This window comes from Anastrepha obliqua, chromosome 5 (assembly GCF_027943255.1).
Source record: "Anastrepha obliqua isolate idAnaObli1 chromosome 5, idAnaObli1_1.0, whole genome shotgun sequence".
NCBI lineage: Eukaryota > Metazoa > Arthropoda > Insecta > Diptera > Tephritidae > Anastrepha > Anastrepha obliqua.
Genome location: NC_072896.1, coordinates 122,981,380 through 123,053,468, shown reverse-complemented (window position 1 = coordinate 123,053,468; position 72,089 = coordinate 122,981,380). Strand labels below are relative to the sequence as shown.

At 37.2% G+C, this 72,089-nt stretch overlaps 1 protein-coding gene across 1 annotated transcript; it reads left to right on the top strand.

The window, feature by feature from the left end:
* Positions 1 to 18,677: 18,677 nt before the first annotated feature.
* LOC129249171 (uncharacterized) lies at positions 18,678 to 59,632 on the top strand. The gene is made up of 2 exons (XM_054888837.1): positions 18,678 to 19,757; positions 59,570 to 59,632. The coding sequence occupies exons 1-2, from the start codon at positions 19,145 to 19,147 to the stop codon at positions 59,596 to 59,598; spliced, it is 642 nt and encodes a 213-aa protein (XP_054744812.1). The 5' UTR covers positions 18,678 to 19,144; the 3' UTR covers positions 59,599 to 59,632.
* The last annotated feature ends 12,457 nt before the right edge of the window (positions 59,633 to 72,089 follow it).

Here is a 72,089-nt window from a genome sequence, read left to right as displayed (position 1 = left end):
CAAACCTCCGAATGTATTTCTGCAATGAAAAAGCTCCTCGTAAAAAAATATCTGCCGTTCGGATTCGGCTTGAAACTTTAGGTCCCTCCATTTGTGGAACAACATCAAGACTCACTTCACAAATAGGAAGAAAAGCTCGGCCAAACAGGATGTACATGTCAATTATATTATTTTTATTTTTTTTTTTTTTGAGGTAAACTGAAATAATTTAGTAAAAAAATTATTAATTTTGAGATTTAATCGTTAAAAACTCTTTTCTAGAACTTTCTAATGCTTTTTCTTAACAGTTTTATAAATTGTTGTAAATTCGAAGTAAAATATAAAATGTACTTTTTTCTAGTTAAAAAACATTTTTTGGTGAAAAAAAAGTTTGGTAAAAACAAATTTTTTGGGGGAAAAAGGGTTGGGTAAAAATTTTCTTTTTGATATTCTTTCTTTAATTATCAATTTTTTTAAATAAACTTAAGTAATTTTGTTAAAACAATAATATTTTTGAGGTTTGTTTGTTTAACATTTTTATCATACATTTGTTTTTAGCATTTTTGTAATTTCTTAGCTGAAATATACTTTTTACCCAAAAAATTGTTTTATATACTATATCATTTGTTCTTTTTTTTAGTATTAATTGTTTATTTCCCAGTTTTTTCTTTCTTTTTTTAGTTTTTTTTTTTTTTGGACCACCAAAAAAAGTCCCCCACATTCTAAGTAAAAAGTATTTAAATGCGAAAAGCGAGTGTGGTGCTTCCTTGACAACTTCGGATCTACTCTACGATAAGGTGATAAAGGTCTTTTGGCTATAGATAGATCTCAAGCGGTTGATCAAGTTTTTAAGCCTAACCAGTCCGAGAATCTTGGTCGTAATTGGGTTTATGAGGTGAAATTCAAACGTATTAGCCCTCATTCATTCTCAAAGCATGAATACAATCTCCAAGAAGCTGAAAGCTTTTTTCTTGTTGGAACATTTATGCGTACACTTTTGTTAGACCTCGCTAGTCAAGCGTCCCAGAGGTTATGGGTTCGAATCCCACATAAAGCACAGTCCTCGCACTTTTCTAACTTACCTACTTTCCTAGTTTCTCATAAAAACGCAATAATAATAATTTCATTCCTCAACTCCAACAACCTTATCCTTCCAATCCTTACTCCCGCACAAAAAGTCTGCGCATTACTTGCATTGTGGCTGATAAAAAAAGGAAAAAACAAAAGAAAAAGACATTACAACAGTGGCACCAGCGATAAAAGCGAGCAATCGTGGTAATAGCGCAGATACATAAAATTTAGTGAAGTCCTCACCCATCTGTGTGATCCTTCTGCCAGAAAAATGTGACACACAGATGGTGCTTCAAGCAGTAACAAGGCGTTGTTCCTAAGCAACGACAGGTGGGCATTCCCCCTACTTAGGACGAGCAGCGGCAAGCTAATCACCTACTCTGTCAGAATTTAAATAAATTAACGAAACCAACGCAAGACGGAGTCTTGTCGAGGCCCGATGCTCCCGAGTGGAGTGAACAAGGAAAAAAATGTATATTTTCGGCTCTTTCAGCCTAACCATATTGGGATCGAGTGTCCATGGCCGATTTTTACATCTGCTACTGTACTTATTCGCATAAATCTTATCACTTTGTTGAAAGACTCTCCAGCTACAACATCTGTAGAATGCAACACATCGGAATGTCTGTGAATGCTAGCGTGCATCAAAGGAAAAGCTCTTTGTCAGAATATATCGAAAATTTGTTGTGTGTTGCTTTCAATCGAACTCAAATATGAGGCAGACTTGTTGCTTCGAAGATAGTAAATAGCTAAATAATAGCATACATATTTCCGCATAAGAAATCAACACAAGAAAACTGACCATAATATGACCCATCACCGAATCAATGACGCTGATGAATTTTCCGATGAATTTTCCACAACCGATTTAAGGGCACTATGAGAGTTGCATGTTTATTGTGGAATTTATGTAAGTTTGCTTGACTACCTAGTATGTATATGAATCGCTTTCACATATCTACTTCAACTGCTCAACTGCAGCTCAACTCAGCCATGATATAAATATTAATCAGATCTAATCAAGCGAAGATAAATGTTTACATGTATTTTTATAATTGTATGTATTGGTTTTCATTTGACTGTATTGCAGTCTCGGTCAGTCAGACAAAGTTCCTTTCATTTAGGGTTGCATTCCTATAACAAGTGAAATGCCATCGGTTCACTGAGTTTTCAGTACATACATTTGTATACATGAAAATCGATCCATATACATATATATTTCCAACACTTATACATTTGTTGTCATTTCATAGAAATTTGTCGTATTTATATTCATAGGAATTTACTATATGTGCATAAATCTGATTAATTAACTAGCCGTGGTAACGTTTTGCGATACATTTCCCACAAAATCTGTGTATATAATATCACTGGCAACAACTCATATTCAAGGACATATTAACGGTGATCATCCGGTGTGGTGTTGTACATGACTTACACTAGTCTAGCTATGAGTTCAATGCCCACTGTCAGACAAACACTGACGTCAAACACCAGGTGATAAGAAAACGTTGGGTCAAATAGTGGTCGCCGCTCGATAGACAATGATAGACCACTGTAAGAAAAAGCATCTTTAAAACATCATTCGTTTTTTGAACGGGCAATTTTATCCACTTCCATTTATGGGATATTTGATAAATCTCGTACTACAAATCGAAGAAGAAGATGGACCTTAAGGACATATACGAAAATCTATGCCAATGCAGTTCTGCAGCATTCTAGACTGGACCATCGTTCTTTATGCAGATTGCCTACATAATCGCTGATCCAATTCATGATTCCTCTGGAACTGATTCCGATTATTGACTCTGGCCCCTGTGGGGGCACCGCTGATCCACGGTTGGCCAATTCGTCGGCGATTTCGTTTCCTTGAACACCGGAGTGTCCCGGAACCCATATAAGTACAAGCCTGTTTTGTCTTGCGACAGAACTGAGCTTCTTCTTATATTCTTGAACAATCTTTGAGGTTTGCTTCGCGTTCTCCAGGGCCTTCAGTTCAGCCTGACTGTCCCTGAAAACTCCAATCTTTTTCCCGCTCCATCTCCTCTCAATTATCCATTCGGCTACTTTCAGGATGGCAAAAACTTCTGTTTGGAAAACAGTTGCCATTTCCCCCATAGCATAGTGATACTAATTACTATCGTTTAAGTACCATCCGGCTCCAGACCCTATTTCAGCTGATTAATAAGACTAATCGTTTGCTATTTATTGCTTAAATAGGAGCTACTTTTGATCTGCTCACCATCGTCCCTAGGACCTCCTTCGTAACCCTTCAAAAATCTCTAACCGCAATCTAATCCTCATGGTTTCCAAGCTTGCTGGGTTTGCCAAATTTTTTCATTACTGACACTCGAGTTTTTCAATATTTCCGCCACCTATTTTATACACAAATTTTCACTTTGCATGCAATTTTCGAAATGCAAATATGGCCCAGATATTTAGTAGCAGCAGCATCATAACTCATAATCAAAATAAACAGAAAAGCGTAACCCATTTGCAAAGTTTTCCTGCTGTCCATCAGTTGTGTTCTCACACCCGCACGATATCCAGATATATTAGCTTGTTTTACTAATTGGCCATATGTGTGAGACGAAGTTTTGCACACATCGTGCACTTTAAGCACTCTGCTGATATTTTAATACCTTCTGGCTTTCAACGCGTTTTGTTACAACAACAATAAGAGCCAAATTAATTCACTCTGGCTGCTGGTGCTAATTAATTCTCGGTATATAAAGTTTGCATTTATGCGCCAGCACCGCATTCCCCAAGCGGCGGTTGCATGCAACTCAGCTGGTTTTTCCAAAAACACGACTTATGTCAGCTTTGAAAAGTAAATGTTTTTTAATTAATTTTTAATGGTAACAACTTAAGTAGCATAGCGTGAAAATTACGAAAGTTGTGAATGCAGCAACTTTGCTTTTTAGAATAATTATGGCTGCATAAGGGAAACTATTCCACGAGTTTATGGGATATGGCACACTTTGTGCCGGAAGTAATTTTTAAACAAATGATGAGTGTTTTAGGGTTCATATATTAAACGATTTAGTGTTGATATTTAATGGTAAATATTTTCCTGTTTTTTTTTATTTTTGTTTTTTTTTTTTTGCTCTTACTTCATATAAGTTATGATTTACTGCGCAAATTCTATGGCATCCCGCCATGTGGCAGTTGCATGTGTTGCACATCGCTGCCAGTAGGTTGCACATTTATCACGCCTACCAACTGCATGCAGTGAACTCAACTCGCATTCAACGGCAGCGGGCACCGTCATTTATTTTGCCTTTCTACGCTTTGTTAAAAAACACAAAAGGTATTGTTGTTGCTCAACTGTGTGTGTGTATAAAAAGCACTATTGCTGCTCAGTGCAATTATTTACAATTTGTAACGAGATTTGAAAAATTCAACACAAAAAATGTTAAATGTGTAGCTGAAAAAGTGAAAAATATTTAAGGTTCATTGACGAAGAGAGAAACTGAAAAGGGTTTTGAAGGATGCTGGTTTTCCCCCGTTTTTCCATTGCAGTTTTGTGGTGTTGTAGCTTCAATTGAAATTTGGTTTGCAAAATCTTTTGATGTCGCAAAATCTCTGTAACTAGCGCCGATTTTACAAGTCTTTCTGTCGAAGTTTGGCGCTTTCATAGAGCTGTTTTTTTTTTTCAAATCTATTGGCGAAATTAAAGAAAATATTTTTATCTCTTCCAATGTTTTCATAGAGCTGATTCTTCGAAATCTTTAGGTGAATTTACAAAAACAAAAAACACTTTTATCAATGTTTTCACTTAACACTAAGAGGGCAAAACGAAAAGCAATTTTTTGCAGTCAAAGCCTAATCGAACCGAACTTCAGCCAATTGTGCCAATGAGTGGTCGAAACCGAATTAAACTAAACATTTTCAAGTCCACGAAAAATAAAACCGGAGTTTCTTTATTAAGTAAGAAAATTCACATAAATTTCTGATTGTATTTGAAAATAACTAAAAGAGCTGAAACATTTTCCGATTACTTATATAGAAGTCTGACAAAAACCTAAAAACACAGAATTTATTGTAAATTTACATTGATCTGTAGGTTGAGGGACTAACCCGCGCCATTAAGGAAGATTGCGTGCAAAATTAATATTCATACAAGAATTTTTTTCTAAGCACTAACAGTTGGATATTGGATTCTTTTATTCCTGTATGGAACATAGGGACTCACCAAAATTGGGTATCATTTTAATGGAATTTTTTGAGCATAATTGAAACATTTTTTTTTTTAATTTTACAATATTTTTTTCGAAATTAAAAAAAATTTTACTAAAAAAATGTTTCGAACTGTAATCTTTAATCAGGCTGAAATTAATTAAAGAAACAAAATTTTAATTTTACTAGAAATTTTTTTCGAAAAAGAAAAATGTATATTGTAAAAAAATGTTTCGAACTTTTTTTAAACTTTACATCGTGCTCACAGGCATTTAAACATAATTAAAAAAAAAACCTTTTTTTAAATTAATTTTTTTTTTATTTTACTAGGAAGTTTTCTCGAAAAAAAATTTAATCAAATTATAGTACAAAAATTTGTAAAACTTTTTTTTAATCTTTAAATCGTGCTCACAGGCATTTGAACATAAGTAAACAAAATTTTTTTTTTAACTTTAATACATAAAATTTTTTTCGAAATTAAAAGACAATTAAAAAAAGTAGTATTAAAAATTGTTTCAAACTATCTTGCGATACCAGATAAGCGTCCTCTTTTTCGCGAAAGTATGCATCACTCAAAATGCGCGCACTGTTCGCGAATTTTAGGAGTCCCTCAAACTCCAGTTCAGGGAAACATTCTAATCATTCCAAACTGAGAGCACCCTGGAAGTATAGTCTAGTTTTCGAGAGAGCCGGACAGCAACATCGGAGATGATCCTGAGTTTCTTTTGTTACATTTCCTGCAAGCATCGTTAAGATCGCTGCAACTAGGCAGTGCGCTGTTAGTACATCAACTAAAGTTCTTTCCATCGAACGATATAACCGATTTAGTACAGCTGTCTTCATATCCGCGTTAATATATGATCCTGGTTACATTGTAATTGATTAAACTAAGCCATCTGCCTTTCGCCTTTCTCAGAATGTGCTCCTGTTATTTTAGAATTGTGCGCAGAGGCTTAAGTACCTGACTTATTTGATCTCCCGTCTCACGCCTTCTTTTGCTATTTCATCCACTATCTCATATTCCTCTATGCCTTTAAGCCCTGGAACCCAATAGACATAAAACCTGCGATTACAAGCAAGTTTGTCAATTGCTTCCTTGGATTCATCGACATTTTTGAATGATCGAAAGTATGATTTGATAGCTTTTACGTAGAAGTTATTGCGCAGTTAATTCAAACAAGTTCTTCTGCTTTCATTACAGCAAAGAACTCAGCTTGAAACACAATGCAATAGTTGGGGACTTCGACTTATAATTCAAAAGAAAAAACCATTACTTTCACCACAAAATCACATTATTTTTACCCCTTAACTCAGCAACCACTTAGTATCTTCTTAGCAGCCATTTACAAAATATAAGCAAAATGTATAGAAGAGTACTTTCACCAGCTTTCAGTAAAATTATAGCAATGTTGTTTTTAGGCATTTATACCGGGCTTGTTTTGGCCCTTAAAAAAAGATAATTGGGACCTTTTTTTTTGTTATAAAAAAAAAATTACAAACCAAGCGAATCTGCTCCAGTTTTTTATATATGTATACCTATACCTAGTAACTTAAAACTTATTCCTTTAAAATATTATATTTAATTTACACACTCCACGAAGAAAGGCCTATACAGAGCTTTTGAATTCCGTTCTTCAAAATTTCTTTCACAATAACGTTAGCTTAGTTCTATTACTCCACTGCTATGTCTACATCTATATTGCGTTTCTTTAAAAAAATTCTTTTTTTTAGTTTTTTTGTCAAGTAATTGAATTTCATCACTCAAAGCAAAGTTTCGTTAATTGAGAGCAAATAGTGCTTGCCTTTGAGCACATCACAGCAGCCCGTGCAATCGAATAACTTCTTCTAATTCTATTTTTATTTGCAATGCCATGTTCGAGTTCACTCTCGAAGCCACCGACAATATGCACCTCACATGCAGTATTCGCTACTGTCCTTGCCGCAGAAGGAGCCGCATCGTCTTGTGTTCATTTTTTTTTTCTAAAATTCTATTCATGCTAAGAAATATATTTGCCTTCGCTTGCATTTTCCTTCTAACTCTCTTTGCTTTCCGCTTCTACGCAATATTCTCATCTTGCTGCTGCTGCTGCTACTGATGCGTTGAAAGACAGCTGCCACAGATTATGGCAAATACAAGGCTATAACAACAACATAAATTCTTGCCACGAGCACTTGGCCGATGTCAACAAATTCTGTTATTATTATTGCAAAGGATAAACTGAAGTTATGTTTGGATAGCTGCTGTGTCAACACGCATTCGGCACATTAACATACATAAATATTTGTACTGAACTGTTAATAAATGTTAGTGTAAATTCATAAATACATGAAATGCTTGTACTTGCAATCCATACAAAACATTGCGAACTGAAGTAAGCTTATGGACGTGTCAACAACTCAATATTCTTTCGCAAACACATTCAGGAAAACATTATAGCTGCACTTCTACAAATATGCTATACACATATACATATGCATATGCACATGTACTTGTTACGGGAATATCCTGCAGGAAAATAAATGTATCGAACTGGTTCCAGTGCGATGATTTTGGTTGAATGCCTAGTTTGAGATTTTTCGCGCTTCTCAGCCAGTAGGATAAATGGCTGCCCAAGCGAAAGAACACTTAAACAGAGAACCAAAATTGTCCATTGCGATGTCATACAGAGGAAAATAGAGGGTGCAAAGAACCGAATAGGGGGAAAGAAGAAGGATGACAACCAAGCGGTGATTAATTACTATGAGTTATCCGCTTCAAGCTGCTGATGAGACTCGTCAGGTGAAGCTGCAATATCCGCAGGTCTAGCAAAAAAGTAAGAGCCCAGATGTGTGATAAGAAAGTGCTGAAATCATTCCACCTCACCCTTCTGACAGTTCTGCAGAACGGCCACCTCAAGCCTCACCGCATGGATACCTAACAGACAATGCCCAGTAAGGATATCCAGCGAATTGGAGAGCTACAGCTTTGTTAGCCTCCTCTGCCAGTAACTATCCTGAAATAAAAAGCCATAAATACTCGCAAGATATTCTTTGTCATGAGCTAACATTTGACGGTAGAAGATGTACAAGTTCGAGAACGACCAGAGTGGTAACAGTTGCAAATGACCAGATATGAATGCAGAATAAATACTCTTCTTTTATGTTTTTTTCGAGTAGACGAGGGAGACCAGCAAATTCCTGGAGACGATTTCAGGAATTAGAAATCCGCTTTATGGACCTGAGCTGGAGGGAAAAGAAAGCTATGGCGTGCCCTTTGTGGCTATTTCCAACTTGGAACCTTAGTATGCACATATATTTTTTTGGTTCTTTTGTCCTTAACTAGAAATATTTAATAATTTTGGGTATGAAGTTACTATCATTTAGTTTCAAAGAAATTATATTTAGAGATATGAAAGCTTTAAAAATAAAATGTTACCAAGCCCACGCAGTAAATTTAAAGATACCAAAAAATTTTAATAATAACAAAATATTTTTTAAAAGTCCTTTACTCAATTTTTACTTACTTTTTCAACTGGTCCCAAACTGGTGACTTAATCCACAAGTTGGACTAGTTTTTTTTTGCTCCCTTATGGACTAGTTTATTGACTGAAATTTTATTTATTTAAATACTATATAAGACACCATGCTGAGACGTAGGCGGACAACTAATATTTCGTAGTCCATTCACATTTTCGCTTTTAAAAATACAAATTTCTAGCATCAAATAGATATGGAGGACTAACTCTTCCAACTACTTCAAAGCAAACTGGTAGTAAGTTGGGCCTTAGGTTAGCATTGAGTTAAAAAGTTGAACCCATAGTAATTGATTTTATACTATATATTCGTATTGCATCTAATTCTCACCTGCAACACTTTATCACTTGCCACTCTTTGTCCCATTAGCCAACATGCGCCAGTTGTGAGCTAGAAAATTTCGCCACTAGTTGAGGTTTACCCTGCAGGGAATTACTTGTTTTAAACTGCACTTTGGTAGCTAACAAAAAGTGCTCGAAACGTGTAAGTGGGTGTGTGTATGCGGAAAAAATCAAGCACCACAAGTGCCGCAGCTTGTCAACGACGCAACGATCAAAATGTTCTGCATTGCAGTGACAAGCAATGGTGGCTGAAGGCAACGCAAAATCTGTGCAAAAAAGAAGCGACAAAAAAACGAACAATATGAGAATTAATAATCAAACAAAAAGGAAAATCCTGAAATATAAATTGGAGCATATTATGGGGCGTTCGCCAAACTAAGGGCTCGAGCGCTGCTATACTGCATCGACAGGTATCTACATTTGTGCATGGTAGCGGGGGGGTTGCATGCTAATGTGCGTGAGTGAAGTAATAAATCACAGCTAAATACAGAGTGGCTGATGAATTTTGCTACATTAAGAAACTCAAATAACTTTTTTTTAGTGTATGGAATTCATTTATTTTTTTTCAAGCTGAAGGTCATTAAATTTTATTAAATGTAGCTTAACTAGTTTTAAAAATAGTTGAATTTAAATGCCCCCCATGCTCGTTGACACAAGTGCGGCATCTTAGTAAAAAGTTGTTCATTGCTGCTTTGAGAGTTGCGACAGGAATAGCCGCAATTGTTGCCCGAATGGATTGTTTTAGTTCATCCAAATTTGTTGGCTTTGTTTTATAAACTTCTTGTTTACATAAACCCCACAAGAAAAAGTCAGGTGCAGTAAGGTCAGGCGACCTGGGGGGCCAACGAAATTCGGAGTTTCTTCAAATCAGTTTATTGGGAAATTTTCGTCGCAACTCTGTCATAACAGTCTGGGCTATGTGAGACGTTACCCCATCTTGTTGAAACCACACAGAGTTGAAAGGAATTCTCTTTCGGCGTAGTTCTGGATAGAAAAATTCTTTCAGCATTTTCAAATAACGGTCTCCAGTAACCGTAACGGTGTGACCATTTTCTTCAAAAAAATAAGGCCCGACAATACAGCGTGAAGAAACCGCACACCACACTGTCACGCGAAGAGGATGCAATTCCGTCTCGTGGAGTATCTGTGGGTTAGAAGTACTCCATATTCGACAATTTTGTTTGTTCACATTGCAGTTTAAATCGAAATGGGCCTCATCAGACATGAAAAGGCAGTTTAACATGTTTTGGTCTTCTTCCACCATTTGCAGGATCTTCTGGCAAAATTCCAAGCGAATCGGCAAGTCTGCTGCATTCAGTTTGTTAACCATTTGAATTTTGTAGGGAAATAAGTCTAAATATTTGTGCATTATTGTTTGCAAAGACTGTCGGCTGACACCAAGTTGAGCAGATAAGCTTCTTGTTGAAACCCTTGGATTGCCTTGTATAGCTGCCGCTACAGCAACGATCGTTTCCTCCGTCCGAACTGGTGGATTTCGATGATAAGGCCTTCTTGCGACTGTTTCTTGCTCAGCAAAATTATTCACCAGTCTCATTATGGTCCATCTGCTCGGGGGATCGCCGCCAAACATCCGCCTGTACTCTCTCTGCACCAAAACTACGGACTCCAGTGCGTGATAGCGGCGGACTATCCAAATTCTTGTTTGCGTGTCCCAGTTATCCATTTTAATAAATTTTAAAGATCAATCTGCAAATTAAAACAAAAATGGAATAGATAACTTAAAAAGAAAAAAAGTTATTCAATTTTTTTTTGGTAGCGGCTTTCATCAGCCACCCTGTATAAAACATGCAAACAGATTTTCTGGTTTTGCATTTTCTGCATTTTCAGACAAATTTGTTATAGGAATTAATTGCAAGCTATCATAGGTGATTACGGGAGGTAGGAGCTGTGGATTTTCCTTAATTGTTTAGAAAAATTAAATGTTTTGGCTATTTAATAAGAATATGCGGAATATTTTAACCAAAAATCGGTTTTTGATAGCTCAAAAGCAAACACATAAATATCATATTTCCGAAAACATATTTGACAGTACGAAAAATATCGATCTCATCCGTTTAGTGAAAAAGTTAATCAAAAACAAAATGGGATGATTAACTTTGCGCCCCCTTGTATTTCTTCCAATTTTCGATCATTCAAATTACTTTATTTGAGTTTAGACTACCCACTAAAATCCCGCAAAATGCTGCTTTTAACACCAGGTAGCCATCATTTGAGCTTCATTACAGTGAGAGCCAAACTACCAGCCCGCTTTTCACTTGAAAATAGAGAAAGAAAATTGTTTGCAAAACTCAGGCATTCAGAAATTTTATTTCTATTTTATTATTTATTTATTTATTTGTATTCATAGTTGATTTATTTAAAACAGAAAAATGTTTTTCAAGCTATGCCACAAATTTCGAAGTCAGTAGAATTTTGTTTGCATCGCGTATGTATCCACTCCTCTACATTTATTTCTACATTTACATTTTCATCTGCATGCAGGAAAAATTACAGAATAATGCAAAGTAACTTTTTTCATGCCTCGAGTCACAAGCTGCAAATAAAGCCACAGTGAAAGTATTAAAAAATTTATAAAGCCACGTATGGCTTTCAATTGCCTTGCAGGGGTTTCCACACTACCAAATACGAGTTAAAGAGTAAAAAGTGATTCGTTTGAATAGTGACAGACTGTTTATAATTGACTGCATTTATGCACTGCAAAACAAAAAAAATATTATAAAAGCAATTCTCAACTCGAGTTAGCACAAAGCTGGTTGGAAGTATGAAAGTATCCAGTAGCAGGAACTCAACCGCATGTCAACCGCAAATTATAATCTGGATTTGAGAACATATATGATATATGAATTTGGTGCAATTTCCAGCAATATCCGTTGGAGCAATTTGCTTTTGTCACACGCAAATATAACCAAATGACCGAAAGACATGCAAAACACTTTTATGAAATAAAGTACCGAATCGAGGTGCTCATGGAAAGAGGAAAGAATGCAGTGTTTCACGTTAGTTCCAGGCGAATGTGCACGGATTTTAACAACCAGCTACGGTCCAGTCCGCGTGCGTATGTTTTAGCAGCCAAACTACTTTTGAAGCTTCTTGCCGCTGTCTGGTTTTCTTGTTTCGTTCTGCGCTTCTTTTTTTTGTTTGTTTTTTGCTCCTGGCGGATACATTCATTCAACGCTACGACTTCCCACTTTATTGTAGCTGCTGGCGTTGCTGTCATTCTGTGTTTATTTTTACTTTATTCAAAGTGTTGCCGCCGTGTCAGTTTATACCTACGTAGACAAGTTAATTTTTCGTACACACATCCGTACATATACAAGCATTTTAACGATGAGTGCATTTTCACATTTCACATTTCCTATGGCTTTTTTTCATGTCATTGTCGGAAACAACAAAATTTTATGGGCATATGCATTTACGTAATATTGTGTGCCGGCGTGTGCGTGTGCTCGCACACATGTCCTTTTCCAATGCTGGTGGCCAATTTCTGCGAAAAGTGTTCGCCTTTTCTCTTTTTATTCTGTCTGCCTCTATGCATTACATGTAAATGCGGCAGGGACACGCACGCATCAGTTTGTTGCAACAATAACCGTTTACAAATTGTCACTGCCTCTTTGTTTTCATGCCAACCATTTGCTTTTTACCTTCCTGAAAGGTGGCGATCTTCGATGGCATTTCACAGTTGCTCACTCAAGCATTTAAGTGTCAATTTGTGTACATGAGTATGGGTATGTGTGTGTTTGTGATTGTGTAGGAGGGTAGCGTCCTTTTCGCATTTTTTTCCTCTGGGATTTGCTAAAATCAAGAGTGCTAACGGTTTTCGAAACCGGCATTAAGTGCACTGAAAGGCTGACTCAACGTTTTATGCAGAAGAACTTTTTTTCAGTCTTGAGATATTCAAGAGACGATTTTTCATTTTCCTTCTCACCTTCGGGAATATCATATTGAGGGAGTTAATAAAGTAGTAATCAGCGTGCTGAAGTAGGCAGCGGAGCTTAAGGGAAATTGCTGAGATAATTTCTTTTGTTGCCCTCCTCATAGTCACAACAGCAAATACTTCAACCTCAAAGTGACCGGATAAAGTTCCCACTCATTCCCTGAAAGACCTTGCGCTGGCAACCACCTGAGATGAGGAATAAATGGAGTGTCTTGAACACTACTTCCGTCACTGCTGCTATCGAAACCTTACCTTCCACACTTGTGATGGTCATTTTAAATCACAAAAATATCGCTTTCCTCACATGCGGTAGAGCGCGCCTATGGATTATGATCAATAATTTACTTTGTCTAAATTGATTTGGTAACACTTTTGCCGATATGGAATATCTGAACCTAATCTAATGACACTTTATTGGGATAAAGGATAGGAAAAGATGAACGGCTGCTCACGCGAGGGGCCCACTTGGGCAAAGAATCACAATGCGTCCAATGTCATACCATACAGAGGACAAAAACACAGAGTAAAAAGAACCAAACAACTGGAAAAAAAGAAAGAAGATACTAAGGATTGGAGGATGGCTTCCAACAGTGGCTAATTACAATTGTATTAACCGCTTCAAGCTAGTGATGAAATTCACAGATGCGAGATATTTAAACCTACTACATCCGCAGGTGTAGCAAAAAAGTGAGAGCTCAGATATCTAGATCTTAGCCCAACGAGATCAGGTCACCTGAGAGGAAGGTGCTGAAATGATTTCACCTCATCCTACAGACATCTTTTGCAGAAAAAATCTTGAAAACAATCCCAAGTCTCACCGCATAGATACCTAATGAACTATGCCCGGTAAGGATACTCACCGATTCGAGAGCTGAGTATCCTTACCGGGCTGCGGCTTTGTTAGCCTTAGAAATTCCATCAAACGCCTCCCTCCAACCCGTGGCCAAAAGGATATCGCAACTTTTCACGTTTGTGCACTAACCCAGCGCTTGCTATGTTGACGGGAGGCCCATCTTTCCTATAGTAGACCACTGACTCAAGGGAACCGCAATCATCTGATTTCGCAGGGAAACGTTTCGAGAGTCCCCTGTCTTGCCAGCTCATCAGTCCATCAGTTTTCCTTTATGCTACTGTTATCCGGGCAGCCAAATGAACCTATTTTTTTTTGACGGAATAACTAGCGAGTAGACAACATTAGGTTCTTTGTACTGCACTCGAGATCTCTTTTTAATTTTCTTTAATTCTACCCGACCTCCGAAGGAATCTGAGTTGAGTCTAATGCCAAGAAGCCAAGATGGTGTCAAGAAATCAAAATGGTCGCTTCTTAATATATCAGTCAAAGACCTCCAGCCTGATTCGATCGAAGGCCGTGCAGACGCACAGAAAATGGTCCGCCGTCTCATCCTCTTCTCCATATGCTGGACAAAGTGCACTGTCTGAAATGCCTACCTTTTTCATATGTTGCACCCATAGAAAGAGGTCCGTCATTAGTTTAATTGGCTTCCTATAGTCCCTTCTGCTAAATGACGGGAGGATCCGCGACAGTCGGTCGGACATGATAGATAACATCAATTTTGTCTATCTGCAGCCTCTCTCAGCCTGCCAAGCTTGCTTGTGGGTTAAAGTAAGCCGTTCACCAAACGTGGATTTGATGGTTACAGAAGAAAGTATCAGAACAGGCTAAAGAAGTTGGTCTTAGAACTCATCCAATCTAAAGAGTCAGAGGTCTCGTTACACGATATACACACCTGCCCTAGTTTAGCCTGAATTTACAGGACTCAACTACCCTCCAACTGTTTGGAGGCTGTCCAAGGCCATCAGCGCAGCTTAGATGTCGCTGCAGACACAGACAGATCTGCCTCTCCACCTGTTTTCCACAACAAGGTTCATTGCTTTCCTAATGAGCCTAATATCAAAGTATTCGAATGCAGTCGAGTGAGAAGTTAGGCATTATCAGACTAATTTCGAATGCATAAACAATGCGCCCAAGATCCTAATTGCCGCCTGACTGTCAAAGTAGATATTTACATCCCATTTTGGAGGTTTGAAGTTACTGAATGTTTTTTGTTATTTGAGACTATTTGGACATTCAATAAAAAACAGCCCAAAAGCTGGTGGATATGTGTAATATATCAGAAAACCGGGAAATTGATTTATAGCAGAGAAATGAATCATTTCCTACACAACTTTGCCATGGGAAATATTTCAGTAGTATGAACACTAACAAATAGTGTAGCTCTCTTTTTATACACATTCATGCACGAACAGAAATGATACAATAGCAGGGCTTTGCAAATTAATATTTTTGTTTTTTTTCAGACCCAGAGACTAGAAAATTTGTAAAAAGTCTCAAAATACATTTGACCTCCAAAGGTTTCAAATCTCGACTTTTATACTTTTTTTTAGCCATGAAAGAAATGTTCAAATTTATTTCCTATTTCTTTTAGAAAATTTTTCGCTGCAACTCAGCAACCACTTGGGGACGTTCATAGTTATTATACTATTGTAATATAACCAAAGAAACCAATAAAAAATTCTATCGTTTTTTAGCTATCCACATGGCTTACCATTTCAGCGAGAAATCTCAATAAAATGTCAATATGAGCAATACAGTTATTAAACTCAGATAATACGCAGATTGCCATACTCACTCATATTTGGGTTTAACTGTTAAACTTTTATAACTTTTGTGGTTGTGCATCATATGCCATAATTGCCCGCAACGCGCTGGGTGGGCGCACACCCGTGCCCATTAGCTGAGCTTTAATATCGTATATCTACCTATACGTCTATGTGTATATGTATATGTAAACATGTATGTATTTATATCTGTACAGATTACTTTAACAGTTATTAGCCACATTTTTATTGACTGTTCGCCTGTTATTTAATTGTAAATAGTTTGTGACATTGATTGATTCTGATAAAGTGACGTGTGTGACTGGCAAATATGGGGTCTGAGTAGAAAGTATGCATGTGAATAAGTGAGTGAGTATAATTAAATATTTATAGCAACGAAAAAATAGTTAGTAGTTTGCTCGTATGGAAATTTTGGTGAGGTATTTTTCTATTTTTCTTTTTTTTTTGTTTTTTTTTTTTGTAGAAATGTAAGTGCGCTTAGGGTTTTTTAATATATTTGCATAATGAGAAATGAGAGAGAGGTATAAACTTTTACCTGACAGCACGAAAAATGTCCATAGATCAAACCGAATTATTGTATAACAAGGGTTATTATTATATTTTGAGGGTCTTTCAAAATACGCACTTAGGTGTTGTTTTAAATAAAACATATACAAATTTAGATTCTTTGAGGTTTCACTATTTTTATGCAAAATACGGCTCTTTACAATGATTCGCCAAAAATTAGGTCAATTAAATGTTCACTGTGAGCTCAGCTATAGGCTATCATATATTACAAGAATTAAAATTCTAATTTCGATCCAAGTTTTGTGCTTCAGCTCGGAATTCTTGTTGGCTTACTCGCATAGACTTTACTTTTCTAAAGACCCTAGACCTGACTAGTCCCTAGACCTGACTAGACCAGTCTTTTTCACAGTCTTCCAGTGTTTCCTCCGGAGAATCAGTTTCTTGAAATATTTTCCTCAACCTTTTGCATTGTCGACTCAATCGGACGATTATTTCCACCAAAAAAGTCACGAATTTGCGATATTTTAACGCGTTACCTTATCATGGAAAGTTGTATACCTGCCTACTTGGGAAATGTCAAAGATGATATAAAAAAGTACCCTCTAGGAGTTATTCGGAGCTATTCACTACTATTCGTGTCAGTTTCAAAAGCACAGATTTGTATTTAGATATAAGCAGTTTATAATTCAAATATTGTATGAAAGGTGATCAAATCAGAGGTATCGGATTTTAAATTGAAACAAAACAACGAAAATTCAAATTGATTGGTAATCTTATTTGTTAATATTTGTGTAGAACCATTGATAATCCCTTTCAAATGTTGGCCGCAACTGCGCCGTAATTCGGTCATCAGAAAACCCAAGCTTGAATGGCTCCCTGAAGGACTTCGGTCGGTATCTCGTGAATAACTTTAGTAATGTTGGCTTTCAATGCCTCAATCAAAGCTGGTTTATCCACAAAGCATTCAGACTTTATATAAATCCACAAATAAAAGTTCGCATGATAATGGTGGCCGGATATACCGATTTTATGGCAAATAGCGCCATCTTGTTGGAACTATGTTGGAAATGTTGTGGAGATCGGAGTTTTAAATGCCTGGCGTTCGGTATTAGTCGTTTATAATGGCGCGATAGCGTTTGTCATTCACTACAACATTCACTTGTATTTAAAACAATATGAGCCTATGATTGCTCCAGCTGTAATGGCTGTTCTTAAACAGTTTCATGCTGCCATTTAGCCCATATTCGGCAATTTTGATTGTTGACGTAGCCATTAAGCCAAAAATGGGGCTCATCGCTGAACACCATAAGTCGCCCTGAGCGCGCGATTTTCACAGAGCGACGACTGAAAAAAATTATGTATTTAGTTTGATATAGCCACGCGTGATCTGTTAAGAAAACCCTTCAGAAAATTACGTCCAAAGCCCTTTATTATATATATTAGTATAGTATATTTTAAGAGTCGTTTTCATTCTGATTTGAAAATTCATTTTTGAAATGTTGGTTATTTATTCTAAATGAGTCGCTCGTTGTCCTGGCCAAAATAAATGTGTTTAATGTTTCTTTAGAAGAGAACTCCCGGACTTAGAATATCTTTTAATATCTAGCATATACGCGCATAAAAGCGCTGTTCACCTACAAATCACAAATCAGAGCGCTCTACTGTTATTAAGGCATACAGAATACAGCGTAAAAGAAGAGTTGTGTATGTATACAAACATGTAATATAAGAAGAGAATGTTAATGAAATGAGAAGCCGCAAATGTTACTGTTAAGTATATTTAATATAACTGAGTTTTGAAAGGTTGAGTTCTGATATAAGTGCTAATGTTAATGTGAGTATGGATTCTTCTGTTAAATAACAGACTATGCAGAAACAATGTAAGGAATTAAGTTGAGTCTGTTTAAGTTAACTAACATTATTCTTAACATAAACATTTGTATATACATAAATGAGCATATGTGCATATATTATGCAAGTAATGATTGAGACTATTTTGATTAAATAATTTATTTTTCTAATGGAATTTTATTTTTTGTTTTTATTCACAAAGTATTGGAATTTGCCTTATAATATAAACTAGCTCTATCTCCATTTTGAAGTGTCATTAGACAGAAACCATTACTGAAAAGAGGGTCTCATGATTTCGATCAACCCATATCAACGCCGAAAAATGAGCGATTAGCTACAATAATTCACAAAATTCTGAAAAAATAAACGGAGATAAAATGGTGTATACTTCAATAGATGAATCACCGATTGTTTATTCGAGTTTTTAAATATCCTTAAACCATTAAAAAAATTCAGCTGAAATCATTTAGAAATCGTTGGACTATCTTGGTTTACTATATTCCTTTTCTGCTAAATTATTTTGTGTACTCTCTTAATTATTTCATTAATTTCTTATTGATAATTTTTATATGCAGTGTTCTTCATTTTTTTACCGACCTTTTTTACCCTTTCACTAACCAAAAATTTATATGAAAAAGCAAACAAATCAAAAAACTGTGAAAGCAAAAAATTCAAGTCAATAAAATATGAAGCAAACTAAAATACTTCAGGTGCTCGACAGCTGGTAAACGCGAAACGGTAACACCGAGACTCTCTCTGATCTTTACTGATTAACAAAAATTACGTAACGCGCCGTAAATCACTAAACGTCGCCCAATTTTTCATGCTACGCGCCAAATGAAATGCATTTTTTCAAACAAACCAATCCAATAATCAATTCAAACACTTAAATTATAACAATACAAAGCATATTTATAAAAAACAAAAATTCTAAAGAGTGATTGCTTCAAAAAATTATAAAACTAAAATGAACGAGAATTTTTAAAGACAATTTTCAATATAGAAAAATTCAATTTCAAGTAACAAACTTCCACTCTTCATATATTTGGAAAACTCATCAAAAATTGGTTCTGTGTGCGCGCCCTCCCATCATCCCGCGACCGCAACAATGAGCGATCCGCGGAACGAGTCCTTACGACAACCAACAAATCGCGATTCACCAACGCGCCGTGACAAACCGCAAACGCTCAGTGGCATTGAAGCCACCAAAGCGCTCAATCTGCAAAGAACTGCATCCGGTGCAACAGACACAAATATGACGGAAACACAAAGTGACATGCAGCAAGCGGAATTAGCAGCGAATTTGGCGCGAAATCGGGTGCGCTCGCATACAGTCGGTAGTCGCGGCATCGACGACAGTGGCGGAAGTGGTGGTTCAACGGATACGCGTGACGTACGCAAGCATTCGTGTGATGGTGTGGTTAGCATTGGCACTGCCAGTAGAACTGGCAGTGGAAGTGGCAACGGCGGCAGCGGCAGCAGTAGTGGTATTGGCGGTGGAGCAGCGGGCGGCCATTTTGGCAGTGGCAGCGGCATAGATGAATTTGCTGGTACAGATAATACGCGACGACGCGAAAGTCTCAACTGCGAGGACACGAGTCCATGCAGTCACAGCTTCAATAAGGCCATTTTTGGACGCACAGCACACAGTCGCACCGGTGTTGGTGGAGGCATGACAAGGAAATGTGTGCTGACACTGGATGGCTACTCTTATGTTATAGGTAAGTGTTGATGTGTGGGAGGACGTGGAAATGTGAGAAGTTGCAGCGCAAACAGAGATAAGTAAAATTCGATTTGAGTGAAAGATATGGCTGCCGCAATGGCGTGACAGTTGATTACACCTTGAAATTTCAATATGCAACCAGTTCATTTGCGAATCATTCGAATGGAAGTGAGTTATTTTCAATCGATCGAATTTGGTTAATCAGCAATGCGCACAATGTGTGCAGTCGAGCAGGTGCGAATAAATGTAAAGAGGAATGTGGCAATTTTTAAAAAGAGATTTTTTTTATTTTTAATCTTCAACGTAGGAGAAGAAATAAGTAATGAACCTATTCTGAAATAGATGGTAATGCAGTGAGAATAATTAAAGATTTGAAGCGTTTTGAATGGGCTTACGTCTGCTACTAACTTAAAAAAAGGAAAGCATTGCAAATTAAGTCGAAGTGTATACAGGTGTGACAACGATCTTTCCAGTTTCTGATTTGGAATTCACGCAGGCCAGCTGTGGCCTTCTCAATACAACGATCACTTGGTCTCCCTCGACTTCTGCGTCCCAGCGGTAGTTTACGGAACGCTATACTCTGTACGTATGCCCTAACCATCTTATTCTCTGACTTTTAACAAAACGTATCTCATTTTCTTGACGTATCAATGCATCAAGCTTTTCATTATATCTGATTCTTATTAAAAAATAGCCAACACAAATCTGTCAGCGGAAGGTAATCCCACGAACGAAATTATAAAAAATAGTTAAAACGGGACTTATGTAGTTGAACTGAGTAAGAATACATTTCATGTTAAATTTTTCTAGGAATAAACTATGTGGCGAAGAAACTTTTTTTCTAGATATTGGACCAAACCAATTTTTTATTAAAATATTGAATATTAATTAAAAATGTAATTTCTTCGATTTTCGAAATTAAATTTGTTTTCGAAGTTAATTTTTTTTTATAATTTTTTTTTTATTACTAATTTTTTTTCAAATTTTTATACACGAAGTATTTAACGTGTGAAAATGAAGAAATTATTGTGTTAATGTTCGAAGTTATATTAACTTTGTTTTCGAAGTTAATTTTTTTTTCATTACTAATTTTTTTCCAAATTTTTATACACAGAATATTTAATATGTATATAAAAGCAATTTCTTAGATTTTGAGAGATAAATTTATTTTTATAAAAAATATTTTTTTTTTCATTACCATTTTTTTCAAATCTTTATACACAAAATATATAAGTGCCATGTAAAAGTAGTTTCTTCATTTTCGACGTTAAATTTATTTTTATAAATTTTTTCTTTGCTAAATTTTTTTTTCAAGTTTTTATACACAAAGTATTTAATTTGTGTGCAAAAATAATTTCCTCGATTTTCGAAGTAAAATTTATTTTTTCATAAAAAAACTTTTAATTTTTTTTTTAATTTTTATACACAGAGCATTTAATGTGTATATAAAAGTAAATTCTTCGATTTTCAAAGTTAAATTAATTTTTATAAAAAACATTCTTTTTTCATTACCAATTTTTTTTCAAATTTTTATACATAAAGTATTATAATGTGTGTGTAGAAGTAATATATTATTCCCGATTTTCGAAGTTAAATTTATTTTATATAAAAATAGGGTTTTTCATTAAATTCTTTTTTTACATAACATGTAATTAGGTATATCTAAGGAAAGAGCGTTTAATTGCATTTACAACAACACTAATTTGTTTTTAAATCGGTAAAAAAATTTAATATATAATATAATATAAAGCATTTCATTTCTCGAAGATATGAAATTTCACCCCTAATAGCACCTGTAAAATAAATTTGGGCAAAAAAGATTATATGCTATTTAAATAGATGACATAAGCGAATCAATACCTTACTTTAACTTCTTTAGTTATTTAACACACATTAATTTCAAATAAAATCGCCAATTTCTCACTTCGGTGGCTAACTTCGACAATCGAAGAAACTATGTACTTTTTCACTTTTTATTCAATCCCTTAAAAAAATTGGTTTGGTCCAACCCCCAGGTGAGTGCTATACAGTGTAATAACTTTTAAAGAGGAGCCGAGGGGAATCACCCTAAATTGAAATTCATATTACTCACTTGTAATTTCATGAAAAAAATCATTTCATTACAGATCACTTTTCGTAATTTAAAGACATTTCAAATGCAAGCCTCCAAGACTCGAGCCTTTGGCTTGAACTCACCATCACACTGCTACCTCTTACTTGATCATCTACTTCAGATCCTCCATAGTAAAATAATAAAATTATAAAAAATAGTAAAATAGTAATATTGGAAGTGTCCAAATCGAAACAGCAATTTTGCTTATTGACGTAGCCATTAAGCCCAAAATGGGCCTCATCCCTGAACTGCCATGTACACCATAAGTTAGCCTGAGCGCGCGATGAACACTTTTCACAGAGCGTCGATTTTCGTAACATAGTTTTACGATGTGTAAACGTTTTTGAGTCTTTCCATGATGAAATGTCATATTTATACTTTCTGCATTACTTCGGCAGGGCTCAGGGCCCAGAACGGCGTCTATAAAATGGACCAGTACTATTCACCCACGTCTGGATCACCATATTTGTAACCAGCTTCATGCTATAGGCTCGTCTTCTTACGTCTCTGTCTGTGTTTCACTTTGTTGTATTGTGTCGAGGTCTACCTTTTTTCCGTAATGCGTCTTCAATGTATCTTTTAACCGCATTCCAGCTATTCTCGCGTTAAAGAATTTTGCTGATTAGATTGGTCGGCGCGATGTCACCAAAGCGCTGCCTCAGAGCATTTCTTTCCATGAGCCATCTGTCGCAACTAAAAAATTGTGTTGGGCGTTACCGCTCGGCACATCGCAGAATATACACTTGGGATCGCTTACCTTGCCTATGCGGTATTGGTATCTCCGGAAGTATCCGTGACCCGAGGGAAATAATTAAGAAATTAAGAAATAATTCACTTCACCAAAGTTTCTTTGCACCCATTTGCCTATTGATGGAATGAATTTCGCCGTCAAGAGACTCTGCAAGCCTGCGCTGTATGAGTTTATCAAGCAATTCCCCGGCCCTGTCCCGCATGCAAACCGGACGCCAGGCTGTCGGTTGAGCTGGATCGATTTTAATCTGATCAGCGTCAGTTTCTGTATTTTCACATCTGGTCTGCTTCCATGTCGGGGTTATAAGCTCTTCCTCAGGGACCATCTCATCACAGTATAGCGTGTAAGAGAAACAGTCTATCCACTATTTTGCTAATAACATCACTGCCTAGATGTGAGGCTATGGAGTTGATGTTTAGCTTCCCCGTTACAACTTCATAGCCCAGTCCCCAAGGCTTGCTATTTAAATCCGTTTGAAGTTCCTCTCATATATAATATATATATACGGATATGTATGACCACATCGATTCCCTATGAAAATCTAAAAATTTGTAAGAAAGAACACTTGAAGACCATACCAACAATACTTGGATCGCTTGCCATGGAATCGATCAACCGCTTTCAAGGTCGATTACGTACATTGCAGTTTTCAAGCAGGAGTGGATGCACGTTGATTTTTACTAAATAATACATCCAAGCACTAAAATATGAAAATATGGAAAATATGGGGAACTGATTTGAAGCTTAAACCATGTTTCATCATCTTTCAAACAATTTAAACATTCTTGACATTAACGATACAGAATCCACCAGCTGCAAAATATGTCAGAGGGGTTTTACTAAAGCTTTCTACTCTTTGTAATATTCTGTAATACGTTGCAATTCTTATAAAACTTAGTGCGATTTTTGCTCCGATTTTTGCTTTTTTCTTAGCAAAACAAACTTTACGCCAACCTAATTAGAAAAAATTTGGCTTGCATCACCGATTTAACTTTCATTAGGGCTTCAAAAAATTTAAATTACTTGCGGAATTTATGCACATAGAAACTAAGATCTCGTACTTTCTTAAAACTTTTCCTCACCGAAACCGCAGACAAAGCATGTTTCAGGGATTGATGTCAATGAGAAAAATTCTTCTCCACATACCTGACTTTTAGAAGCCAATAAAACCACCAGCGGTATTATAATTGACAACAACATGACGGTACCAACAGTAGAAAAACAATTTAGATAAAAGTTAAAATGAAAGAGGACAACAACAGCAAAAAGTCGTAAACATACCGACAGGTATTAAAGGACCACAAACGGTCGCAAAGGGTAGACAAAGGTCGACCATAGATTCGCATCCCTTTGACATGGCGCGAGCATTCGTTTTTCTGCGTTGCACATTCACCCAAGAGTCCTTGAGAAAATTTAACAAAAAACAAACAAAAAAAAAACATAACAGCAATAAACCTGCATAAAGCGCACAATGACTGGGAGTGACTTTGAACTTTTGCAAATTTTCCTTTTGCTATCACAGCAGTGGCGCGTGGGGAGTTACAAGCTTTTCAGTATAACAATGCTCGCCAATGTTATATAATATATAAGTGTGTATGTATGTGTTTGTATGTTATAAATGTTTATATGAGTACGACTAACTTCTAACGCTTGCATACACACACAAACAAACACATGCGTAACGCTTCAACATATTTACTCAAGTCACACGAATGTCAGCCTTTTGGGACGCTTCGATGACAGCAAGAGCGAAGAGCCATCGGGTAGCCGAGGCCTTGTCCATTACCAAGTGCACTCAAAAGACATATTACTAAGTGGTTTGCAAACAGGTAGAGTAACAAACAACAATGCTGCTGCCACTCTCCTCTTCATGAGCAACCAAACAGCACAGGCGAAGAGCAAAAGTGTGGCTGTGTCTAATTTTGCCGGCGAGTTCTGCATCTGGCAACAAAAAGCACCATTTAATTGAGTGAGCTGCCTCATTTGTGTTGTTATTGCTTTTTGTGTTTTTTTTATTTTTTTATTTTTAGTAAAAAGGTAGGTAACTTTTGAATTTGGTATGTAAATATGCTGGGCAGCCTGTCAAATTTGGAAATATCTTGCAGGCAAATTATGAATTCTTTTTTGAATACTTAATTGAAGCGGAAAGCCCAGTACGCAATGAAAGTATAGACTGGAAATGGTTGAGGTGTTCATTTGGATCAAAAAGCCAAAAGGCGAGTGATGCTTTAAAGAAAATTGAAGAAATGTAAATAGTGTCCAATGGAATTAAGTTTTGCAATTGGCTTTAAAACAAGCAACATTTTATCATTTCACTAATTTTAGCAAGGCTGCAAGTGGCGTTTGTAGCTAAGCTTAAAAAATTTGTGTTTTATTTTTATGTTACCTAAAAACGTACCTTGAAAATTTACATATTTTAAGTTTAAATAGAAAAAAGTAATAAAGGAATCAAGAAAAACCAAAAAAAAATGTATATTTAAGGGCCTTTGAAAATATTTCTATCAAATGAGTGCTGACTGCCGCCGCAGCTAGTACTTTTCCGTATCACTACCAGGCTGTTGCTTTCCAATTCAGTTTGTGACGAGGCACGAAACGTCAAATGACAGCAAAAATTTCTAACATTTTTGATTGCCTCGCGCCAGATAATAGCAAACTCAAACATCAAACGAAACTGTTTATACTTCGCAGGTGCTGCAGCATCGAGTTTTTTTAACAGCTGTGAATAGTGAACACTGAGGTTCAGTCATGGAGAATTGATCAAATGTAAAAAACATGGACATTATGAAAACCAACAAGAAAAATGTGAGAGTTTTTTCAAAAGCATTATAAAAAAATCAAGTTTAAAGGCTTATTTCTATTACAAAAAATAATAATTGGCGTGTACACTTCTGTTAGGTGTTTGGCCGAGCTCCTCCTCCTATTTGTGGTGTGTGTACGGCGGCCACCGGTTTCTTCCTATTGCTTTTTTATCACATTAAAGGCTAAAGACTAGACAAAGAAGTGTTCAAGTCACAATTTACTGAGTGTGACGGCAGGCATCTTAGCGAGTACTAATCTCTCTTTCGGCCGAAAAAAATGGCATTAATCAAGAAGTAGAACTTCTCCGAGCAATTTCTGCACAAATTTTTTTGTCATCTTTAATGGTTACGCCCAGGAACTGAAATTCCGTCACTACTTCAAAGCCATAACCACAGATTTTGAGTATTTGGTCCACATTGTGTCTGATATAGTCTAAAGAAGTTGAACAAAGCGTTTTAGTTTTGGCTTAATTTATTTCAATGCTCATATTTTTCGCTGTTTTTTCCATACTTTCAAAGGTTTCTTTCAAATTAGGCAGCTATGCTGCCAACATGTCTAATGTCGTCCGCGTAAGCCTGCAACTGAACCGATTTAAATAAAATAGTTTCATTCGTACTTGCGCTTGGACCCCTGATAATCTTTTTAGAGACAATATTAAAAAAATACATAAGAGTTCATTCCCTTGCCCAAGTCCGTGCAGGGTGGTGAACCCTCGTGACAGATTGCTTTGAACTCGGCGTTCCTTGAATTGTGCCTAGTCGATCGCATCAAGCGTAGCTTATCTGGAATACCGAGCTATAGCTGGGTAGAGCTCGAATCGAACTATGCTGTCGTAAGCTGTTTTCAAATCTATGAAAAGATGATACGTCGTCATATCGCATTCACGAGCATTTTGCAGTAACTGCCTTAGTATGAAAATTTGATCAATCGTTCATCTTTTTTTTTAGGAAACCGGCCTGGTAACTACCAATTATGCATTTAGCATGCGGTTTAAGTCAAGCATTTAAAATATATGAGAATATTTTGCAGATGCTGCTCGAAAGAGTTATGGGCCAGTAATTTTCACAGTGCACCGTGTCGCCTTTTCTGTATGGAGGGCAAACTATTCCTATTTCCCACACCTTTGGCATGCATTCTTTGCCTCAGATTTTGCAAACCAACTGATATATGGTCTAGAGGGTTTCATTGCTCATGTATTTGAAGAGATCATCCAATGCAGCGCTATAGCGTGGAAAAGGTTGAAACATCTCGGCAAATTGCAGCCGGACGAAAGGCATATACGCTCCGCCCAACCCATCTCTTTCTTAAGTTTAATTAAGAATGGGGTTTGGATGAGGTAGTGTAATGAGTAGAGAGCACGAAAGACCATGACGTTGAAGTACAAACCTCAAATCTCTCTTCCTGTCTATATATTAAGTTTTCCAAAAAGGTTTACTATTCTAAGAACCTGAAGAGCCTCATCCAAAACAGAGAATTTGTTGGTTTCTTGAGCTTTGATTTCTGCCACGTACTCTTGAAAGAAAAGCTCTTCCATCATTTTTAAAAATTAGACCCACCATTTTCAGTATAGCAAAGTGCAAGTTTGAAGTAGCTAAAAATTCTCGCTGATTTTTGATAATTTTTTTCATTGCTGCCTAAATACTGAAAAGGGAGGTGTGGCAGTAAGAGTAAAAGAAAACAAAAAAACGGAAGGCAATGGCAAACCTCCGAGTGTATTTCTACCATGAAAAAGCTCCTCATAAAAAATATCTGCCGTTCGGAGTCGACTTGAAACTGTAGGTCCCCCCATTTGTGGAACAACATCAAGACGCACACCACAAATAGGAGGAGAAGCGCGGCTAAACACTCAAAAAGGGTGTACGCGTCAATTATATATATTTATATAAAAACAAATATGTATTATTTTTGCAAAACTAGAAAATTATTGAAATTATTTAGTATAATAAAAAATATGCAATTTTACTACCTGAATTGTATTTAAAATGAATTCAAAGAAGAAGTTGGAAATTGTTTGCTATGCAGTGGTGCAATTTTTCGCATGTCACATACAACTTCAACTACGCATAATCCCACTTAGCCAGCTTAGTTACAAAGCAGTTAAATCTCCATCAATTTTGAAAGGATAAACTTTTAATCACCTACCAAAATGCATTGACTTCCCCCCTCAAAAGGACACAGCGCTGCCTCTTCTTATGCTTGGTTTAATACTCGTCTTTATTTAGCAACTTTTTTTTTTTTTCTTAACTTCATGTGTCGCTCAATTTTGTAAAGTGACATTTAATTCTTCGTAAGCGCAAACCAACGTTAATTCCAACTATTGCACACTTCCAACAAATTGTCCGATGATGCAGCTAAAGCGCCAATGATTGACGCCATCTCCGACAAGCACCAACCATTCGGATTAATGTTGCAGCACAAAATAATGCGGCCATGACAAAAACTAAAGCACGTCAGTAAAAACAAAATATGGCTGGGCTGCCAAAGTAAAAAATATGGCAAGCAAATACCCTGCAGGGAAAAGCCGAAACAGTTCAGATGCTGGTATTTAATAGAAGAAATCAAACTAGCTAATCCATTGACTGGTAATAAAATGATGAATTTTTCTGCAAATTAGTTGATTTTTGTTAGATAAGTTTAAAATTCACCAATGAATGAAGCAAAGCATTGCGTTGATTAGAAAATGATATATAAGTAGATACTGATGAATTTATTTATTTCAAACACCAATTTATCCTAACCTATCATTTAAAGTCATCAATTAATTAATATTTGCATGATTCACTTGATATGTAGCCTCGCATGCACAAGTCAGATTAGGGGAACGGACTTCTCATAGCTTAGATTAAGCTTTGAACATCAAAAGAAATAATTACAGAAAAATTTGTTTAGCAAAATTTTACGAAAGAGTTGAGTAAACCTTCTTTTTCACTGAACTCTACAGAAGTTCACTTAAAATGAATAAAAACTTGGTGCCGGAAAACTGTGCTATGATCGCATATATTACCTTCGATCACAAAAGAAATACAGAATGTAAAGTGTCAGGTTTGTCTTTCACATAAAGAGTTTTCCAATAAGAGGTACTATTTTGATAAAAGATCAATGGATTCGTTGCTTGTGTGGCACGTAGCGCCGTCTTGTTCAAAACAAACGTTGTCCCGATCAATATCTTCCAATTCGGCCATAAAAAAATCGCTAAACATCTCTCGATAGCGCAATCCATTCACCGTAAATGCTGCTCCAGCTCCATTTTCGAAAAAATAAGGTCCAATGACTCCGCCGGACTACAAACCGCACCAAACAGTCACACGTTGAGAATAGAGAGGCTTTTCAACAATAACTCTTGGATTTTCTAAGCTCCAGATCCGACAATTTTGCTTGTTGACGTAGCCACCGAGGTGGAAATGGGCCTCATCACTAAAGACGATTTTTCGATGGAATTCCGGATCATTTTCATGCATTTCAACGTCCCAATCAGCAAAGACCCGACATTGTTGATGCTCGGCTGGCTTGAGTTCCTGTGCTAACTGAACTTTATAAGTCTTAAAACCGAAATCTTTATTTGTAATACGGTGTAATGACCTTTGTGGAATGCCTAATTCCAAAGAGCGACGAAGAATGGACAAACCTGGGTTTTCTTCAACACTTTCGGCTACAACAGCAATATTTTCGTCTATTCTTGAACGACGTGCACGGGTTTTATTCTTCACATCACTAACTTGTCCCAGCAGCTTGAATTTTTTCACCAATTTCAGTATTGCGGTCCGATAAGGTGCTTCACGATGATTCAAAAATGTTCGAGTTTTACGAAGCGTCTCTGCCAAATTTTCACCATTTTTATAGTGAATTTTAATAACTTCAATGCGTTGTTTAAGCGTGTATAGTTCCATTTTTATTAATGACGTAGTTTCTACTTATCAAATATCAAAAAATAACAGCTTCAGAAGTGACATCTACCGAAATAGCGGGCTGTTCAAAATAACACCTGTTATTGAAAACCCCTTTATTTCTGCAATAAGGGGTCTGCTTCAGCATTCTATAGACAAAAATTTCAAAAACATTTTATACAATTGGACTACAAGATAGACGGAACCCATGGAACTAAGAACCTCAGGAAAATTTTTTTGTCATTTTTTTGGATAATGAACTTCTAGATAATATCAAGCCGAATGTATTCTTCTTAATGTATTTAAGTTATAATAAACTTCACCATCGCTGCTGAAAAGGAAAAGCATTTCGATACCATTAGGAAAAGCACTTCAATTAAATAATTCAATGCTCTATACTATGTGAGAAACCGCGACCTCCATAGTGAGCTTGGTAGGCTACTCGTCACTGACGTGGCAAAAAAGGCAAAGTCTAAGTAAAGCTGAAGCTTTGGCTGTGCTCCACCCAGGTGGTTATCGTCAGGGCTGAAACGTAACCAATTTTAGACCAGATGGGCATCCAGTAGCAGCTGTTCCTTTATATTTACACTTTCATTTTGAACTAAGAAATATTGAGGCATCTTAGCTGTCTTTTCTTCTAAAGGGTGATCAATTTAGAGGTATCGGATTTTAAATTGAAATGAAACCACGAAAATTCAAATTGCCAAACTTTCATAATTTTTGTGTAGAACCATTCATGACACTTATTTTTTAAATATAGTCCCTTTAAAATGTTAACCGTAACTGCGCCGTAATTCGGTCATCTGTAAACATCAATTTTGAATGAATGACTGGAGGACTTCGGTCGATGTCTCGTGAACAACTTTAGGAATGTTGACTTCAAAGTTGGCTTTTAGACTTTTCATACTCCCACAAATAAAAGTCCAAATGTGTGATATGAGATGTTTTATTTATACACAAGTATTAACTGGTCCAGAAGTGCCTATCTTAGAAACATTTTGCACTAGACTTTGTTTTTGGAAGGTATGAACTAATATTTTGCTGCTGCGCGGCCGTAAAATTAACATTCGCAGGACATTGGCGAGATAAAAATACAAAGAGGCGCAAAATTGATCATCCAATTATGTTTTTGAGTACCTTTTTTACTAAATAACAAAAGTGATTTTGAATGATGGAACTCTTTACGTCGATCTTTACGCACTTCATTGCTTGTCTGTTTCTATACTGCAGCTGTCTAGTTCACAAGCGTCAAATATGAGTGGCGAAAAATTACAAATCTTCGAATAGGGTGATTAATTTTGTGCCACCTTGTACCACCCCCTAGCATGAAAAAAGATAGCACACGAACTGGTTGAGCTAAAAAGTGAACTTGGAGTATTCCAGTAATATTTTCACTGCAGGGTATTTAGCGTGACGCTCAGCACACACATACATACACAAGTATATAGGTGAACCTGCAGTAGGTACACGTGTTCGATACCATATCCGGTACGTTATAAAAATATTGGCAGCGGCAGTGGCAGAGCCGGCAATCGAGCGGCAACAATAAACAGAGCTGGCCCACATGTGGCTGCGATTTCGACGAGGAAAGTAATACTCTTACTTCCGTTACACATACATACACAACACTTAGATATGTATGCAACTACATATGTATATGTGCAAATGTACCAATGTGCATGCGTGTGTGCTGCTACTTGCCAGCTTTGTTTGCCAGCATTCCATTTGTGCATCACATCCGATTGCGGTTAGTGGCATAAACGTTTGTTGTTATTTTTATTGCGCCAGTGGTCATCCGGTGTGGCCGCTCATAGACGATGAAAATGCTTTTAAGATATGAAATTTGATAGCTCTCCAAGCACAATTAAAGCAGTTAAGAGGAGCATTGCATCAGTTTGGTGGCCATGAAACAAAAAAAGCAAAGAACTGTATCGATAGTTGAACGCCACTTGTGGCAAATGTGGATGGATGTGGTAGAGATTAATAAAAGGAAATTAAAGTCCAGTTATTTGTGGAAATTTTAAACAGAAAAAACAAAAATTGTGAATTTCGATGAGAAATCAAAAAAACTTTAAGTTTCGAAGTATACACTCTACTGAATGCACTTCGACCCAAAGATTTGTTGTGCCTTCTACTCGTCACAATACCTTATCCCCAGTTCTTCCAATAAACCTAAATTTATGCAGGACTGGGCTAAGTGTATGTACCTCACTTTCAGCTGAACGGTACTTCGCATTTGATTAGTAAGTGTGACGGTGTTTGATATTCATATCCCGAGCCTTGGTGATGGCTTCACAGTCTGCAATGACCAGTAGAAAGGTCTATGAGCATTCTCAGCTTGTTTTTAGTTAGTGCGAAAGGTAGACCTACCAGCCTGCCGACTTTGAGAAACCCTGTGTCGATGCTTGTGACGGTTTAACTCCGTTCTCCAAGAATAGTTCGAGAAACGGACCTTCTGTACTCGTACTTGTGTACTCGCACGTTAGAATAATACCGAAGGCTTCAAACTGTCCTTTTGCATGTAATCTATCGTGAAGAATCAGCGTTTTTAGAAGCAATCAAATAATATAGATTTTATTTCACCAAACTCTTCTGGTATTCAAAGTCTAAGTGAGTGGGCTCCAGTATAATTTTTGGTATTCAATCCATCATTTCATATTTTGAACTACCTTAGGAAATATGTGCACCTGCTTAAGTGAAAGTCTTGGCAGGAGTTACAGGAATTCCTTAAACTTCCCGAATTGAGCGAAAAGGCTGAAACCGCTATTAAAGTCAGATGGACTACTGTGGTACCCTGCACATTTGATTAAATCAACCCTCGATGAACTCAAAAGCGAACATACGGTTGCCCACAGTACTCCTAACTGAACACCAAATGAACCTACCTAATCTAACGATATTTGTAATGACCATCCAAGACTTTCTGGACAATTCTGGCCCCCAAAAATGGAATTAAATCGTGAACATTTTCGTGCGATTATTTTTTACAACTTTCGACGTGGATTAACTCAGCAACATTGCATGGATGAACTTAATTCATTTCTTGGCGATGACGCCCCATCAAGGACCAGTGTTTATCGATGGTATGGTGAATTCAATCATGGTCGTAGTTCACTCCAAGGCGAATTTCGTGAAGGTCGTCCAAAATCAGTTGTTGTTCCGAAAACCATTGATGCTGTGCGCGAACTGATATTGCAAGATCGTCATGTGACCTATCGTGAGATTGAGACAATCTTAGGCATTAGTGGGACCAGCATACTTTCAATATTGCATAAACATTTGACTGTCAAAAAAATTTGTTCGCGTTAGATCCCACACAATTTGTCAATCGCTCAAAAAAAAGCTCGTGTCGGTTGGTCGAAGGAAATGCTCAAAATATACGATCCCGGGGATTCGAAAGACGTCTATGACATCGTGACAGGTGAAGAATCATGGATTTACGCGTATGAGCCCGAAAGTAAACAGCAGTCGACTGTATGGTTGTTTCAAGGGGAGCTAAATCCAACAAAAGTTGTTCGCGCACGAAGCACTTCCAAGCAAATGGTCGCCTGTTTTTTCGGAAAAACTGGACATGTCGCAACCGTACCACTAGAACAACGCAGAACAGTAAATTCTGAGTGGTACAAAACCATTTGTTTGCCAGTTGTCTTCCAAGAAATTAGGAAAACCAATCGCCAAAGACGGATCACTCTTCACCAGGACAATGCGAGCTCTCACACATCGGCTCAAACAACTGCATTTTTGAGCACCCAAAACATCGAATTAATGGGTCATCCGCCATATACTCGTAGTCCTGACTTGGCACCGAATTACTTCTTTTATTCCCGTACGTAAAAAACAAACTGAGAGGTCAACGTTTTTCGACACCTGAAGAAGCGGTTGCGGCATTCAGAATGCATGTTTTGGAGGTACCTCATTCAGAGTGGCAAAAGTGCTTCGACAATTGGTTCAAACGCATGCAAAAGTATATAGATCTTCATGGAGAATATTTTGAAAAACAATAAAGTGATTTTCGATGATTAAAATTTGTTTTTGTTCTCTAATTCCGACATATAAAAGGCACCCCTCGTAAAACTTATTTGCTTTTATTTTGAACAAAATTTAATGAAGTTTCACGAATTTTTTGCACAACATTAACCTATTATATATCTATAAAATCATGCAAAACAATTCAATTAGCTGCCACAACATCGATCTCTTACCCGAATCGAATGCTTCTTATTCATATTGGCTGCCTTCACAGAAGAAATGGTGCTATATGGATGCTTACTGGTTTCACGCTCAACTATGCTCCATACGTAGTGATTCAGGGTATTAAGGTCTGGAGAGTTAGATGGCCATAAGCTCAGTGTTGTGTAGTCATGAAAATATTTAGCCAATTAATCTTGTGTCGATATCGCTTTGTCTACTTTGAAAGACGATAGATGTGTGGGCTGCACCTGCGTATACCATCAATACAGGATTTCACTACTATCTTTAGAACCTCGATATATGGAGCAGAACTCACTCAAACTCCTTGAGTAAAGAAGTGTTTGTTATGGCTTGTCCTTTGTTGCTCACAGCACCTAAAACCATAACAGTGGCTGTAACATGACAACAGGAGCCTCTATGTGACTAGGACATATCCATTTGTCATTCTGGTCACTTTGTTTTTTTTTCACGTTATAAGAAATTTAGAAATTTGGTTTAACTCGCTGTTCTCGTGTTTGCTCCGACAGAAACTGTATTCTGCGCGTAACGTAGGATTTATAACGTAGATTTTCATTAACGAGAAACATTAAGCTCTCAACCTTCTGAAACATTAAACTGCCTCGCAAGTGCGCTCATTGATTTTGAAGGGTCATTATCAATGATAGCTTGCACTTGTTGAATAAATTCTACAGATCGGACAGTGTCAGAATGTTCCTCGTGCGTTCTCGAATGAACGGGAGCACTTAAGAAAAGTATAGATTTCGGTAAATCGGTATGACTTGCACTTATAACGACGATAACTGCATATCTCTTCATTTCTTGAGTTAAATTGTAGTCCTTCATGTCTTATCTAAAACAAGCTTCGTGACATAAATATTAGTAAAATATTCTCCTATTTCTTCTTCGTATTCTTCGGAAAACTATTTTCATAGAAATGGAGATTTTTCACAAAGGAGTATTCAGGATGAAGATTTGGTAGTTTGTGGAAAATTTTGCAAACAGCCAAAATTATTTCTTACTAGCAAACCCGGCCCCCTTCGCTGGGCACACTAAAATAGAATAGATATGGTTTAGAAGAGAAAATATATTATTTTCATATTAGGGGAAAATGGGGAGTTGTGAGACACAGGGAGTTGTGAGACATTGTTACCTTTCGGCATTACTCATTTGTTTACATTCGATTTTAAGTGTCAACAAATGTTTTCGATGCGATCTCACTTTTCAGCTAGCATTGGTCATATTTACACGCATTCGACGCGTCTCTCCAGTTACTGTGTTTTGGAATTTATCGGTAAGTTTTTTTCATAATTTGTTTTGCGATACATTCGATCAGTTGTTGAAGCAAATTGCAAATGTTAATATATACAAATTATTAATTGTCCTATTAGCTTTGAATTTACACATTCACTTGGGCATGAACGTTCGATGTGTTTATTACTACGCGGCCATTTATAAAAAAAACGATTTGGGGAGTTGTAAGACAACAAATGTGGGGAGTTGTGAGACACCGTTTTTTTCGACGTTTCAACGCATCTTTCATAAGAACCTCGGAATATTCATGCATTGTTTGTATATATATCATGGTGCAAAGGTGCAATGCCGAAAAAGTTAAGCAGAAACAACTCCATTCATTGCAATGTATGCGATCGAGCTGTGCACCTAAAGTGTGCCAATTTACGAACTGGTTCTTATACGTATTCTCACTGCGAATCATCATATTGATGGCATTGCATTTTTTATACACTTTTAACAATTGTCTTTTCTTTTTTATTTTTCATCTTAATAAAGAACTAACAACTAAAATAAGTCATTTTTATTGATTTAAACCATGGTGTCTCACAACTCCCCACATTTTTGTATTTTGTATTATATTTTATTTTATTATATACAATTTTAATTTTAAGAAAAATTGTAGATTTGTTAAATAGGCCATACCAATAGCTTCCAGTATTCATTGACTAAAGATTCCATCGTTGACATATGCAGAATATTAAGATTTTGAGTAATACGGATCCAAAAACAAAACCCGTCTCACAACTCCCCATTCTCCCTTATTTATTTCTTTATTCAAGCGCTTTGGCATAAACAATATTTTTAGTTTTTCTATTTGTTTTTGAGTAAATATAAAATATAAATTGAAAATCAGGAAAAAAGAAGATTGTTTTTAAATTTCAAATCAACGCATATGAATAAACAATCGTCTTTTTTCCTGATCATCCATGAATTTTTCGTTTCAATTTATATGTTTTATTAAGCATTGGAGCTTTTTTAACCATTATCCATTTATATTTTTCAAAAAAAAAAAAAACGAAAAAAAATTTTTTTTCCACGAACACATAATTTCATTCGGATTTCACATTAAATTCTCAAATTTCGTAAGAAATTATTCACTGTTCCAAAATCCACTACAAAAAAATTCACAAACAATTTTTACATGTTGCACTTACGTTTTTTCCTTATGGCAAAAGAACGCTGTACCCGTTGCCACTGCTCCGAATTACAACCAAACTTTACGAAACCCATTTTCAATACTTACTTAACAATGTGCGTAAGTTTGGTTTAATTCGGTGCAAAGACAAGGCGGGTCCACGTTTTGGCATATATTTCGAGACCCTAGTCATCAATAGGTATGAAAATTATCCCGTATTAAAGCACTTATCAACAGCTTTCATTTGATACCCATATTGTACATACACAACCAAAGGTTACCCGGGTCCACGTTTTGACCTATATCTCGAGACCCCAGTCACGGAGCGGCATGAAAAATACTCTGTACTAAAGCATTCACCAACAGCTTCAATTTGATATCCATATTGTACAAACACATTCTAGAGTCCACGTTTTGGTCTCTATCTCGAGACCCTAGTCACGAGCGGATGGAAATACTCTGGACTAAAGCATTCACCAACAGCTTCCATTTGATACCCATATTGTACATACACATCCGAAGGTTACCCGGGTCCACGTTTTGACCTATATCTCGAGCCCTATTTCCAAAATAAAATATCATTCATGTTACTCGTGAATGATGTAGCTTTCGAATGGTGAAAGAATTTTTAAAATCGGTCCAGTAGTTTTTGAGCCTATTCATTACAAACAAACAAAGTTTTCCTCTTTATAATATTAGTATAGATAGAGTAAAAAGCAAAATAATGCTTTCGGAAAATTATAGCCACATATTATATATGCATGTCCTCAAGTACCTCATGCACTCTGTATATGGCTGCATGCCGCAGCCACAAAGTATATTCTGTCCTATGGTAGGTAGGTAGGTAGGGTGGTTGTCGTGAGACACACTTAGACCTTCGGCAGGTCCATTGTGATACCACTGGAGCTTATCCTTACTCTACGTGTTCCCTTTCAAACCATCCGGTTGCTTTAATAAACGAGCAGAGCTTCGTTAGTTTTAGATGCGCTATATCCGCTACATCGGTTAGAAATGCTGTATTGAGGGTGCGCAGCCTTCTCCTAGCTAGGCTTTCACACTCACATAAAAGGTGTCTGACTGTTTCCTCTTCTTCTGTATTTAGACAGCTTCTACAGAAATCGAAGTAAGGTAGTCCTAACCTTCTAGCGTGGCTGCCTATTAAACAATGACCTGTTAATACACCTATCATTTTTCTTATAGATTCCCTGTTGAATCTTAGCAAGATCTTCGATCGACCGCTATTCCAGTTCGGCCATGTCTGTCTGCTTAGTTCGCATGTTGTGAGGTTTTGCCAGATTGTATTTACCTTTTTGATGGTTTCCCTGTCTATAAGTAATTTACAAGTGGCTATAGGTATGGGTATCAGCGCCTTATCTGGTTCGAGATCGAGCGTTGTACCGGCTCTTGCAAGTTCATCCGCCTTACAGTTTCCTGGAATGTCCCTGTGGCCTGGTACCCAGATAAGGTGCACCTTGTAGCACTTAGATACGTCATCTAGTAGTTTAAAACATTCTAGAACTGTTTTTGACGAGTGCGTTTTTGATTCCAGCGCTTTTATTGCTGCTTGACTGTCTGAGTAAATGAAGATTTCATTTGTGGATAATACTCTCGTTTTTATTTCTTTAAGCCCCTCTTTTATGGCAGTGACTTCCGCCTGAAATACACTGCAATGATCAGGTAAGCGAAATGATTGGCGTACTCCGAGTTTGTCGGAGTAGACCCCTCCACCTACTTTATTATCCAGTTTTGAGCCATCTGTGTAGATGTTTAAATCATTTATCTTAACAATGAGCCCGTTATCCCATTCCTCTTTGGAAGGAAATACTGTGACGAAGGATTTATTAAAATTGATGTCCTTGGTCTTACAGAAATCCGTTGTGTTGGGAATGCAGGGGAATTGTTCTAAAATTGAGGAGTGTCCTCTTCGGTTCGTTCTGAGTAGGCCGATTTCTCTTAGTCTGAGAGTTGCTTTGGCAGCTGTTTGCTTACCGTACTGCTCAATTGGTAAAATGTTAAGCATGATATTTAGTGCATCTGTGGGTGTGGTTCTGAGGGCCCCACAGATGCAAAGACTGGCCATTCTTTGTACGTGTGCCATGGTTCTTTTGATGTACAATTTATCTAAAGCTGGCCACCATACTAATATGCCGTATGTTAGGATAGGTCTGACGATTGCCGTGTACAGCCAGTATACGATAGATGGGGAGAGACCCCAACTTAGTCCTATCAGCTGTTTGCAAGAGTATAGTGCTATTGTCGCCCTTTTTACTCTATCTTCGACATTTGCCTTCCATGTTAGCTTTCGGTCTAGTATTAGACCTAGGTAGCGGGCCTCATCGCTAAATGACAGTGCCGTTCCACCTAGAGTCGGAGGAGTTATATTTGGTATTTTGTGTTTCCTGGTGAATAGGATTAGTTCAGTTTTATTGGGGTTGACGCTTAGCCCATTTGCTTTTGACCAGTTTTCAACCTTATTTAGTAAATCCTGCATGACTTCTATGAGTGTATTGGGGAATTTCCCCCTTACTACCATTGCAACATCGTCCGCATATGCTACTACGTGTTGTCCTCTCTCCTCTAGGCTCTTTAGCAATGAGTTTAGTGCCAGCACCCATAGGAGAGGAGACAGCACGCCGCCTTGAGGTGTTCCTCTGCTAACTTTTTTCTTGATCACTGAGGCCCCTAGGGTTGCGATCACAAATCTGCTCAAGAGCATGTTTTTGATGAACTCAACCAGAGCGCCAGAGATCCCGAAATCCGTCAGTGCCTTTATTATGGTATCCGGTAGGATGTTGTTGAATGCGCCCTCGATATCTAGGAAGGCTACCAGTGTGAATTCTTTATTATACATTGACTTCTCGATTTCTGTAACAAGTGAGTTAAGTGCTGTTTCAGTTGATTTCCCTTTACAGTACGCATGTTGTGAGATGCTGAGCTTATTAGGGCTGATGTTAGCCCTAATATGCTCTTCTAAAATTCTTTCTAATGTCTTTAGCAGAAAGGAGGATAGGCTTATTGGCCTGAAATCCTTAGGTGTTGTGTGTGAACTTTTTCCCGCTTTAGGGATAAAGACCACTTTTACCTCTTTCCATGTTGATGGGACACTTTTCAGTTTCAGAGCGGCCTTAAATATGGCCGTCAACCACTCCATGATGTAGTTGAGTGAATGTTGTATTTGGGCCGGGAATAATCCATCTGGGCCCGGTGATTTAAATGGTTTGAACGTGTTCACTGCCCAGGTTATCCTAGTTTCAGTGATTATTTCTTCAATGTCAGAGTTTGGTCTTTCTGTACCATTGTCGATTACTACGTTAGAAGATTCGTTGCAGGGAAAGTGTGTGTCCACCAGCAACTTCAAAGTTTCGTCACTCGAAGTAGTCCAACTCCTGTCCGGTTTTTGGAGGTATCCGGTGGGATTGTATTTTTTTGAGAGGATTTTGCGCAGTCTGGAAGCCTCTGTGGTTCCTTCGATTTCTCCACAGAACGTTCTCCAACCAGATCTTTTCGCTTTCCTAACTTCTTTTTTGTAAATTTTTAGTTTACTGTAGTAGCAGTCCCAGTCTTTACTCTCACGTGTCGCTTTCGCTCTATTAAACTGTTTTCTGCTGTCGTTTCTTAATGTCGACAGGTCTTCTGACCACCAGGGCGGCTTTTTCTTCCCCTTATACCTGATTAAAGGGCAAGCCTTATTTAGTGCAGCTCTACAGACCTCCGTAAGGGTTTGTACGTGTTCGTTCAATGATTCTCTGTCTTGAATAGTAATATTTTGGGAATTTGGAAGTCTTTCCTTAAGTTCCCGTTTGTATATATGCCAGTTGGTCTTTTTCAAGTTCCTGTTGGCGGGTGGAGCCCGTGGGTTGTTTCCCCCAAATTTTATTTCTATGTAGCGATGATCGGAGTAAGAGTGTTCATTCAGAACCCTCCACTGCGTCATCTTTCCGTAAAGGGTTTGACATGCTAGCGTAATATCAAGAACTTCTTGTCTATTGCGCGTAATAAATGTAGGTTCGTTGCCTTTGTTACACACTAAAAGCTTACTACATATAATATAATTAAAGAGAGACTCACCTCGTTCGTTAGTGTCCGAGCTCCCCCATATGGTATGGTGGGCATTGGCATCACCTCCTAGTACTAGTTTGCGGTTGTGAGCTTTGCAGTCATCCACAAGGCTTCTTATTAGCGGCGACGGCAGTGGACCTGTGTCGTCTCCGGCAAAATAGAACGAGGTTAGCCAGGTGTTGCTTCCGCTCACTTCCCAGCTAACCGTCGTAGTATCTGCGTTACTGAAATTTTGAATTAAAAATATATTAAGATGTACTTTTGCCATTATGCATGCTCTTTTAGTACCTTCACCATTAGTCTTGTATACTTTATAACCTGATGTCCTCAGACCGCAAATTTTGCCATTCCGTACCCAGGGTTCCTGGATGAGGACTACGTCCGGCTGATCTTCTGCCAGACGATCCAGGAGGGCAAGGCAGGCTTCTTTACAGTGGTGTAGATTTATCTGTAGAAGATGCATCAGCTGTTAATGTTATGTCTGGATCTTCTTTGCTTTCGCATAAGAGTTCCCTTTCGGAGTACTTACGCTGTTGTGTAGGATACTTACCCTCCCGTTCGAAGTACAACCTCCCTAAGCCCATTTCTGAGCCTGAAGAGGCGTATTCTTCTTCGGTGGGCTGGTCGTCCTCGCTCATTGGCTCGGTTTCGCTCATGGGTTCCAGCTCCCTCATGGGCTTTTCGCTTTCCCCTGTGGCAAGGAACTCAATTGCATCCGTGTCGGTTTTATAAATGTGGAGCTTCACCTTTACAAAACCGTACCTCAGTTGCCCGTCGCATTTCGCTAACGGTTCAATTGAGTTCTCCGTGAGGAGCAGGAGAGCCTGCATGGTGGCGCGCTTCTGCTCTTTCGATTCGTCCGCGCTGTTTTGGTTGGTAATGGTTTTGACGTATCTCCACTCCTGCGTTGGGATATCTGGATTGCAGACCCGGATGAGCTTCATAATCTCTACCGGGTCTTCGACGGTTGAAGGTAACCAAACCCTTGCTCGCGGCCTGGACGGAATATCCTTCCTGTCCACGACCACTAGCTTGGCATTTGGGTACACTTCTCCAACTTTGGAGATGGCCTCTTTGTACAGATGGACCGATCTCTCATCGTCGCACGCTATTATTTTTATCTGGCCTTGGTGCCAGCCCAGGTCTTCACACGCAGGCGGGGGGCCGGGGTTCTCCAGAATGACCTTCAGTGCCACTTTCGTTAGCTCGGCCTCTACCCATTTCCATTGGGCCTTGGGGATCATACCTTCAGGATGGTTCTGGTCCAGGACCCCTATGATGAAGCGGTCTTTTGCAACCTCCGCAAATGATTTTCTGGGCGTCACGCCCATTGGTTTGTGCCTTTTTGCACTTGGCTTGTTCTCCTCCAAGGACCGCTGTCTTTTTGGAGCTGACTGTGTTGGTTTGAAGTCAGGGTTGAAATCAGGGATGATCGCTTTCGCTCTATCAATCGCCTCTTTCAACTCCTGAGACAATTCACCTTCCTTTGGGTGAGTTTCGTGCACCCTCCTTAGGAGCCTGGCTGCATTTCTGCGATCCTGGTAGCTCGCTTTCGCTGGGTCTACCACCCTCACAAGCGGCCATCCTTCGGTACCGGAGCTAGCAGTAGCTGTGCTTCCGGTCGGGACCGTTTTTGGGGGCTGAATCACAGTTGATTGCCGGGCTAGTGCACCCCTACTTGTGCTTGGACCTGTGTCCAGCTCTGGTTGTGTGGCAGCTGGCCTCGCTTTCGCTGAGGCTGTCGCTGTGTGTTTTGATCGACTTAATTGGCCGATGGATGGATTTCTCTTTGAGCCCGGTGCGACCGTTGCTCTTATTGTGGAACTGTTTGTTCCAGTCGGTCTTTTCGAAGGAGGACCGATCTCCTTTTTCTTGTTTATTTTTGAAAAGTCTGTTTGCATATTTTGGACCCACGAGTGTCGGAGAAAGGATGTCCGCCCGTGCATAGCTCCGAACTACACGGGTAAGGCTAGTTATTACGGAGGGCGCCAGGTATCCGTAAGCTCCGTTCGTGACTTGGTTATTTGTTAGAAGGGCCCCAAGCCTGACAGATTCTCGGCACGGGTCGCATCACACCTTAATCCAGCCCTTCACCTCCGACCACGTTAAAAGTACTTTGGGTAGTGCTGTACTATTGAGGAGTATCAAACCCAGCCCATAGTACCCTTAACTTAGCTAAGTACCTCCTGTAAATAGGAAAGCTGTGGTACTTATTACCAGCTGGCACCCTCGGGGAGGGTTCAGTGGAGGATTTTCGCCATGCTCCTCACAATACTTCATCCAAACACAATTTTCTTATCTAACATTAAACCAGAACATCATTAATGGATTAATGAGTTGTTTAGGTTAAGTTAAGATGGAATGGTTGCCCAATGAACTCACTTGGACGAAGATAAACGTATTCATCCTTTGTGATACCATTATGGAGGTGAGGTGAAAGAGAAAACTGATGGGATGAAAGGTGAGGGCGGGGACAGGTGGTGGTGGGATGGTTAGGAGGATGGGTTTAGAGTGTGTGGATTATGAACGATGACTGTGCTGCGTTTGCGTCAACCGCTTTGAGCTCCTGAGGAAATTTATCAGATTTTTAATGTCAACGCCAGCTATATCAGCAGGCGTAGCGGAGAAATAAGAGCCAAGATGCCTGGATCTTAACCCCGTCAGAGCAGGGCAGCTAAGCAGAAGGTGCTGAGATGATTGCACCTTATCCTCCATACATCCAGCGCAAAAAAGGGCGCGAGGTGATTCCAAATCTCACAGCATGCATTCCTCGCGCATAGTGACCTGTAAGAAAACCCACGATATTCGAGAGCTCATATTTTGTCAACCTCAGAAGCTCACTCGAACGCCCCCGATCCATATGAGGACAGAAGGATTTCGCGACCTTGCAAGTTTGTGTACTTGCCCAATGCTCCCTGAGTTGGCGCAAAGTCCTTGTTTCCAGGTGCAGACCGCAGGTAGTCAGGAGGATCCCAATTCTGTCCCTTCCCGGGGAAATCATCTCATATGTCCCTTGTCTAGCCAGCTCATCCGCCGCACAATTTCCCGCAATGTGGCTGTGAGCAGGAACCCAAATGAGCCTTATGTCAAAGAATTCGGACGCAGTTGAAAGTGACAACAGGCATTCCCTGACCAGTTTCGAATGCACCGTCACTGACCCGAGGGCTTTTATTGCAGTTATTGCGTGACATCAGCTATCAGTATCGAGAAATATTTAAAACTAATCGCAATTTTCTTTTTCACTCAGCTTACTGGAGCTTTAGCAATAATTTAATAAGTTAACATTTTAACTGCAAATTTCCTCTTTTACTCTTAAACCATACCTCCGCGCATACTTCGTCACCAGGAAACCAACTACTTTGACTTTTAGCACCGCAAAATGCCGGAGGTGTAAAACACAGTTATCCAACAGCAACTTCCTGCTGTCGGTGCTTTGCCCACACTTTAACACAATTTTACTCTCTCACGTCTCACACCCACTACCTAGACAAACCGCGAGCGCTGCATATTGCAACGGTGCGCAGGTAGACAAATAATTGCAACTTAGCCTGTAGCTTGTAGCCTGTCAGTTGGCGCTGACAAGCCAAGAAATATGGTTTTATGCACACAAACTAAAGCGAATGCCATTTGCGCATCAAGAATCTCCACAAGCATTTCACTCTTCGCCGCTCTTGCTCTTTATCTTGATTTCGCTCTCACTGTCATTTGTTTATTTTCACTTTGCCATGAATGCCGACATATTTCCTTGACGCCGGTACGTTTTGGTATGTCCGCCTTTCTTATTTGCCTACTACTCACAATTATTTGCCAAGTATACAAAAGTATGCCAACCAGTTAGTCTGACTTGAGACAAGTAAACGAGGCGTAAAGTCGCCAAATCTTCAAGCAAGAATAAATGCAAAGAATTCTCTCGAAACAGCATTTCACAGCAGGCAAATTCCGGTGCGTACTGATATTTTGCCTTGAGCATAAATTTGTTCTTGCATTGTGTGGCGTAGCTTTATTCAAATGCATACTTTTAGGCAAAGACCTTCTATGGGAAATGTGGCCCCCTCACGTAGTGCAAACGGTGTAAGTCGATGCGATTAGACACGTTTTGATGTTTTCCAACCAAAATCGATAAGTAGCAATAGCTCCCGAATGTATACTTCGAAAGTTTTGTTGTTTCTCACACAGCCAATATTTCTGCAAACGAGTCAAATTCCAACACGTCGCAGCTACCAGCCACCAGCAAATAACTGAGTGGCAATGAGAAAAAGTCGATGAAATGAAATGGTCGCTCATCCACGAAAATTGTGAAGGCGCCTTGTGGCATTGCAATGTTAAGCGCGTGTTATTGTTCCTAAGATGATTTGTATTTTTATTTTTGTAAAGCAAAAATGCGCTAAATTTATGTCCACAAAACACTTTGTAGAGAGATTTTTGCGAAAATGCCACAGCTCTGTCTTAAGACCAACTGCCTAGCCAAGTGAAAATGTAAACACAAAAGCATTTATTGGCTAAACCTGTGCGAAAGTGTAATAGATGCGAGCATTAGATGTTTATCATCGCACAACTGACCTTCGCATGCGTTCCCTTGCACCTCTCCTACGTCTACAATTGTTTGCTTCTCCGCTTTACTCCTCTTGCGCCTTTATGCGCTGCTTACCATGCTGCTTAATGTGGTGTGACAATGAAAGGACAACATGAACAGTGTTTGACCAGTACCAACAATAACAATGGCAATAACGGCAGTTACAACGAACGCAGACGACACATCAGCAGGCAACCTCAATTGCCATGATTCCAGTTTTAATGCTCTCGAACAGCAGCTGTGCGCTGTCTCAGCCAGTGTGCGCCATTTATAGAAGACATTCCTTTTGCATAGTTCGTTTTCGTGCTCATCAGCTAAAGATTTCCCTTTGTTGTGGTACGACAAAAACCCAATAACGAAATTAAATGAAGACATTCTTTGGCGCTTGTAATAAAAAAATCGCATATCGACTATTTGAAAGGATCGACGGCCACATAAATCCCATTATAGTCCAGTTATCGTTGGTGGTGCATAAAGCCATCGAACTTCGAATGGTGGTAGCTTTTCAGCCAAGAGCGAATTAACTCTGTAAATTGCTATTAAATTGCAATTTATTATAATAAAAAATGGTTGGAAAACTCTTGAAGAAGCAGACGAGCATGGAAGGGATGATATGATTTAAGATGCAGAGGTTATACTCGTAAGCGTTCCTAAATAAGAATGAAACTTTGTCCCAAATGCGTTCTCAGCCGCGTATGGAAGTTATGTGGTTACACGAAGTTAAACTAATTAAAAAAATGCAGAATTCAGATTAAAGCAAGCAATCCAGCGAATAATTTAAAAGGAGTACTGAAGTCGAATATAAAATAAATAATTGGAATACAGTTTAACTAAATTATGAATACAATTTAACAAAATTCTAACAGAAAGTTCGGCGGCTTACAGAAGGTTTCCAGACCGGGGCGTTTTTCTGTAAGAACAAACACGGCGATTTGTTTACTGACATCCAGGGCATTCTTAAATTATGGAATCTTCTCGAATCTGTTAAACAGTGATAGCTGCGCATGTCACAGATAATGTGAAGATCCCGATACCCCAATCGTTGACGACGGAATTGTCGTTCCGCTACCCGACCATGACCGCAGAACTTAATCGCTCAGGCACAATTGTTTATAAGAGCGTACAATTGTTGGCGTATACCGATGATATCGACATCATCGGCCTTAACAACCGGCAGCGGCGAATAGCGCAGGCGATGGAACGATAAGCTGTATGAGCTTTACGACGACATAGACATAGCACAGCGAATAAAGATCCAGCGGCTACGCTTGGTTCATCATTCGACTGATACCTTATAGCTGTTTTCCGCCCATTTGACAACAGTGATAATGCCATTTTAGTTATTATCGATGTCAAGGATGATAGATACCAGGTTTGCTCGTTCGGTATGGTGGAAAAAAATTGAGGGGAACTTTGGATTCTACGTCATTCGTTTTGTTTTTCACAAACTTTGGCTTTAGCTTAATGAAACACAAAACTAATGTCATCGACATATCTGTCAAACTCGCTCAGAGCTGAATAACGGTCTGCTAGGTAATACACCTCTACAAATCATTTCACCATTTATCAAAGTTCATATCTCCGGAGAGTAAAGATCATTTTATTATGTGCTCAATTTTCTGACTGCCTCATTAAAATAAATTCATATAAGATGTTGTTCTCAACTATTTTACATTCTCAACCAGATCTCGTTCTTACTGATTCACAGAAGAGTGTTCACATTTATCCCACTTTTTTCGGATTATGGGGTAATTATGAACCTTTGTTTCAGAGCATTTCCTGACGGATATTAACGCCATATGAGTGTTCGAATCATTGAGCAAGCAACATCAAACAAAGTGAAGCTGATCGAGTTCCTTTCCTACCTTACTGATCAACTGTAACCACTGGAGAAGTATGTTTTCGACCCATTGACGATGGAGTGAGATAAACTCTTAGTTTCCTGTGATACAATAAAAATTCCTTCAGGTTTGGAATAAAATAAACGTAAACAACATTGTTAAAAGCTTCTAAAGAACTGTGCTCTATCCAGTTGATCCATATGACCCGTCCTGGTACACACAACGGAAAGTTACCGTGCAGCAAGATATTCAACTACAATCACACAATCAGTACGATGAGAACGAAAATATAAATAGAAATGAGCGCCTGCTCAATCTCACAGCAAGCAGCGGAACAGTAACTACTTACCAGGAGAAATACTTCCCCCAGAAGATCGTGTTGAGGTTCCTTTGGATTTGAGTATGGAAAGACCCAACGCAGAAGAAAGTATATCTGGATGTGGGATAAAGAGTGTGGATCAGAACAAAACTAAATGTATTTTTGAGAAGGGGCGAATTCGGTATCAAGTTAAGGTGATTCTTCCCTCTCCAACAATAGTTAAGTCGGCGAGAATACTTGAGTTAATGTTGAATAAAAAATCAATCAATAATTCATCGCTGCTCATTTTTGTATTATCCTAATAAAAAGCCAATGAGGTTTTTCCGGCACCTTTCTCCTCAAATTGGGTAAATCTCTTGGTAAATATGAACTGTGTCCCCATACAGACTGGGATAAATATGAACAGTCCGGTTAAGGTCACTTAACAGCAACTTAAAAGAAAGTCACACAGAGAAACTCACACGATGGATTAGGGTATTGAAACATTCGTTTTTTGGTGACTTTTCAGACTTATGTTAGTATTTGAAATTTAGAAAATTTGCTTATAACTACCCCAGCTGGTCCTTAATAAATAAATCAAATTTAAAAAATTGTTGAGCCTTGTTTCAAAACAAATTTTCCGACAGGCTCAATTTTTAGATTTTATGCTCTAAAATTCACTAAGTATGATTAAAAACAAGTTAGCATCTTCTGCTGGTTTTCTACAACAAATTTTGTTCATTATGAACAAAAAAGTTTTTTCCATTAATAAAAAAATATTCCAAAAAAGAAATTAGAGTTAATTTTCAGTTCAACGCGAGATGTTGTAAATAAAAAAATTAGAGTTCTACGATTCTAAAATTTATATTTTTAAATGATTTTTGTTTTTTAGCGCTAGAAAGAAGTATAATTTATGTGTAGTTAATTTCGATTAATTTTATGAAGAGTGTGCTCGTCATAAACAGGCGGCATATTTTGAGAAAAATCTTTAAAGCAGTTAAAAGGTCTGTTAAGTTTCAGATATGCCAAGCTTTGGTCCCGGAGTTAACTCAAACAAGGAATCTGTCTTTACCTTCGAGTCAACATATTACATTTGTACACAAAGTATACATGTATTTTGTATCTTTTTTTTATATTTTTATTTCTCTGTATTTGTTTTTATTTTAATTTTTGTTCATGTAATCAAGTTTAATTATTTGTGTGTGCTATTTTGTCACATTTATTTCCAAATAAAGTCAGCTTTTGCTGAAAGTAAAAATAAAAGTAATTTTCTGCACGAAAATTGTGTTATAGCAGCCCCCCTTTTTTTTGCGTCATTACGGATCTGACTGCGCCTGAAAGCAGCTTGCGGAAATCATTTGCATTTATAATACAGCTGTTACTGTTAACGTAACATTTTCTGTTATACTAACAAAGTGAGCTATCTCCTTTCTGTAAGCAGAGAACTTTCAAATAACCGATTTTTCGAAAACCTATCGTTTTTAATTAGGCACAATAAATCTTTCAGGTCGCAGTTCAAAATCCCCTCATAATAATCATAAAGCTATCTTTATGAAAATCTATCGAATTGAAACATCTTTTACTTTAACATATATTGGTGTTACTGGGATATCTGAACGAAGCGTGAATATATTTTGCCCTTGGTCCAAAGTAGATTTATATTGAAAACGATTATAATTTATTAAAATTTGGCACATACATATATGCAATTATATCAGAAAAATATAAATTACGCTTATTAAAACTTATGGAAAATAGGCGTGAACTGCCTACCATCGAGTAAATATTCTGAATATACACAAATATGTGTGTATGTAACTAAAAAAGGAATCTCCTTCGTGGACAACGGAACTCTGGGCTTCGGCTTTTAAATTAAGCAAGAAGGAGTGAAGAAACGTCCGAGTATGTTTCTACCTTGAAAAAGCTCCTCATAAAAACCATTTGCTGTTCGAAGTCGGCTTAAAACTGTAAGTCTCTCCACAAATAGCAGGAGAAGCTCGGCCACTCGGACACTCAACAGAAGTCTATGCACCACTTATTTATATATTTTTTTACTCACTTAAGTAAGTTATAAAATTAATATTAACGAAAAAAATTTAAAAAAACTTATATTTTTATTACTTATATTAAAAAATATGTCGCAAATATTTTAAGTTTCTTAGTTCGATATTTTTTTTTTGTGGAAGTTACATTTAATCAGGTTAAAATATTATCACTCATCCGCAATGGGCAGATGTTAAGCAATTTTAGGAGCTATCTAATGAAAACTGGAATGTAAGGCTTTATATTCTTATATGTATTTTACCCCAGTATTTGTCATGCCTCATTTTCAGACATTGGCAAATTGTGCTTCCACATATGTTTCAAGGTCGAAAAGCAGAAAAAGTAAGATGTTGATTTTTTCAATGCAAATAATGCGGAAATACTGGCTCCATCCTTTTTAATCACACCTATATTTTCTACTTTCTGTACACAACTCTTTAGTCACTTCAAGTTCAGTACTAATTTCTGATAAATTTTAACTAGACCGCAACCTTAGCATTGCCGGCTACTATTATTTATGTCTTACTTTGCGCTATAAATCAAATGTTCCTTTCAGCATATTTTTCCAATGACCCGCACCTCCCACAACCTTTGACATTCGCAGATGCATATGAGTGTCTACTTAACTACATGCTTACATACATGTGTACATATGTATGTGTGCACGACCAACAAATCACTTTGGAATATTCTTTTTAATAAATCAATACTTGTTTGCATCGGTAAGTGCTGCTCTTTTGAACTTTCTACCAGTTGTATATGGAGCACAAACACATGCATACTTACGTGTAAATGTAGCTGAGTGGGTTTCAATCGTTCACAGGGGCACTATAAATCGCAGCTGGATGAAGCTGCATTCAAAAGCAATGCAACTTTGGAAAACTTTGTTGCCACTTTTATGGTCACAGTACCACAGCGACAGACTACAAGCATGGCTACAGAAGAGCTCAGGTTTTGCAGTTTGTTGCTATTGGTTTTGGTAGTTAGCAAATTTTGCAGTTCTTGTTTTGTTATAAGCAGATGAGTTGGATGTCAAGTCTAATAAATCTGTTGTTAAGTTTCAAATAATTTTCAGTACATGATTTGTTAATAATTTCGCATATGAAGGCATTGCGTTAAGTATATAATTTAGATGCAGTGGAAAAGTATAGCCTGATTATTGACTAAAAATCGTCCTATCATTCGGTGTTTCATGCCCGGCGTTTCGAACCTGGGCACTACCATCCCACATTGCTACAGTGGCCGCTTTAGTTTAGCCGCAAAAATGGAATGTAAATACAGGGTCCGGCACTCGAAGTGTAATCAATTAAAAATGCATAAATTTAGTTTGGAAAATTACTTTTATTCAAAGTAAAAAATAATACAAAATGAAGAATCAATTTACTTTTGTTCGATATGACCACCTTCTGCCTTGACTATGGTCTTGAGACGGCGCAGAAACGAATCGCGAGCTGCCCGAATGTGACTTGCAGGTATTTTGGCTCACTCGCGGACAATGCCTTTTTTCAGCGCCTCGAGACTAGTGAATCTTTTAGTTCGGACCTTTCTCTCCAAATTGGCCCAAAGAGAATAATCCATCGGATTCGCGTCTGGTGAATTTGAGAGTCATTGTGTAGACGCTACGAAGTTCGGAACGTTGCTTTTTAGCCATCCTTGGTTCACTGGAGCTTTGTGAGACGGTGCCGAGTCCTGTTGAAACGTCTATGGTCTGCCACCGAAATGTTTGTCTGCCCACGGCTTCAAAGCCACCTCCAGAATACATTCCCGATAATATTTCGGAATTACCTTGATGACAGACTCGATGAAAACAATTGGAGAGCGCCCATTTGTGGTTACAGCGGCCCGAACCATTACCTGTGGCGAGTGCTGCCTCCTGGTGGCCCATCGATGACTCACATTCTCGTATGAACGGTCGGTCAAATAAACCCTATCGTTTTGAGAGTTTACGAATTACTCAATTTGAAAAATTTTCTCGTCAGAAAACACAATGTTCGCGAATTAACCGCTTTCGGCCAAGCGAAGCAACTCCTTCGCTCTCTCAAGTCTGACGTGTTGCTGCTTTGGTGTGAGGTCATGCGCCTTTTGGATCTTGTAAGGCTTGATTTTGATATCAGTTTCAGTATGTGTCCGATGCTACGGTCAGATATTTTCAGTTCTTTCGTCATTTAATTGGCACTTCGTCGGGGACTTCGCTCAAGTCGCTTTTTCACTTTTTAAACCATTTCACGTGGAGTCTTTTGCAGTCTTTTGAGGACCACCTCCATGACGCTTCGCGAAGCTACCAGCATCATTGTAACGTTTTATAGTGCGATAAACAAAAACTTTATTTACTTTAAGGTGCTCGAGCTCACGAACAATCGCTGGTTATGATTTTCCAGCCAAATATAATGCAATCACACCATCAAGTTTGTTACACTTCGAGTGCCAGACTCTGTATATTTTTAGAATGATTGCCGGTGCAAGTCAGAGGTGCTAAAGTCATATTTGTATGGTCCGCTTTGCTTTATACTCGGAAATTATATAAACTGAAATTGAAATATGCCAAAAAATCATCAAATTTGGGTTATATTCAGGATATACAAAAATTATCCTAGAAAAAATTTTTTTTTCAGGCATTGGAGCAGTTAGAATGACAGTTTGTAAGGAGTAAAGCAGGATTAAAGCAAAAAATGTTTTCCCTCTAATAATTTTATGTATTTAATGCATTTCTTTATTGATAACTAGCGACCCGTCCCGTCTTCGCACGGGTGCACAGCCGATACTAAATATATCTCTATTAGAACTAACTAAAGGACCGCCCGCAAAGCGCTAACTAAGTCTTGCTCCCGGCAAAAGTGTTCACTTCTGCCTGCAGTGCCGCAGTGCAACCTGTTGTTTTAGGATACATAACTAAATTATTGTAGAGCTTCTCTATAAACAACATTTGACGTTAAATTATTTTCAGCTAACAAAATATACTGATGGTCGGGAGCCCCGACCCGTGATAGGGCAACGTAAAGTTGCCCATGCGTAAAACATTCTTTTCGTAAATCAATTCCTACTAATTTGAATGTTTGGCCTTGTGATTTGTTTATCGTTAGTGCGAAAGAAATTTTTACTGGAAATTGGAGCCTTTTGAAAGGTATTGGCAAATCAGTAGGGATCATGGGTATTCTTGGTATATGAGCTAATTCACCAGCTGCAGGGCCGGTGATAATCTTCGCTACTATTAAATTATCTTTTAGCTCCTTGATAAGAAGTCTCGTACCATTGCACATGTTGGGGGGGCTCAAATTTCTGAGAAGCATTATCGGCGTGCCAACTTTTAACGATAGTTCATGAGGTGGTAGCCCAGCGGGGTTCAGGGAATTTAAAAATTCCTGGGGGTAGTGCACTGCGTCCTCGATGTTAGTGACGGTGTCTATGGATTTATAGCACTTAACTTCACCCGGTACTTTCTGCATAATTAAATTGTTTATTTCGTTGACTGTTTCATTCCTGGGAGAAACTATTGCTCTACCACACAGCCAACGAAAATCATTTTGATCTAAGTTTTCGATGTCAGGATATATAGCATCTATCAGACTATCTAAATTATGGACTATTTGGCCTAGAGACTCATCCAAAGTAACCGCATAATCGGTGCCCAAATTTAAAGATGGAAAAATTCCTTCTCCAAGTTTCAGAAGCTGTTGTGGACAGTTGCTATGCATATTTCCATGTAGATGAGCTCTCATATTGGTGCGCAAATTCAAATGTTGTACAGATGTCCAAAGGTGAGATGATTTTAAACATGCTTTCATAATATCTGCTCGCGTACCTCTGTTGACGACTGGAAGCGTTTGTCGGAAATCTCCAGCAAATACAAAAGTGATACCACCCATGACATTAGCAGAGCTTCGGAGGTCTCTTAAAGTACGGTCCACGGTCTCCACATGAGCTCTATGACTCATGGTGCATTCATCCCATATTACCAACGACGCGTCTTGCAGCAACTTACCAAGAGACCCATTTTTCCGAATAGAGCATGTAGACCGTTGATCTAAAGATACGGATAGCGGGAGTTTAAACGTAGAGTGAGCAGTTTTTCCTTCGTTCAAGAGAGTTGCAGCAATTCCTGACGAAGCAACTGCAATCGCTATCTTCCCTGATTGCCGTATCTTAGCAAGTATCAAATTTGCGAGAAAAGTCTTTCCAGTGCCTCCTGGTGCGTCCAAAAAAAATAATCTCCCCATGTTATTGATCACGCTGTCCACAATAGTATCATAAGCATGTCTTTGATCCGGTACTAATTTGGGCACATTGTCATTAACAAACGCTGTTAGATCATTTCTGTTATACTGTTGTACCATTGTGTCAATAGTATTATTCTGGGTACGAACGGGAGAAGGTAATCCAAAATCACTTAAATTTTTGTCGTTTAATTCTATAAGTTTGTTTTCAATTTCAATTAATCCTTCATTATAAACTTCAGTGAAGGGTAAAGTGTTATCCTGATTCTGTTGTCTGATCCGATATCTAATATCTTCACAGAACTGATCTTTGAAAGTATCCCATAACTTCAATGGTTCCGATGGTTGACAAAATAAAAGTATGACTACAAACAACTCCCTTAGTTTTTTTGGACACTGTGACAACGAAGCTTCGCTTAAAGTATTTCCCCAATGGTCATCGTTTTCAAGTAAACCTCGGTCACGGCATGCTGCTTGATACGTCTCTTTGACAATACCATTTACAGTTTTAAGGTATGCAAATGAGGTCGGACCGCGTACGTGGTGCAGTAGAATCCTAAGATAAAAACACTCTGATTGGGATGGATGTATCCCGTAGACTCTACCTAAAGCGGCATCTTTTTTTATCCCCGGATGTCCAACTACATCTTCACCACGCCTCCTTCTAGTGAATTTATTATTTGCCCATGTATAGTATTGCGGGACTTCATGATACAGAAGCGTTTTCGCAAATTCATCTTCATTACAGAGAGAAAAAAATGCCAGTAATGTGGTATTGCGTGGGTTTTGGACAATTCGATGAGCTGTCCCTGGTGTAAAATACACCCTTTGACCGTTCTCTAAATGAACGGCCAAATGCACTACAGTAGGATGCCGCTCGTGAATAGGAAATTCAAATAAGCGCCAGACAGCTTCAGATGTGCTTATGTACCTTCCATTTAAATAGTTTTCGACCTCATCGTGTGGGTTTCTAAGGCTAAAAGTTGCCTGATCCGAACCTTTATTTATATATTTACATATATATTTAATCGCTTGGACAGTGTGGCAATACTCCACGTTTATATGAGCATTAAAAGTCTTACATAGTAGCGGGGAGTATGGAACAATCCACCTATTATCTATCGTCACCATGTTGCCCCTGAGTTGTAACGTAGTGCTCCGGCCGCCATTTTCTGTATCGCGCCTACGATAAACTGGATACCCATCCTCTCCGGTCTGGGTGTCGTTAATGAAACGCCGAGGGTATTTTTTTGTGCAGACACCGTTCTTCATGCATGGTGCAGCTAAATTATGTTCTCCGCAGGGTCCATGTACCATATTTTTAGTTATAATGTGGTGTAGTACCGGATCAATTTGTTGATCGGGTAGCTCCGCAACTATGACACTGTCGATCTCATCTGGTTGTATTTTAGTTTCTAGCCAGAACAGCAAATGACAATGAGGTAAACCGCGCTTCTGCCACTCTACACTTGCCATATAACATTTTACTTTACCGAATATCTGTTCTTTGACAAATAATTTGATGAATTTCTTCATTTTTAAATGAAACACACGTGAAATTATGTCATGACGGTCGAAAGACCGTTGTCCTGGTAGCAGCTCTGCTTTAATTTCAGGCCATTCGGGGTTGCATGTAAAAGTGACAAATAAGTCAGGTCTACCATAATTTCGGACGTACGTCATCGCGTCCTGCGTTTTCTCGTGCATGAAACGCGGAGAACCCGTAAATGATGATGGCAATATGACATGTTGACCGATATTTGATGGGTCAACATTTGCGTCTTGATTTAAGGCATCTCTGAGATGGATGTAGTCATCAGCCCTCAGTCTTTGTTGATTCCGCGAAATATAATTTAATCTTTCCGATATCATTTTCGCCATCATGTCAACACAATATTGACTAAATAAGTCTCTGTAATAATGTAACGGATTAAAAGAGTTAGTTCTAAACATTAATCTAAATGCATAAAATTGCATACACGACACAGTTTTATTACGCGCAGAACCCTGCTGAGGAATAGTCAAATAATAACCGTCTTCACCTGTCACAAACATTACAGGATACTGTAGTGGATCATAGGACCGATGTAGCTCAGAAGCTCTTTTGAGCTGTCCGTCTCTACCGTGTAAGACTATATCTCTGGGACCTTTGTCTTCATCGACCAAGAGAACGGCTACCTCGTTTACAGTAGGAGCATTGTATCTGCCTCTGTGTGCTGTCTGTGGAGTGCGATCAGAATGAATAATTAGCTTTAAATTATGTAATGAGTTAAGTTCTAAGTTTTGTTTAAAACTTCGTATATACACGTTATGATTATTCAAAGTGGTCTGTAATTCGCGAATTAAATCCATTTTTAAGGTTGGTGCGATGCTTGATCGCAATGATAACTGGTCTGCATCCGAAATAAAATATATTTGCAGGAACTGTGGGTTTTGGCCTGATGATGGTAAAAGGCTACCAATGAGATGATACACCTGTCCTTCAATTTTAAAAGTGGGCATAAAATTTCCTTCCCTGATTTCTTTTGCGCCAAACGAAGTCATTTGAAAAATACTATTGTATTTACGTATGTTTGTTAAAAAATGACCAGATAATGGATGGTTATTAGTTAAAAGATTTTTTATTGGTTGTGGCGGCTCCTGAAGGTTAGGAAGACACACTTTACCTGAAGCACAACACATACCATTAGGTTCGTCCTCCCATTTCTTGGCAGAGTAGTTAGAGCAGATCTTATTCATGACTCCGATTTGGACGGACGCTTGTTGTGAATAATCAAGCTGCGGATCATATCTGAAAGCCAGTCTGTTCCTGTTAGCTAAAATTCGATTGCGCACTCTATTTGTGGACAACTGCTGCCTCTCTGCTTGAGCTCTAAGTCGCTGCAAACGCTCGACACTCAACTCTCTTTCGCGCAACTGAGAGGTCCTTATATTTTGTTCATGAAGACGTTGGGAACGCTCCAGCCTCGACTCTCGTGCACGTAACTCAGAGGTCCTTACATTTTGTTCATGAAGACGTTGGGAACGCTCCAGCCTCGACTCTCGTGCACGTAACTCAGAGGTTCTCTGATTTTGTTCAGCAAGGCGTTGTGAACGTTCAGGTGAAGATTCTCCTATACGACGTATTTTTGCTGCTCGTGCTCGAGAACTATGTTTAGAAAGTTGAGACCTGGCTCCCCTAGGCATTTTCAAATGTTTAAGAAAATGGATATAGCGTGTAATATTCTAGCTCTGAAAAAAACTGTTGTTTAGCCCTGAAAAGAACTGTTGGTTAGCCCTGAAAAGAACTGTTTGTTAGCCCTGAAAATAACTATTGTATAGTTTACCGCGTGTAGACAACTGTTCACTGTGCGAGTGCCGAGTGCTCTGAGAAGAACATTTGCGTAGGTGTAGTTTTAAGAACAAAATCTAAAAAAAATCTCATGAAAATTATTAGACTTCGCGCACGACCGCTGCGTAGTGCTGTGCGTGTAATTGCTGTCGGGTTCTTCCCGCTAAGTGGGCGCCGCTAAAATTGCGCGCACGTGTTGTGTGGGAAAAACAATTGTCGTTGTGCGGGTAGCGAAGATCGCTATAATTGTGCGTGCCTGATCGGCGTAACTGAGTGTGCGAAAGACTATTGTTAAACTGCGCGTGTAATTGTCGGCGGATTCTTCCCGTTAAGTGGGCGCCGGTATAATTGCGCGGAACCGTTCGGTGTAACACGTGTTGCGTGGGAAAAACAATTATCGTTGTGCGGGTAGCGAGGAACGCTATAATTGCGCGTGCTTGTTCCGCGTAATTTCTATTGTGGGAAAAACAATTATCGTTGTGCGGGCAATTACCGGTGGGTTTATCGCGTGTAGACAACTGTTCACTGTGCGAGTGCCGAGTGTTCTGAGAAGAACTTTTGCGTAGGTGTAGTTTTAAGAACAAAATCTAAAAAAAATCTCATGAAAATTATTAGACTTCGCGCACGACCGCTGCATAGGGAGCCGGCCTCGACACTCGACTCTCGTAGGCGTACCTGAGAGTTTCTCTGATTTTGTTCAGCAAGGCGTTGTGAATGTTCAGGTGAAGATTCTCCTATACGACGTATTTTTGCTGCTCGTGCTTGAGAACTATGTTTAGAAAGTTGAGACCTGGTTCTCTTAGGCATTTTCAAATGTTTAAGAAAATGTTAATAGCGTGTAATATTCTAGCTCTGAAAAGAACTGTTGTTTAGCCCTGAAAAGAACTGTTGGTTAGCCCTGAAAAGAACTGTTTGTTAGCCCTGAAAATAACTATTGTATAGCTATGAGAAGGACTGTTGTTTAGCTCTGAGAAGAACTTTTGCGTAGGTGTAGTTTTAAGAACAAAATTTAAAAAAAATCTCATGAAAATTATTAGACTTCGCGCACGACCGCTGCGTAGGGAGCCGATCTCGCGTCTGAGGCGCGGGTACCTTACTCATAGATCTAAACACCCCTCTCCCGCACGCGCACCACTGGCCTTGGTGACGCCCACTTCGCAATGGGCCGTGCAGCAGAAATCGTAATATTTTAATTTCACCACAACTTCAAAACCAAACGTCCAATTTTAATCATTCAAAGACCAAATATTATCAACATAAACTGTACTTATTGATGAAATAATTTCTTTTGATAAGTATTAATAGCATGAGTAAAATAAACGCGTTTAAATGTAGTCCAAAAAAAATTCAAGATTTTTAAATAAAAATGTGGTTCTTGTGCCTCACTCGACATAGATAGGTATAGTGTGTCACGGACTTTTTTGTAGATATTTATAAGATCTACAATTAATTATAACGTTTTATGGTTCTATCTTTTGTAGTTTAGGCAGCGTACGCAAAATAAGAAACTTCTTTGGTTGATTTTTTCCAGTTTGTATCCGAAAAATTCAAATATCTTACGGAACCCTATTTTTTCCAAAATAAAATATAGTCTGTAATACTCGTGGATAATGTAGCTTTCGAATTGTGAAAGAATTTTTAAAATCGGCCCAGTAGTTTTTGAGCCTATTCATTACAACCAAACAAACAAAGTTTTCCTCTTTATAATATTAGTGTAGAAGTGTAGATACACGTCCGAAGGTTACCCGGGTCCACGTTTTGACCTATATCTCGAGACCCTATCTACCAATAGGTATCCAAACAATACGGAAATCATCTTCAATACCTACTTAACAATGTGTGTAAGTTTTGTTTAATTCGGTGCAAAGACACGGCGGGTCCACGTTTTGGCATATATTTCCAGACCCTAGTCATCAATAGGTATGAAAATTACCCCGTATTAAAGCACTTATCTACAGCTTTCATTTGATACCCATATTGTACATACACAACCAAAGGTTACCCGGGTCCACGTTTTGACCTATATCTCGAGACCCCAGTCACGGAGCGGCATGAAAAATACTCTGTACTAAAGCATTCACCAACAGCTTTCATTTGATACCCATATTGTACATACACGTCCGAAGGTTACCCGGGTCCACGTTTTGACCTATATCTCGAGACCCCAGTCACGGAGCGGCATGAAAAATACTCTGTACTAAAGCATTCACCAACAGCTTCAATTTGATATCCATATTGTACAAAGACATTCTAGGGTCCACGTTTTGGTCTCTATCTCGAGACCCTAGTCACGGAGCGGCATGAAAAATACTCTGAACTAAAGCATTCACCAACAGCTTCCATTTGATACCCATATTGTACATACACATCCGAAGGTTACTCGGGTCCACGTTTTGACCTATATCTCGAGACCCTATCTACCAATAGGTATCCAAACTATACGGAAACCATCTTCAATACCTCCTTAACAATGTGGGTAAGTTTGGTTTAATTCGGTGCAAAGACACGGCGGGTCCACGTTTTGGCATATATTTCCAGACCCTAGTCATCATTAGGTATGAAAATTAGCCCGTATTAAAGCACTTATCAACAGCTTTCATTTGATACCCATATTGTACATACACAACCAAAGGTTACCCGGGTCCACGTTTTGACCTATATCTCGAGACCCCAGTCACGGAGCGGCATGAAAAATACTCTGTACTAAAGCATTCACCAACAGCTTTCATTTGATACCCATATTGTACATACACGTCCGAAGGTTACCCGGGTCCACGTTTTGACCTATATCTCGAGCCCTATTTCCAAAATAAAATATAATCCATGTTACTCGTGGATAATGTAGCTTTCGAATGGTGAAAGAATTTTTAAAATCGGTCCAGTAGTTTTTGAGCCTATTCGTAACAAACAAACAAACAAAGTTTTCCTCTTTATAATATTAGTATAGATAAATATAAGGAAACAAAATGATTTTCTTCTTTTACTTAGTCGCCTGTGTCACCAGAGATCAGCAGAGTCGAAGTGAAACAAATTTAGGCCATAAGTGGGCAGGCTACAGCGCTCAGGAACATCCGATCTAAGAAACTCATTTACCATCTTGTAGAAGATAATTCTGAATCGAATATATTAATTCCAGTTGTGCTAACTTAGAATTTTTTTTTAATTTTTTATTAATATATAATTTTGTTTTTGTTACTTTTTGTTTTTTTTTGCAGTTTTTTAATTTTTTTTATGTATATATTTTTTTTTTATTGTGCTTTATTTTATTTTTTTTTTTCAAATCTCCAGCCTATGCCTATAAGTCGGACCGAAAATGATCACTGGAATCACCGAAAAAATCAATACAGAAACGATTTTGTTTGTCTTCCTAAGCTAATCCAAAACAGCACTGAATATAAATATTTGGGAAAGTAGATAATTTTTTGTGGCCCACGTCAAATTAAATACAATAAAATTAATTATTTCTAAACCTTCAAATTCTGAAACTGGAGACAATTTTTTAATATAGGTATTATACTACATTTTATTTTTTTTTTTCAATTTTTATAAATATATTATATTCAAAAATCGAAAACTAAAATTTCTTTATTTTTTATTTTCAAATTTTTAAATAAATATTAAATTCAGCAATAAAAAAGTTAAATCTTTTTTCCCAAGCTAAAGCTAACCACAATTTTTTCTCATCTTTTAGTCAATTGCTATTTGTACAATTCTAATTTTTGTTTCAGTTGAATATATTTGTCTGCATTTGAGATCTGCATGCTAGTCCCTGGCGTTTTAATATTTTGTTTTGCATAATTTTCCGGTGGCTGATTGAAGTCGTCGACTGCTTTGATGAACTTCCAGGCGTGGGCAAGCGGTTGATTAGTTTTAATAACTAGAAAACTTTGCGGTACATTGACACGGTTGCCCATTCGTGTATTATCCACTATTTCACTTTTCGATGACTTTGCGCACAATGCAGGAATGCGCTCAAGCGGAATGAACAATCACAATGCAGTCTAAGTGGCAATCTGGCGCTCGGAAGGAAGCATGTCTGGCGATTGGCGGCTTCAATGTCGACGAAGCAAAGTCGTGAAGGAAAATGAGATGGTATTTTTGTTTTTGTGTTGAATTTTTAGAGCAGTGCAGGGTCCAAATCGTTTTTTACTGGCCGTAGCTCTTGTTATTTATTACATATTTCAGTAGATGCTGATATTATAAAATCAATAACCGAATTCGTACCCAGTCACTGTAAATGTTTCTCTAAAATATATACCGAACCACTCTTGAGTATGAATTCAGAGAGCTTCTAAAATACTCTCCATTGCAAAATTACACATTACTATTTGTTTATAAAAATATTGTTCATAAAAATTTTCAATTTACTCATACAAAATTTCGATAAAGCTTTCAATTTTTTAATCAGAATTTTAGAGTTTTTCTGGGTATTCAGAAGTAGAAGTTTTAAGTAACAAGAAAATACCGTTGATTTTTGAACATTTTTTCGCTGAGGGGTCATGGCTTTTCTTCTACCCAAAATACGTGGCGGCCGCCGTGGCCGATGGGTTGGTGCGTGACTACCATTCGGAATTCAGAGAGAGAAAGATTAAAATTAGGAAAATTTTTCTAATAGCGGGCGCCCCTTGGCAGGCAAATTGCAAGCCTCCTACATTCATTTGTGGAACAACATCAAGACGCACGCCACAAATAGGAGGAGGAGCTCGGCTAAACACTCAAAACAGGTGTACGCGCCAATTATATAGTATATATATAATATATATAAATACGTGCGAAGATTTTTTTATGTATTTTAATTCGATTCATTAATTCGCAAGCTTCGTGAAATATTGTACCTGTATAAGATAATATTGTCAATAATATTTACGTTTACATGTCGGTAACTTAGACAAAAATTGTACGGTAATGGGTATAAATTTGTAGAAATCTTCTATACACAAAAAAAAAATTTCTTGTATTATTTATTAATTAACAAATTATCAAAAAAAAGGTATTTAAAACCAAATTAATAAAAAAGAAAATTAAAAAGAAAAAATTTTGCGAACAAATATTTTGGGAAAAAAATTTTAGAAAATTAGAGATATTTTTTGTTTATAAATTATAAATAAAAACTAATAATAAACAAGCAAATATTGTTAAGAAATGTATAAAAAAATGTGAAAAAAAAAATATTTTAGGAAAAAACAAATTTTGGGAAAAAAAATTTTTGAGAAAATTTCTGAGAAAAATATTTTGAGAAAAAATTTTTTTTTTTTATATTTAGAAAAAGATAATAAAATCATAAATAATAAAAAAAATTTACAAAAACTTAAGGAAAAATTTTTTTTTCTTATTATTTTATTATTTATAAATTTAGCAAACAAAACTAAGAAAAAGAATTATAGAAATTTGGAGATTTCTGTTTTTTTTATAAATTATAGATAAAACGCGAAGTTATTAACAAAAATTTATAAAAAAATATGTTATAAAAAATTTATATAAAAACATACAAAAATTTCCTTTCTTCTCTGCTTATTTTTCGAGCACAAAAGTGCTGTAACTTGACTCCTTACAAATGAAAATTATGAAAAAAAAATTTTAAGAAAAAAAATATTTGGAAAAAAAATTTAGAGAAAAAAAAAATTTAGAAAAATAAAATTTTAGAAAAAAAGTTTTGAAAAAACACTTTTTATTTTTTTAATTTATAATTTTATAAAAAAATGTATTTTTATTGTTTGTGTATGTAGGTATGTATGTTTTATTATTATTTGAATTATTTATAACTTATTAAAAAATGTTCCTTTCTTTCTAATCTTCTCTTTGTTTTATATATTTTTTTTTTTAATTTCTCACAACGAAAGAAAAAGAAAAATTTTGGAATTTTTTTTTTAATTTTTTTCATAAATTTTTTTAAATTTTTTTTAAATTTTTTTCATAAATTTTTTATTCCCAAATTTTTTTTCTAAAATTTTTTTCTCAAATTTTTTTTCAAAAATTTTTTTTTCCTAAAATTTTTTTTCTCAATTTTTTTTCACATTTTTTTCATAATTTTCATTTGTAAGGAGCCAAGTAACAGCACTTTTGTGCTCGAAAAGGAAGGAAAAAGAAGAAAGGATGAGACTTATACTAAGCCAGTTCGTGTACATATTAAATATCCTTTGGATTTCCGTTTTTTTTTTTAGTAGAGCCAAGAAAAATAGCATTGATTTCAATTATTATTATTTTTTTTTTGTGCTGGTGGTCATTTTTTTAAATTAAAAACTGCTCAAAATTATTTTATATAGACAAAAGCATCAACACCATCAAAATTCAATGGGCTGTAAAACTCTACACACAAACTTTGTCTAAATATTCAAATTACAAAGTGTGAAATATTGGAAAGAATTTCTTGCATTTTTTTTAATTAAAAAAAAAAGTATTATATAAATGATAAAAAAGAAATAAAGTCAATTTTTTTCTATAATTTTTGTTTATGTATAAATTTTAATTTTCTACAATTTTTTATAAATCATAAATAATAAAAACAATTTAAGAAAAAACAAGTTTTTTCTAATTTTTTTTGTTATTTATAAATATAAGAAACAAAAATAAGAACCATAAAAAAAACTAATTACAAAAACAAATCATATAAAATCATAAATTTGCAAAAAAAATTTTATCAAGAAAAAAATTTTAAAGAAAATGACTTTAGAAAAAAAAATTTGAGAAAAAACAATTCTGAAAAAAAGCTTGAAAGAAAATTTGAAAAAAAAAAATTTATAATTTATAATTTTAGAAAAAGTTTTTATTTTATTATTATTTGAATTATTTAAAACTTAAAAAATATGTCCTTTTCTAAATAAAAACTAAAATTCCAATTTTCTCTTTATTTTATAAAGTTTGTTTCATAAAAAAAAATATTTTATAATTCTTTTGTCATTTATAATTTATGAAACTTTTTTTGTTTAATTTTCTAAATTTATTCTTCTAAAATTTAATTTTCTACATTTTTTCTTCTTAATTTAGAAAAAGAAAAAAAATTGGAAGAAAAATTTTAGAAAATTAAAAAAAAATGTTAATCTACCTATATTTTGTTTATAAATTATAAAAGATAAAAACGTAATAATAATAATTCTTTTTTTTTATAATTTGTTTTTCTTAATCATCTTTTTCTTCTTCTTCTTCTTCTTCTTCTTCTTCTTCATCACCTTCACTGCAGCTATATGTCCTGTTTTTTCAACGTAAGAAAATTAAAATACTGTTATTGTTCTAAAAATAAAATATAATTATTGCATCAGTCGAAACAGGATCCAGACGTCCAATACTCGTGCCAGCGCCTTCGTAGACTTTCTGAAAGTCTTGGTGCTTTACGCTGACCTTTCAGCTTTGACAACTGATTGTCGCCCATTCCCTTTACTTGCTGGTTTCACTCTTTTCTTCTTCATTCTGATGTACAATGATTAATTTTGCGCCACCGCTTTGTGCCTTAGTCTTAATACAGTTGTGATATCAAAGGTAGCAATAAAACTAAAAAAAATGTCAACTGGTTGTACGACTGAAGCAAGTCAATTCCAAAAAAATACAAATTGATTTCTGATTCAAATAAGATTCCATTTGATTTTATAAGATTCCAGTTATTCACTTATTTTAGACACTTTTTTATTCTGTTACATTAAAAGCTGTTAGTGTTCGACTAAAGCAACAATAAATAAATTCAAACTCGTTGTTCTAAAAGGGCTTTAATCCGAGGCTGGGCATCTAACTCCCATTTCGCGCCAGCTAATACTAACCCTTTCGGCAGACTCTTTCATGCAGAAAAACCGCCGTACGTTGCGGCTTTGAATTTATTATTGCCGTCACTGACTTACAGCCCTTATTAAGACCGCAGGCATTTTGGAGACACATCAGTCGCTCATGCAAAAACAAAGGAAGAACGAAGAAGAAGAAAAAAAATTAAGAAGAGGAAAAAAACAAAAGCAAATACGAATAAAAAATAATAGAAAACTGTATCAAAAGAGTCCACAAGCAAAGTGAAAACATTTTGTTGTGGTTTTGTGCAAAAAGTTAATGCCAGTAAACTTCTGACATTTTTTCTTCAGAAGCAGCAATATGGCATCGCTTAAATTTCAGCATACTTTGAGTGAAAAGCTTTTAAGTGGCTTGTAGCAAAGCTTTAACAAAACAAAATTTAAAAAATTTTGCAACAGATTCAGTTAAAATTCTTAGAATTTCCCTAAGTTTCCGCAAACTTTACCTACATGTAGTGGTATTCAATTGTTATTGTTTTAGATGTATGTGTGTGCATGCATACACTGAAGGACCTAAAATTACCACTTACATTTATTTAATTTATTTTCTCTTTCCTTACTACCTCTTTTCACGAGTCAAATGCCAACTGTGCGCCACAGCAATGAAACTGGCAAAACAATTCATGCAGTACCGAGACGATACCGCACAGCTTGAATGGCAGACAGAAAGTGAAAAGTAAGGAATAAAAAATAAAAAAATATTTTAGACCACCCACAAATGCAGCCAAGTGGATTGGATACAAATGCGGATATATTTGCCTGTCAGACAAATGTCACAATTGACAATAGAGTGGAAGAGAGAGCGCAAAAGTGAAGAGGAAAAGGAAGAATAAGTAAATAAAATCTGAAAAAAAGAAGAACAATTCTGACATACAAATTTTAGCTATAAGTAAAAACGTAAAAAAAACTAAAAAGAAATCAACCTGCAGCGCAATAAAAGCATACAATGACGCTAAACTCGGATCAATACATATCAAAGCGTTGAAGAGCACAGCCGTAAAATGGTGTTAACTGAAGCATAGAGAGAAATTAACTAGGGGAAAGTGTGGAGGAAACTCTTTATTGGTGAATGCTTATGGAAATTGCGCACATTTAGCAGCTGTTGGCAATGAATTCAACATAGTCGCATGCACATATTTATGCACAAACGCGCCTGCAAGTATGCTAACTTTCTCCAGTGACACTTTTATAAGCATATCGCATACTACTACTACAAGCAGCTACGAAAAGTATCTGCACAAATATTTGAATTCATGCAATTGGCGGTAATTTATGCGCGTCCCTTATGGCTTCGAAGCACACAGCCATTGAATTATTGTTTTATAATACTCGGCTAAGGTAATGAAAAGTAGGGCACAGACATTTTTTTTTCATATTTAATAGGTATGAAGAGGTTAGAAAATTGTAGAAGCTAAAATGTGCTTAAAATATTAGGATTGCAATAAAAATACTTACATAATTATCATTTTGTTATTGTAATGGATTATATTTGCTTTCGTTTTCAAAGGGGGGTAGTTAGAATTAAATTTATTTGTGATGTGCACCTGTGAATGTGTGCAAATAAAATTCGGTATAGATCTTAATCGGTTTCATCTGTCCGTAAACTTTTGAATACAAGATTTTGTAGGTACTAAGTAATTATATTATGGATTTTATTTCAAAAAAGTGATTGTGTATTTTTAAGCGTAAAGTTTAAAGTTATAAGTTTAAGATTTTAAATTGCATGCGGTCACTCTAGCCAAAAATCCAGAAATTAGTTAGATAGATCGAGAATATCAAAAAATATATTTTTTATACCTATAGCAGTTTCTTAAGAAACTGTAATAAAACATGTAAAACATGAAAACTCAAAAAAATTATTAAAAATTAATGAAAATTATTTTTACAAAATTATTAAAATCATTAAATAAACTTAAGTTTATTCCTTACAAATTTTGTTTGTGGATGACGATCGAAAGATGACTGAATCGCGCTTCAATCTGCTGAAGACGGTTATAAAGGGTGGCTAAATTTTAGGGGCCGATATTGAATGTGAACCACACCTCATTTGAAATTTTTCAATTTCAGACTAACTCAATTTGAACCATAGAAAGATACATAATCGAGCAACGCGTTAAAGTTATTCAGGCTTATTATGTAAACGGGCGTTCAAATCAAAACGGGCGTTCGAAGAAAATCATCTTCAGTGATGAGGCACATTTCCACTTCAGTGGATTCGTCAATAAGCAGAATTTCCCCATTTGGGCGAATGATAATCCAAGAGTGATTGCCGAAAAACCAATGCACCCACAAAGAGTGACTGTTTGGTGCGATTTATGGGCCGGTGGCATCATTTAGCCACATTTTTTCCAAAATGAGGCCGGTCAGGCAGTTATTACTGTGAATAGTGTTCGCTATTGTGAGATGATAACGAACTTTTTATAGCCCGAATTGGAAGATATGGATGTGTGTGCCACTTCTCACACAGCTAACGAACCAATGGCTCTTTTGCGCGAAAAATTTGATGACCGAATAATCTCACGTCGCGGCGATGTCAATTGGCCGCCAAGATCATGTGATTTGACACCGTTGGACTTCTTTCTTTCGGCGGCCATTTGGCTGATATTTTGTTCCATACGTAATTGAGTCATAGCAATATTATCATAATAAAGAAAAATAACAATAATTTCCTAAAAAAATTGTATTTTATTTAAAATCAATACCGGCCTTTGAAACTTAACCACCCTTTATAACCAGTGATGGCCTAACTGTTGACTTGGCGATCCATTTGATTTCCTCCAAACAGGGTGCATACCAAATCCACTGCACCTGCCTGAGGTTCTATATCACTGCAACGAACTTACTGTCTCTTAAGCGCATCCACTGAGTAATTAAACATTTGTGAGTTAGTCAGCTAAGGCACTGAATGGTTCCAGCTCCATAAATACGGTTGTCTATCCTCCTCTTGGCAAAGTCAAATATTGCCATTGATAGTTAGATATTTTAGCCGATTTTTTCTAGAGGTAGAGAGAATGAAAATAGACGCATCCACTTGCTTAAGGAATCGCTAAAAAGTAGATAGCATCTGAGATGATTCTATGCTCAGCTCTAATTTCATTATTTCCTTTCATCTCCAGCAGTGGCGTACGTGGTACCCCTTTTCTGCTTTATTTCTCCACGAATTTTTTTTTTCTGTAAAGAACGACAGAAAACAACCTATTCCCCTTTAAGCATCGCGAACAGTAACTGGCAGTTCTCTCAGAAACTCACACACACTTCTTTCCACCATTCTGATATACACTGCTGTTTTCGTACTCGGCACCCATGATGGAAAGAATAATGAGATGGCGCCTATCGTGATCCCGTTACTTGTCTCTCAGCGAATTTGTTACGTGAGTTTAGCTCCCTTATGGCCAGATTATTATTTTCGTAACTTGATGTAGCATTTTTTTTTTGTTATTTAGTCTCGGAGTTTTACTTCTTTCTTCATGACATTTTTCTAGACTGTTCTAATTAAAATGTAATGTTTATAATTTTGTAAAATATACATTTTTTTGTAATTAGTTAAATAATTCACTCAGTTTTATTTAGCTTTACTTTTTTCTAACATCTGGTGGCATTGCCCTCGATTGCAGGTGTTGTTGGTGTTCTTCTGCTTTCGACAGTCAAATCTCTCTCTCACTACCTCAGTATTGCCTAGCTTTGGATATAAAAACGCACTAAAATGCCCATTTGAAGAAAATAAAACATCAAATTTTTATTGAATCACTTAAAGAACTTTGTATGCGTGACAAATTGTCTTTAGAATGTGCGTTTTTTTAAATAAATGCTTATGTACAATTTAATTTATGTGTTTTTTGTTAAGCGAGACTTTTTTGTTAAGGGAACGACTTATTTGCTATATTTGAGGTTATGTAACTAGATAAGGTACTCTTTTTGTAAAAATGCCAGTATGGTTTCTTTACTATTTTCTGTGTGTAAAGGTGTTCAATCTTACGAAGAGTTGAGAGAGGGACATTTAATATTCTTGCATAACCTTAAAAGGAGCAAAAAATTAAATTCGCACTTTCCAAATATCAAATTTTATAAGAACCAACTAATTTTCATTAGCACTAAAATCTTCTCAGAGTGGCCTTTTTTAACCTTCTTCTGTATATTAATACAGTTTTTTGTTAACTTAAAGCTTCGGTAGCTTTAAATTAAAAAAAAAGAAACAAACACGAAACTTCAAAATTTTCGCATTTTCGGTATAAAAAAGCACTAACTTCATTGCGAAGAGGAAATGGTTGGCAATACTGCACAACTTGGAAAAACGTGACGTCACGTACTCTCTAATGAGCGCAATCTTCTTTCTATCATTCTTGTGTAGAATGCATTCGGCTACGGGGGCCGCACTCGCCTCAATACTCACCTAATTTAAGTAACTCTTTCTGCTCAGACATTAAATTGTGTAAAGTCCAAGAATTTAACATGTAACTCTCCCCACATGCATATATATACACATACATATACACGCACTCTTGAGTTTGTATGAGCCACTCCTGCAACCAACGCTAAACTGCCAATATGTCCAGAGAGGCACATAAATTTAGATGGTTTGCACAGACTAATTAAAAGTGCTTGCCAACGACAAAGGTAAGGTGTAAATGGCAAAGTGTCTCGACACTAAAATGAACAACAACAAAGAAATAATAAATGGAGCAAGTAACTAGGACACTTATGTGATCAGTGGGTGTTTGCGTTGGCGCTCTGTGTGCTCTGCTGTCGTGAGCCAGGTATACTCAAAAACTAGTAAAAATACGTAACCTTACATTTTGCGAGTGGATTGCTGGGATTAGTAGGTGTAATTTTCGGAATTTTACTGATCCCGGAATTTTAGGGATATTATTTGGTAATTCCGGGGTCCGGAACACCAACCAAGAATAAAGTTTACGTATTTAAAATATATTAGCGAATTATTTTTAGAGTTTAAATTATTCCTTGTTTTATTTAAAGTTTGCTAGGCATAAACGATTTTTTTCTCCAAGCTTGATTTTTTAGGTATTTCATAAAAAAGCAAGCACTTCTTTGTCGAAATGGGCCCTCGCAGCGTGGCAGCGATATATTCTAAACTTACCTAAGCACTTGAGAAACACCAACTTTCGTTAGCTGAATTTTTGTCTCTCATTTAGGATTGTGCGCATGCAAGTTTGTCGTGGGCGTCCTCTGCACGGCTTCCTTGTGACTTCTATTGCCGTCTTCTCTACTTCGCTACTAGTACGCCCAATGCAGTTCCATTTTCGTCTTTTAGTTTGAATGTTGATTGGAGACTGTTCTTGGTCAAAAAACTACGGCATATAAATCTAAGGTATTTGTTGATAAACGTTTGAAGGCGTCTGCTTATCAAATCCATAAGATCTTCTGCGTAAATGTTCAGAAAAATCATAAGGCAGGTTCTAAGCTGTTCATATCGATCAGGTTAATTGCTGTCATTTTTGGCTGTTAATTTTACGCACTCTAAAAACCCAATTCTCAACCAAATACAAACTCTGCTGTTTTAAAAAAAGATGCTGCCAAGGCTGAAATTTCAATCAGCTATTCTTTTCGCAAAAAGAGTGACCTTTGTAATGAAAATTCGTATGTGATGAAAAAAAGTTATACGCAACAATCTTGAGATTTGAAACGACTAGTCCCGGAATTCTTAGAATAAAAACAAAAGCCGGATCCTGGAATGACATCCCTACTGGGTACCTACGTTGCTTTAAACAAAGGCTTAGCATAGGTTTTATCCCCGCCCCGAATAGTTCCGTAAGGGATTCAAAAGAGTATTTTCCTAACAACTCGGCTCTACTCCTAGCTAAGGCTGGACAAGGAAGACTACTGAGGCTACGGTGGAATTGTTCCAATGTTTCTTCCTCTTCCTCGTCTCTACAATTTCTGCAGTATTCTAGCCTAGAAGAGTGCCTACCTAACAGCTAATGACCGGTAGCACAAACGACGACCTTCGCGATGTTCTCTCTTGAGATGTTGAGCTATTCTCCTGACTTTGTCCCAACCATTAGCGGCCACACTAGCCTGGTTGTAACACAAGTATATTCTCTTTCCTCGACCTATTGGCCTCCAGGAGAATATTATTTTGTATGCTTAATTTGCAAGTTGCCATAGGAATTCCAATATTGTCTCTGTTTTCAAGCAGTGAAAGATTAGTACCCTTTCTGGGTAGCACATCAGCCTTGCAATTTCCTTAAATTTCTCTTATATAAGACTGCCCCTGAAGGCGGTGCTAATTCATTTAGAAATGCCACGCATGCCAGAGCAACCGTCAGCCGTAAGCACCAGGCGGTTGTGACGATCTATCAGTAAACAACGCTGGATCATGGAGCATATTGTTGCTTTTGTTCCAGATGTGAAAGTAGAATGGAGGCATTTATTTGACTTTATTTATTATTATAATTTTATTTGGAAAGGAACGATCAGCTTTTCTAATTAACTTTTCAGATTTGAGAATTTATACCCTACTCCTCTTTTGGACCAGTTTGAAACCACTCATGCAAAGTGCTTCTTAGCACCGATGCTTCTATGAGAATGCCGCATTCAATTACTGTATGGGGTGCAAAAGTTTATGTGTGTTTATATGTACTCTTGTGGGAGTGACAGATTCAAGCACCCACATTGCACAACAAATACCAAAAAAACGCAACCAACCTGGCTGCACTCCACAGGAAGAGGAAATGTTTGCTGGTGCAAGACGCAAAGCTGCACTGCTCCCCACATGCCTCGTGTATGTATGTGTGTACGAGTATTTATGGTACATAGTATGCAGCTTTAGCTTTGTTTGGTTTTCAAATATTTTGTCTGCTCTGGCGCCTCGTTACGAACATCGAAAGTCAATTATGCGAAGCTAAGAAATACGATAGTGCAGCGTGGTGTTGTAAGCGGAAGAAGGCGATACAAGTAGAGTAAAGAAAGCGATTGAGTGTGGCATGTTGCACTGGTTGTAAATTTTGCTGGAAGACGGTAAGATGTCTGGCGTGTATTTGCGCACCACTCCGAATACTTTACGCTGCAGCAGTGATTTGCTGATGGCGCTCTTTGCAGTGCGGCATTATCAGTGGTAATAAAATGGCACACAGGAATAGTTTTCCCTTTCTTCAATGCAGTAAAAATACAAGCAATGTAAAATGAAATTTCGATTCACAATAAACTAAAGAAGAACTTTTGATTTGTATGCCTTGGAGAAAAGTACAAAGGATAGGAAGGAAAAACAATATTTTTATTGCGTTCAGATATACATTTTATGTGTTTGTATAGTTTCCACTTTTATGATTTAAAGCACAAAATCGGAAATGCTTCGAAGTGAAAATCTTTATCATTTATATCGGGTATTTTTTAGCTTGATATCGACAGGCAGCTGAGAATAGCCAGCTGTGTTAAAATTTCTGTTCAATAAGATTTGGCAAGTCATCATGAATCATTCAACGTTGAAACTTACTTTAAAAACAAAAAATCGGTTAGTGAAGTTCGTAGAGCACTGGAGGCATCATCGGTCCGTATTTCTGTCGAAAAGAGGTGCCTTTAGGGTGAACGGCGGGGGCTATCAAGCCATGTTGACTGAAATTTTGTTTCCAAAAATTAATCAGATAAACATCGACGTCACTTGGTTCCAACAAGACGGCGCAATTTTGCGCACAGTGTGCTTAGCAATGACGTCATACGACCAGATTTATTGGAAAAATACTGAAACAAAAATTGAACAGATCGCGTGGACGATGTAACTCGTGGCCGCGGTGGACTTATACCGGTTATTATATAATATTAATATGCCCTGAAATAATTCACCAGATTATTAAAAAAAATGCATTCCAGCAATATTTCTATTTTTTATTATGATTTTAAATTATTAAGCTCTTAAAAGCCAACTGATGCATGCACTGATATCTGGTTTTGTCGTAGGCAAGCAACCATCAATGCACGATCAGCCACATTTCTGAACAGCGAGTGGGCTTTTGATATCTTTTTCGATATTTTAAAATTTAGTAGATATTAAATAATGATTTTTTGTAGATCCACACCTCTTTATTCTT

What these genes read in the sequence shown, in the direction of transcription:
- LOC129249171 (XM_054888837.1), top strand. Translation starts at nt 19,145, where the DNA reads ATGAGCGATCCGCGGAACGAGTCCTTACGACAACCAACAAATCGCGAT. An exon ending in TGGCTACTCTTATGTTATAG is followed by an intron (nt 19,758 to 59,569) that starts GTAAGTGTTGAT and finishes TCAAATCTCCAG; the next exon opens with CCTATGCCTATAAGTCGGAC.